The sequence below is a fragment of the Heterodontus francisci genome, chromosome 2 (assembly GCF_036365525.1).
Source record: "Heterodontus francisci isolate sHetFra1 chromosome 2, sHetFra1.hap1, whole genome shotgun sequence".
NCBI lineage: Eukaryota > Metazoa > Chordata > Chondrichthyes > Heterodontiformes > Heterodontidae > Heterodontus > Heterodontus francisci.
In genome coordinates, this window is record NC_090372.1 from 124,735,160 (window position 1) to 124,807,248 (window position 72,089).

The 72,089-nt window shown below is 43.0% G+C and overlaps 1 protein-coding gene across 1 annotated transcript; it reads left to right on the forward strand.

Annotated features, from left to right (window-relative positions):
* The first annotated feature begins 21,800 nt into the window (after positions 1 to 21,800).
* Positions 21,801 to 59,323, forward strand: cct5 (chaperonin containing TCP1, subunit 5 (epsilon)). Its single transcript, XM_068010265.1, has 11 exons — positions 21,801 to 21,983; positions 25,417 to 25,477; positions 27,949 to 28,113; positions 28,513 to 28,711; positions 44,876 to 45,068; positions 46,940 to 47,089; positions 47,177 to 47,296; positions 47,402 to 47,587; positions 53,436 to 53,573; positions 53,859 to 54,039; positions 59,051 to 59,323. Exons 1-11 carry the CDS (start codon positions 21,879 to 21,881, stop codon positions 59,176 to 59,178), a joined length of 1,626 nt encoding a protein of 541 aa, XP_067866366.1. The 5' UTR covers positions 21,801 to 21,878; the 3' UTR covers positions 59,179 to 59,323.
* Positions 59,324 to 72,089: the final 12,766 nt, after the last annotated feature.

Consider the following 72,089-nt stretch of genomic DNA (forward strand, 5'->3'; position numbering starts at 1 on the left):
AGAGTGTTTGCTACAATTCAGATTATTTATTTTGTTCTTTTGGAAATCATTGTGATATGCTCAGATGCTCTATCCATTATCCATCTCCACTGCGATAACTTAGAAAAAGGCAAATGTCAATATTTTGGAAAAGAGTATTTTCTTAATTCAAGATACTGGAAATAGCCCAAATTACCAGGATACAGCTTGGGATAAGGTGTAAGATGTAAAATATCTGATAAATGCTTGCAGGTAGGGTAGCGTAGTGGTTATGTTACAGGACTAATGTTTTGGAGAGTTGAGTATAAATCCCACCACAGCAACTGTGGAGTTTAAATTCAGTTAATTAAATAAATCTGGAATTAAAAAGTTGCTATTAGTAATGGTGACCATGAAACCTGTGGATTGTCATTAAAAACTCATATGGTTCACCAATGTCCTTTTGGAAACAAAATCTGCTGCCCTTACCCAGTCCAGCCTATCAGTGACTCCAGACTCACAACATCTGGTTGACTGTCCTCTGAAATGACCTAGCAAGCCAATCAGTTATAGCAAGAATCAAACAATACAAACCACCTGGCATTATCCAAGGCACTAGGCATGACAAAGATACACACAGTCCAGTCAACCTTACAAACAAACCTCCTCACTAACATCTAGGGACTCATGCCAAAATTAGGAGAGCTTATAAGAAATAAGAACAGGAGTAGGCTATACGGACCCTCAAATCTGCTCAATAAGATCATATCTGATCTTGGCCTCAACTCCAAACTCCTGCCTGTTCCCTGTAACTATTGACTCCCATATAGTTCAAAAATGGACACTTGGAGATGACATGTGACCTCACACCAATTCTGCCCAGAGACAAGCCAGTGATCTTGGTGACCACAAAAACCAGGAACTCAGATCAAAGACCCTTTTGAAAATTGGGTGCAAGGTTGTAACACCTAAAGGACAATGGGTTTCACTCTCCAGGCTCATAGATGGTAAACAGGGAGCCATGGGCTCTAAAATACAAATTTGAGTTGCTCACACCTGGAAACAAAGGAAGGCCCAGGTGGTTTTGCTATGGTTAGACTTATGGGTGGAATTCTCTGGTCTCCCCCATGGCAGGTCTGGAGGTGGGGAGAGCATAAAATCGTGAGGGAACACCACCACCATCCCGTCTCTGCTGAAATTTAGTCCAGGGCGGGAAGGCCTGTGAACAGCCTTCCCACCCCACTGCTAATTGAGGCTCTTAACTGCATAATGAATCCCTAATTAACGGCCTCTTCCCGCTGCAGCCACAATTACTCGTGCGGCAGGTGACCCTGTCGCCTCACGGGAAGCACGGCATGAAAATTCATGTGGGCTGCTTCCTGGCAGTTTGGGGGTGGGGGGTGGAGATGGGCAGGGTGTTATCCCTCGTTGAAAGGCACTTAAATCGGGAAGGAGTGGGCCCACAATGCCCTGGCTGCCGATAGCCTCTACCCTGCGACCCCCACCCCGCAAGATCCCTCCTGCCCTGACCTACCTTAAGCCTGGTTCCAGTGCTGCTCCTCGGTGTCGGGTCGCTGCAGCAGCTTGAGGTGCAGGCCACTGATTGGCCAGCAGCTCTACAAGGCTGGGACTTCTGGCGATGGTCCTAAATCCTATGGAAGGCATGCCTCTGTCAAGGTAAGTGCCTAATTGGCCCTAAATTCAGCGGGCCTTCCATACAAAAAGCTAAGCGAGGATCTCAGCGCCCATTTCCACCGACGTCAAGACTCCTGATGTCAGCATAAAATTCTACCCATGGTCTCTGAGAATTGTAAAAGGCAAATGACCATCGACTTTTGATCTGGATAAATTCAACTGGCTTTCCTAGGTCTGGAGGCAGGCTGAAAGGAAGAAAGGAGGACCAGCAGGCAGAGCTGTGCAGCCAAAGAGAGTGAGAGAGAAACAGCTGCTCTCAGATCACTGATACAGCAAAAGGCTGCTAAGACTTGAAACTGATCGCACCTGGAGTATTGTGTACAGTTTTGTATCCTTACCTAAGGAACGATATACTTGTTACATAGAGGGAGTGTAACGAAGGTTCACCAGACTAATTCCTGGGATAGCGGAATCGTCCTATGAGGAGACATTGAGGAGGCTGAGCCTGTATTCTCTAGAGCTTAGAAGAATGACAGGTGATCTCACTGAAACATACAAAATTCTTACAGGGCTCGGCAGGGTGGATGCAGGAAGGATGTTTCCCCTGACTGGGGGGGTCTAGAACCATGGAAAACAATCTCAGAATAAAGGGTAGGCCATTTAGGACTGAGATGAGGAGGAATTTCTTTACTCAGAGGGTGGTGAACCTTTGGAATTCTCTACCCTAGAGAGTGGTGGAGGCTCAGTCATTGAGTATATTCAAGACAGAGATCGATAGATTTCTAGATATTAAAGACATCAAGGGATATGGGGACAGTGCGGGAAAATGGCGTTGAGGTAGAAGATCAGTTGAATGGTGGAGCAGGCTCAAGGGACCAAATGGCCTACTCCTGCACTTATTTCCTATGTACCTATGTTTGCGGAGGAACAAAGACCAACAAGATCACCAGAGATTGACTTATTAATGGAAGTCCAGGTCGAATGTGCTCGGAAGAAGTGAGCAAAGAGGACATTAGTTTTGAGAAGGTCAAGGAGATCCAATGGATTGCAATTATGAGGAGTCTGAGACTTTTAACAGCAAGGATACCTTTTCGATGAGAACACCGTGTAATGTATAAATGTGGTGTGGAGTTTCAAGTGTGTTAATAAGTTAATGGGAAATACATTTCTCTGTAACTTAGTGTACTAACTACCTACTAAATACTGTTTACTTAATGTTGATTTTTAGTTTAGTTGTTATCGTAAAAGTCTTAAAATGTGAAATCTTGTGTAATTCTGGGGAGTTCATATCACTTGTTTTAAAGTTAATGGTCTCTGCTGAGGTCATAAGAAATTGGGGGCTTGTGTGTGACTTGAATCGTTCATGATTAGGCTGTAAAACGGGTTCGCTGGAATTTTCCAGAGTTTAAACGAACAAAATTTCACAATTAATTTTGCTGTGCTCATAGAGAAAAGTCAACATGTCTACTTTTAACGCTCAAGCCTTTGCGGTGAGAGAAGATTTGACTCTCAATGACTTAACACAGTTAACAGTGGATGCCTTAAAGCAATAGCATAGAAAGTGGAGGTTAGTTTAAAATCAAAAGCTGAAAAGGCAGAAACTGTTTAAGTGTCAGCTCGGCATTTAACCTTGAGGAGGAAAAGAATGATCTTGATAGCACTCAGTTGGGTTAGCTAGAATTCAGTTACAAATGAAACAACTGGAACTGGAAAAAGAGAAAGAGAAAAGAAGAAAAAGAGAAAAAGAAAAGGAAAAGGAAGAAAAAGAAAGAGACAGACAATTACAATTTGAAATGAGAAAATTTGAAATTGAAGAGAAAAGAAATTTACAAAAAGAGAAGCCAGGAAATTTGTACTAGACAAGGAAAAGCTTAAATTACGTGAACAGGAGGTGACAGGAAAGCTTGAGGATGTCCCAGATGAAACTTCTCATAGTTTTGACTTGGCAAGGAATATTTGCTTGCTGCCTAAATTCAGTGAGGAAGGAGTTGAAATTTACTTTGTGTCCTTTGAAAACATTGCTATGAAGTTGCAATGGCCAAAAGAAAGTTGAACAATTTTATTGCAAAGTGTGTTCGTGGCAAAAGCGTTAGCGGTATATTCAACACTCTTGGAGGAACAGTCAAGTGATTATGAAATGATTAAAATTGCAGTTCACAAAGCCTATGAAATGGTACCAGAGGCTTATAAACAAAAATTCATGAATTTAAAAAAGAAACAGTGCCAGACATATGTGGAATTTGCTAGAGAGAAGGAAATGGTGTTTGATAGGTGGTATAGATCGATGAACATTTAGCAAGACGTTGAGAGCCTTGAGAATTAGTTCTAATGGAAGAATTTATAAATAGTGTCCCTTCAGGAGTAAGGTCCCGTCTGGAAGAGCGTAAAGTTGGTAAAAATGCCGCAGTAATGGCAGGTGATTACAAATTAACCCACAAAAGCAACAGTTACAGGCCACAGACTGGAAACCTTCAGAGATGTTGGAGAGACAGGAGTTTTGATAATGAAAGACCTTTGGTTTTAGTGACAAAAAGGGTAAAGGAGAATATACAGGCAATCCTCAGAATAGTAAGAAAGATAATCATGAAACTGGGGTTGAGTCAAAAGGACCAATGTGTTATTTTTGTAATAAAAGAGGACATATAAAATCAGAATGCTGGAAGTTAAAAGGCAAAGCAGTAGCTGTGGTAGATTTACCGAAAGCCTGTCCTAAAAAGGATGCCCCAATAGGAGGCGCTACTGACAAGCCAGTGGCCTTGGCAACTTTGAGTAACAAGCAGAGCAGTTCTCCCCTGTGCACTGATGAATTGAATCAGGTTTCAGAATGCTACAGAAGTTTTCTGTTTAAGGATGAGGTACTCCCACAGTCATCTGGTGAGGCAGGCAAGCCAATTGTTATCCTTAGGGATACAGGGGTGGTACAGTCGCTAATGTTGTCAGGTGACATGAACTTTTTCCTGGTAGTTCACAGAATGCGAACGCACTAATTCAAGCGATAGACAGAAATCATTTATCCGTTCCTTTAGATAGGGTTAATTTAAAATGTGATTTGGTCACTGGTTCGGTTATCGTCATTGTTATTCCTAGTTTGCCCATTAAGGGTGTAGATTTTCGGTTCGGAAATGACTTAGCTGGGGATAAGGTATTGACATCGCCAGTAGTTTCGGAAATAGCACCATGTTAACAGCATGGTTCCCATTCAGACATCAATCAATAGCCATGGTCTCCACATCCTGGTCCATTGTGTTGTCACACCAGGGGAGAGGGCCATGTGTCTTCCAACAGAAACTCTAATGTGATGGATTTTTACCTTAAAAAGTTAGCCCTCATGAGTGAGAGAGAGATCAATCTAACACGTTCAGAAAACAGTCCAGCCAGAGGCTTTGCAAAGGATCCAGCCAAGCAAGAAGAACCCTGCTGAACAATAACTGAACAACCACTACAGCAGAGATATCACAAAGTGATTTTAAGACTCTCCATCTGTGAAGGGAGCAAAATCCACATCACCAGCTCTGTAACCACTAGAACTCTACAACACCTCAACAAGTTCAAGACAACAAACACCCAGGTCTGCGCCTTTATAAAACAATTTCCTCCTAAGAAGATTCAACAGAATTACTGTAATCCATGAACACTTACTTCACTTTGGACTTTCAACTACCTACCCTATTCTCTCTATCTGTCTATTGTTGAGTATGTGTGTATGGGTGAATATGTGTATGGGTGAGGTTGCCACCATTTTGGGAATTGTGTAAAATTAAATTGTTATTTTTTTTTAACCTATGAGAAAACCTGTCAGTTGTCTGTTTATTTGACCCAAAAGATATTCAGGGGCTAATGAAATATTTTAACAAAACACGATTGTGGCCAGTTGGGAGGTGAATAGTGGGAACCACCAACACTCTTTTCCACCAGCCAATAACACAGCTCCAATTGTCTGCTTACCACCTGCAGTCAGAAGGTACTTTGGAAAGATATCACCAAACCCTAAAGGTCTATTATTTTGACTATCTCCATGATTGGGATAAGGGGTTATCATTTTTATTATTTGCCACCAGGGACAGACCAAATGAGTCCACTGATTTCAGTTCATTTGAATTGGTCAATGGGCAAGAGGTTAGATGTGCCCTTAACCTCATAAAGGAGAAATTTTTAGCAAAGGCGGAGGAAACTACACTTTTAGATTACGGGGCAAATTTTACCAGCCCCCCGACGTTGGGGGTCATGGCAGGGGGGCACGGAAAAAGCCCCCGGGAGATGCCCACCACGGGTCTCAATGCGAGGAAGGCCCCGCCTTGTATTACTGGCGCAGCAGGGGCTCGTGGCAGCACCACCCCCCCCACCCCTCCCCCCACCCAGCGACGGGAGCAGGATTTAAAATATTTAAATTGATGCAAATTAAAGAATTAATAACCTACCTGCTCCCATTGGCTGCCCCGCTGCCATATTCCGGTCGTTTGCTGGGACTTCCGTGTGTTTGGATCTCCGAGGCGGGACACTGGTTGAGGGGGAGCAGGTAAATTTTCAGGGCAGTAGTGGGAGGTAGTGGGGAAAACTATTGCGATTGGTGGAGGGGATGGTGGGAAGGGGTTGAAGGTGGAAGTTAATAAACTGTGAGGGGGAATAGGTTGGGATCACAAGGTAAGTGTTTTTAGGGGAAGAGGGCAATTAATAAATTGTTTCATCATGGGGGGGGTGGGAGAGGGACTTGAATCATCTGTTAAGTTTTTACTTTAATTTTATTATGCATATAACTTTAAATATTAAAATTAAATGTAAGGGTTGGAAGCCCTTTAAAAATGGTGTGGTGCCTGCGCAGTGGCGAAGACGCCATTGTGGGAGACGGAGCACCCGCTCCCTCCACATCATCGGGGGTGGGAGGGGGGCGATGGTAAAGGCTTGCTCAGGTCAGGAAATAAAAATCCGACCCGAACCCGACAGAACCACATCGGACCTGAGCCCGACCCGAGCCCGAGTCCCTCCACTTTTTCCTGCGCCCGACCCGAGCCCGACCCGATTCAGCCCAATCTGAGCCCAATCCGACCACCGGAATGGTTACCTACCTTGATTGCATGGTGCACTCACTCACTATACAACATTTAGATGGATGGATTCAGGAAGCTGCAGCATGAGCATGATGACATCATTGAGACGCTCACTCGCTCACTGTGCAGACTCAGAGTTTCCCTCCTTGATGTCCTGGACTCCAGCTCAGATAAGTTTTTCAACTTTTACACTCTCCACTCCAGCATAGCAGAATGCAAGACTTCCTGTGTGTGTCCGACCCAGCCCGACCCGACCCAAACCCGACACATGTCGTCGGGTCCCGTCAGGTTTGGGTCGGGTAGCAGGCCGTTAGGGGATGGACCACCCGGCCATGTAAATGAGCCGCCGCGTAAAATATCGCGGCGGCTCCACGGAGTAAAAGCCGTGCGAGCGGGCTGCCAACTTAGAAGCTCACCACCAAGATCGGCAAAGAGCTAGTAAAATTCAGAGAGAGACTCTCAAAAGCTTCTGAGATGGCCAGAGAACATCTCAAGGTTTCTCAGCATGTGATGAAAACCCAAGCGGATAGAACACCTAAGACATATAGTTTTCAACCTGGAGATGAGGTGCTAGTTTTGTTGCCTTTGCCTGGGGAACCATTGAAAGCTAGGTTCTGTGAACCTTACTTCATTAAGAGGAAACTCAGTAAGGTGAACTATTTAGTTAGTATCCTAGACAGGCAGAAAAGTCAAAGGGTGTATCACATGAATACGTTGAAAAGATACTATGATCATGAATATTGTCTGCCAGTAAATGTATTCCAAATGATAGTAGACGAGGATAAGGATAGTGTTGCTTTTAATGAACTGGATGAAGAGGCAGAGACTGAAAACTCTCAAATTGAACCCCCTGTGGTGAAACTGGCAAACACAGAAGTGTTAGAAAGCCTAGATACAGTTCTACAATATCTTTCTGGACAACATGAAAAGGACTTAGTTGAGCTGTTAAAAGCTGTTTTAAAGCTCTGTGAATAGGCACCCAGGTCAAACTCCTCTGGCTATTAACGGGGTTGATATAGGGACAAACACACTCATTAAACAAAATCCTGATCGATTCAATCCTGATAAATTGGCTCAGGACAGAGAAGAGATTCAATATATGCTGAAGAATGACATAATTGAAACCAATTAAAGTAGCTGTAGTTCTCTGGTTGTGCTGATACCAAAGCCAAACGTTTCCACAAGATTCTGTATTTTATTGGAAAGTCAATGCAGTACTAAAACAGACACTTATTCAATTCCACGACTTGAGGATTGTATTGACAGAGTGGCCTTTATTAGCAAGATTGATTTGCTGAAAGGATATTAGCAAGTCCCCTTGACTGACCAAGACAAAGAAGTTTCCGCCTTCATGACCCTTGATGGCCTATTTCAGTGTAAGGTCATGACATATGTTGTGCAAAAATGCACCAGCCACATTTCAAAGATTGACTAACCAGGTGATTGCTGGACTAAGCAATTGTTTATATTGATAACCTATAGGTATAGTGACACTTGGGAAGATCATGTTGAACACTTAAAGGCTCTGTTTGACAAGTTAAAGAAAGCCAATTTGGTAATAAACTTAGCAAAGAGTGAGTTTTGCAAGGCTAAGGTCACCTACTTGGGGCATATTGTGGGTCAAGGTCAAGTGTTGCCTAGGGAAGCTAAGGATAATAGACTTTCCAGTCCCCAAGACAAAAAAGGAGCTACTACAATTCCTAGGGATATGTGGATTCTCCCAAAAGTTTGTTCCTAACTTCAGTACAGTAGTTACCCCACTGACGAATTTGTTAAAGAGATATGTGAAGGTCAAGTGGACAGAATCATGTCAAAGGGCATTTGATAAATTAAAGGCCATTTTAATAAATGAACCTGTTCCAGCAGCACCAAATTTCAGCAAGCCTTTAAAGTGGCTATTGATGGTAGTAATGTGGGGGCAGGAGCAATGTAACTATAATGATGATGACGCTAGTATCAAACGACCAGTTAGTTACTTCTCTAAAAAAATTAATTAAGTCACCAAAAGAGGTACTCCACTATTGAAAAGGAGGCTTTTCATATTGGCTCTTCAACATTTTGAAGTTGTCATGGTCCTGTAGTTTTTTTTTTCCCGGGAATATGCGGTTTGCCTTTAAGGCTTGCAAAGGATTAGTATTGCTTTAAGAACCAGCAAGCTTCAGGAGTTATAGAAAGGTGCATTTTCGGTTGCCATTGGATACAACCATTTGGAGACTGCAATTCAAAACGTGCATTCTCATTACTATAGATACAGCCACTGGGAGTGAGTATCAAGTGATACATTTGTTACAATTCAATTTTGAACTAGCTTTTTAGTGGAAGACAGTTTGTTCTAACAGAACTCACACAGACACAAAGGACACACAAACAGACAGCTGTGGTGTTTAGCACCTGAAAAAGAGCTCTCAGCCATTTAAACTGAAGGAATAGGATTTTTTGTCTGTTTAATTATTATCTATCAAAATTTTTTAAAATTCAACCCAAGGAGAGATCTCTGATAATTTGAACTGAAGAAAGCAAAGTTAGACTGTGACAATCTTTTATCCCTCAAAAACTCTAAAGTCAGATTGATTCTATTGAAAGTGTTTTCAAGTCATTAATTATTGAAATTCGCTGGAGAAGGAAAGCATCACCTACTGCTGGAGTTAGACTGCAGACTGTTCTACTGTGGAAGAACCTTTTTCCCCTTCGGACGGCTGTGAGGACTTCAAGCAACATTCTGTGAGGACTTCAAGCAACATTGGACTGTAAATTTGCAAGGACTCTTATTTTTTCTATTTTAAATGTTGTTTATCTCTTCATAGTGTTTAAGAATTTAGTTCCTCTAATTAAAGAGTTAATTTGTTGATTTAAAGACATCTGGTTTGGTTAGCCTCATTCAGAGGTTAATAGATGTTACAATTTGGCTGGGTCTTTCTTTAATTTGGAAAGTTTTAAATGATATGTGGAGTGACGGGATTGAATTAACAGTGTGTTTCGCCCACCACAATCAGAATCATATATTTTGATTGGGGACTTTGACTGGAGCGGTCAGTCGTAACAAAGTATATGTCAATAATGGACAAGGGGAAATATCCATTTATACTGACGATAACCCATTAAGGATTTCAGAGAAATTCAAGACCAACAATGCCAGATTATCCCGGTGGAGTTTAATGTTGCACCCTAAAATTGTACATGTTACAGGAAAGAGCAATGTCATTGCCGATATGTCGTCCAGAATTAAAAGAAAGGGTATAATAGAGGAAAACAACTCGAAGAGATGAAAACACTGTTACTACCTGTGTAAAATGTAAAATGTTAATGATTAAAATGTTTATAATGATGTATGTTGGTAATGTAGAAAAATCATTACGACACTAATGAATTTTCTATTTATAGGGAGAGGTGTTATGAACACTGGACTTTGTAGTATGGTTATGTTTTAAAAAACAGTGACCTTTAATGCATTGACCAGAAACTGGAGTACCCATATAAATACTATGGCTACAAAAGCAGGTCAGCGGCTAGGAATCCTGCGGCGAGTAACTCACCTTCTGACTCCCAAAGCCTGTCCACCATCTGCAAGGCACAAGTCAGGAGTGTGATGGAATACTCTCCACTTGTCTGGATGGATGCAGCTCCAACAACACTCAAGAAGCTCGACACCATCCAGGATAAAGCATCCCACTTGATTGGCACCCCATCCACAAACATTCACTCCCTTCACCACCGACGCACAGTAGTAGCAGTGTGTACCACCTACAAGATGCACTGCAGCAACGCACCAAGGCTCCTTAGACAGCACCTTCCAAACCTGTAACCTCAACCACCGAGAAGGACAAAGGGCAGCAGATACACTGAATATCACGGTGGCTCCACAAAGTGTGGGCCACCATTGTTTGCGTCCGACACCAATTATAGTGGCAAGAACATAAATTTCAGCCCATTGTTCCAAGAAACTGTCCCGAATATACTCTACGAACTTGGCCTCGAGGCTACCTTTGCCAGTTTGATTTATCTAATCTATATGAAGATTAAAGTTGTCCAAATTTATTGCAGTACCTTTCTTACAAATTCTCCTACACTGTAGCTACTGTTAGGGGGGGCGATTGACTACTCCTACCAGTGGCTTCTTTCCTTGTTATTTCTTATCTCCACCCAAACCAATTCTACATCTTGATCTTCTGAACCAAGATCATTTCTCACTATTGTACTGATCTCATCCTTTATTAACAGAGCTACTTCATCTCCTTTTCCTTTCTGCCTATTCTTCCAAAGTGGCAGCTAACCTTGAATATTCAGTTCCCAGCCTTGGTCACTTTGCAACCATGAGCTGATTTTAATGACCCCTGTGTTGGGAGTCGTGGTGGGGGGGGCCCCGGTAAATGTCTCCGGGAGAGGCCCACCACGGGCCTCGACGCCGGGAAGGTCAGGCCCCATATTGCCAGCAGCGGCGAGGTCTCATGGCAGCACCCTTGCTGCTCGGTGACGGGAGCAGAATTTAAATATGTTAATGAACGCAAAGTAATGAATTAATGACTTACCTGTTCCCACCGGCCGTCCTACTCCAATATTGTGGTCAGTTGCCGGGACTCCCGCGCCTTCAGATCTCCGTTTGGAGATCTGATGCGAGACACTGGTGGGACGGGGGAGCAGGTAAGTATTTCCGTGTGGGTGACTAGCAGGGTGAAACTGATATGATTGGTGTTGGGGATGGTGGGAAGTATTAAAAGCTTGTGAACTTTGCTGGGGGGGGGGGTGGTCAGATACACAAGGTATGTATTTTTGGGGGGGAGAGGGCAAGGAATGAGCTGTCTGGTATTGGGAGGGTTGGAGAGGGGCTAGAAACATTTATGTATTTCTTTTCATTAAATTTAAACTGCATATAACTTTAAAAATTTAAATTAAATGTGGAGCTGGAAGCCCTTTAAAAATGGTGTTGACGCCTGCGCAGTGGCACCGGCCACCATTGCCAGGGACGGAGCACCCGCTCCCTCCATGTCATCGGTGGGGGGGATTATCCACCCCGGCCATGTAAATGAGCTGCCGCATTTAATATCGCAGCGGCTTCGCGGAGTGAGTCCCGTGGGTGAGCGCCGCCATCTTTGAAGCTCGCCGCTGCAGCCCCATGTCTCTATAATGGCTATCAGATTACACCCAGTTGTTTCCATTTGTTCCATCAATTCATCTATTGTGTTATGAATGCTGCGTGCATTCAGATAAAGAGCCTTTGTGCACTTGGTCCCTTTCTGTCTCACTCTGGGAATCATTACCCATATCACTACACTGCACTATTACCTTGTCCTTTCTCTTTAACTTTCAAAATTTCCCCTTACTTGACACCTCTCACCACTATTTAGTTTGAAGTCCTTGTTATTCAGCTCACCAGGTCACTGGTCCCAGCACAGTTCAAGTGAAGCTTGTCCCAACGGAACAGCTCCCACTTTCCCCAGTACTGGTGCCAATGCCCCATGAATTGAAACCAATTTATCCCACACCAATCTTTGAGCCACGCATTCAACTCTCTGATCTTATTGACTCTGTGCCAATTTTCTCAAGAGACTATTGCCTTTGTGGTTCGGCTTTTTAATTTAGCCCTTAGCTGCTCATATTCCCTCAGCGGAACCTCTTTCTTAGTCCTGCCTACGTAGTTGTACATTTACCACAACTAATGGATATTTTCCCTCCCACTCCAAGTTCTTCTCCAGGCTTGAGGAGATGTCCTTAAACCCTGGCACCAGGGAGGCAACACAGCCTTTGGCACTCACGCTCTGTGCTGTAGAGAACAGTATCTATCCCCCTGACTATACTGTCCCCACATTCCTTTTTACTCCCCTAACTTGAATGGTCCCCTGTACCACAGTGTTGGGGACATTTTTTTCATCCTCCCTGCATTCCCTGCCCTCGTCCACACAGGCTGCAAAACTTCATATCTGTTGGACAAGTACAAGGGTTGAGGTTCCAATACTACCTTCTGGATCACCATACCTGCCTCACTGTTAGTCATCTCCTGTCCCGGACCATGGACCAATTCTGAAGTATTTGACCTAAGGATCGCCTGCTGGAACAAAGTGTTCATGTAACTTTCTCCTTCCCTGATGCATCCCATTGTCCAAAGCTCAGACTCCAGCTATTCAACTATTCACACATCACTGCAGATGTGGTTGTTGTGGATCACACTGGTGTCCATCAGCTCCAACATGCTACAGCTGCAACACATCACCTGCCCTGCCATCTCTACTATATATGATTTAATTAATTAGGTTTTCAAGTTTTGAAATATCACTCTATTGTCTATTTGTAGTTTATAATCTAGGTAATAACTTTGTTTATTAAATTTAGTTATATGCTTGAGATCTTTACTGTAACTTAGTCCACAGTCCTAATTTAACCCTATTTGTTTATTTTTTTATATATATCTATATCAAGAAGCACCTCTTACCCCCACCTCACTGAATTCCCTTGTACTCTGGTGAAATCTGCATTCAAGTGAAGCTTGACTATTATGTAGTTTAGTTTAGTTTAGAGATACAGCACTGAAACAGGCCCTTCGGCCCACCGAGTCTGTGCCGACCATCAACCACCCATTTATACTAATCCAACACTAATTCCATATTCCTACCACATCCCCACCTGTCCCTATATTTCCCTACCACCTACCTACCTATACTAGGGGCAATTTACAACGGCCAATTAACCTATCAACCTGCAAGTCTTTGGCATGTGGGAGGAAACCGGAGCACCCGGAGGAAACCCACGCAGACACAAGGAGAACTTGCAAACTCCACACAGGCAGTACCCAGAATTGAACCCGGGTTGCTGGAGCTGTGAGGCTGCGGTGCTAACCACTGCGCCACTGTGCTTCTCAGGGCTAATACTATTCATTCACTTAATGTTTTACTTAACCCAATTCAAATTTCCGAGCTCTTAGTTTAAAGCAATGCCCAGTTTAGGGAGGGAAAAAAATAAATAAAAGAGAACTACTCACCCTCCAATTATTTACTTGCTTTCCAGTGACATCATACTTTGATTTTTTTGCGAACTCTTGATTTGAATGCTGTACATTCGTCCCCAACTCGCTCTTTATCTCCCGTTCCGGTTTCGTTCAACTCCCACTCCTCCTGGTCTCAGACCTCCTCTGCTGCCACTCTTTATATCCCTCTCTGGTCTCACTCAGCTGTCCCACAAATGAGTTAAGCAACAGCCTGACATAGTCATACTTCCAGGATCATCACTCTTAGCCAACATCCCAGACTCCTCCATCACCATTCCTGGGTTATGTCCTGTTTCAGCAGCAGGACTGACCCACCAGTGGTGACGGCACTATGTTATAGTCGGAAGGGAGTGGCCCTGAAGTCCTCAACATTGAGTTCAGACCCAATGAACTCTCATGGCATCAGGTCAAATATGGGCAAGGAAACTTCCTGCTGATTACCATCTACCAGTCTCCCTCAGCTGATGAATCAATACTCCTCCATGTTGAACACCACTTGGAAGAAGCACTGTGGGTAGCAAGGGCACTGGATGTACTCTGGTTGGGGACTTCAATATTCATCACCAAAAGTGGCTTGGTGTCACCACTACAGACCAAGCTGCTGAGTCCTGAAGGACCTAACTGCTAGACTGGACCTGCGGCAGGTGGTGAGAGAACCAGCACGAGGGAAAAACTACTTGACCTCATCCTCCTCAATCGACCTGTTACAGATGCAACTATCCATGATAGTATTGGTCGGGGTGAAAACTGCACAGTCCTTTGTGTTGTTTGGCGTTGCCACTATGCTAAATGGAATAGATTCAGAACTGATCTAAAAGCTCAAAACTGGGCTGAGGTGCTGGGAACCATCAGCAACAGCAGCAGAGTTGTACTCCACTGTCTGTAACCTCACCACCTGACATGTCTGTCACATTACCAACAAGCCAGGAGACCCCAATCCTGATTTAATGAGAACTCTAGAAGAGCATGCCTGGAGCACCACTTGATGCACCGAAAAGTGAGGTGCCAAGCTGCTGAAGTTACAAATTAAGAATACATCCATGCCACACTGCAGAAACAGCAGGCTAAGGACAGAGATAAACAATTCCACAACCAACAGATCAGATCAAAGCTCTGCAGTCCTACCAGATTCAGACATAAATGATGGTGGATAAGGAAACAACTAACGGGAGTGTCACGCACATCGGAGGTGCGATGATACAACACTCACGAAGCAACCCTGAAGAGTTATGAAAAAACGGACTTTGTCTTTAAAAAATGAACCTCTATTTTTAAAAATTGTACAATGGTCTGAAATGGCCACCGAAGAGAAGGGGATTAATCTTTTGTATATTCAAACAGTCTGACAAAGACAAAGGACAAACCTTCAAAGCCAAAAGGTGATAATTTCACACATAACATAGAAACATTCCAGGATTGAATGTCTTCTTCTAAAACAAAGGAGGTGTGAAATAGTCACATCCTGGGCCATTGTGTGATCACCATGGGATAGAAACCAGAATGTCTCCTAACAGGAGGTGAGAAACAACAGTTTTACCTTAAAAAAAAAGACAGCCAGAAAGAGAGGGAGACTGACCCAGAAAGTGAAGCTACTTGTAACTGCTGGCATTCCAGAAAGCATGTGCCCTGCTAGAAAAAAATCCAACATCTACATCATACAGCAGAGAGAGAGAGAGAGAGACCTAGAAGGGACCCACCATCTTCAACGGAATCTTCAATCAAGAGAAAAATCTACAATCATCACAGGTCTGCAGCCTGCTACTTGAGTCTAAAGAGAATTCAACAGGTTTATCGTAACCCTTCTTCCCCCTGCTAAAACCTACCTACCTCTTTTCCTCCTCTATCTGTTTCTTCGTGTGTGTGTGTGTGTGTGCGCGAGCAAATGCGTGAGTGAATGTGGTTGCGTCAATTTCCGGATAAAGCATATTGATCAATAAACAATTGATTTTCTGTTTTTTAAAAACCCACAAGAAAACCTGTCCCTTCTGTTTATTTGAAAATGAAAACACAAGGGGGCTAAACTCTTAATACAAATACACTTGCTGCGGTCAGGTGGGGAGTTGAACAGTGGGAACTGCTCACGTCACACCATGTGGCCGTAACAGGAGGAGGAGACTCCATGAACATTCCCATTCTCAGTGATGGTGGAGCCAAGCATGTGAATGCAAAAGACAAGGCTGAAGTGCTCACAACCATTTGAGCTAGAAGTGCCAAGTGGATGATCCATCTCAGCCTTCTCCTGTGGTCCCAACCATCACAGATGCCAGTCTTCAACCAATTCAAATCACTCCACGTGGTATCAAGAAATGGCTTAGCGCACTGGATGTAGCAAAGGCTATGTGCTCTGACAATATTCCTGCTGTGATGCTGAAGACTTGTGCTCCAGAATTAGCCCCACCTCTAGCCAAGCTGTTCCAGCACAACTACAACATTGGCATCTACCCAACAAAGTGTAAAATTGCCCAAGTATGTCCTGTTTATAAAAAGCAGGACAAATCCAATCCAGTGAATTACCGCCTCATCAGTCTACTCTCAATCGTCAGCAAAGTGATGGCAGCTGTCGTCACAGCATTTACTCAGCAATAACCTGCTCACTAATGCTCAGTTTTGGTTCCACCAGGACCACTCAGATCCACGCCTCATTATAGCCTGGGTCCAAACATGGACAATAAAGCTGAATTCCAGAGGTGAAGTTAGAATGACTGCCCTTGACATCAAGGCAGCATTTGACTGAGTGTGGCATTAAAGAGCTCTAGTAAAATTGAAGTCAATCAGGGAACAAAATCTTCACTGCCGGGAGACATACTAGCACAAAGGAAGATGGTTGTGGTTGTTGGAGGCCCAACATCTCAGCCTCAGGACATCGCTGCAGGAGTTCTAGGCCCATCCATCTTCAGCTGCTTCATCAATTTCCTTCCTTCCATCATAAGGTCAGAAGTGGGGATGTTCACTGATGATTGCAGTGTTCAGTTCCATTCACAACTCCCCAGTTAATGAACTAGTCCGTGCTCCCCTGCAGCAAGACCTGGACTACATTCAGGCTTGAGCTGGTAAGTGGCAAGCAACAGTCACAACACACAATGCCAAGCAATGACCTTCTCCAATGAGAGTCAAACCACCTCCCCTTGACATCCAATAGCATTGCCATTGCTGAATTCCCCACCATCAACATCCTGGGGGGTCACTGTTGACCAGAAACATAACTGGACCAACCATATAAATACTGTGGCTACAATTGCAGGTCAGAGGCTGGGTATTCTGTGGCAGCTAACTCACCTCCTGACTCCCCAAAGCCTTTCCACCATCAACAAGGCACAAGATGAGCGCAGCTCCAACAACACTCAAGAAGCTCGACACCATCCAGGATAAAACAGTCCACTTGATCGACACCCCCATCCACTACTTTACGACTTTAAACATTCACTTCCTCCACTGTGGCAGCAGTGTATACCATCTATAAGAGGCACTGCAGCAACTCACCAAGGCTTCTTCGACAACACCTCCCAAACATGCAACCTTTACCGCCTAGGACAAGGGCAGCAGGCATATGGAAACGCCACCAACTGCAAGTTCTCCTCCAAGTCACACACCATCCTAACTTGGAAATATAGTCACGTTCCTTCATCATTGTTGGGTCATATCCTGGCACTCCCTACCTAACGACCACTGTGGTTGTACCTAGACCACATAGACTGCAGCGGTTTAAGATGGCTCACTACCACCTTCTCAAAGACCATAAATGCTTGCCTTGCCAGTGACATCCACATCCCATGAATGAATTAAAAAGCAAATCTCCCTTTCCATCATAGCACAAGTATGTAAAGAGTTCTTCTGTTCAAGCTCTCTCTGTGCAAGGCTTGACCTGATCAACATTTCTGATTCTCTTTCAATGTGCCTGTAGAATTGGATGTGGGAAATGTATTAAATAGTAAAAATAACATTGGAACAAATGAGAAGAAATTGATTTACAAAAAATGAGTGGAAGGAGGAAAAGATCAGAAAGAAAAAAGTTAATACAAAAGGTAAAATAAAACAAAATGAGCAATGAAAAAGCAAGTGTGTGACTGGAAGGCTCACAGAAGACACAAACTGAAAAACATACTCAGAAAAATGTGAGCCAAATAATACTTTGGGAGATACAGCACATAATTACATGAAGAGAAACAAATTTTAATTTCCTTTTGCCTGTCAACTAAACAACAGGAACCAAAGTACTTTCCATTGCAGAAACAAAAGCTGGAAATTCACTGCAAGTCATTCCATGAAAATGGGAAAGACATCAAGGTGGTTCTGCTTTATCAAAACATCAGAAAGACACAGGCTCCCTTCCTAAAACATTAAACTGTCTTCAATTTTCAAACACAAAGCTAACTTCTTTGTATTTCTAGCATTGTAATGAAGATGTCCAACATTCTCTTTAAGAGCAGGGGCATTCTCCTGGTGACCTGGTCCTTCACCCAACATCATTAAAACAGATGATCTCATGCGGGTGTAAAAGATCTCATGCGGGACCTTGCTCTGCATAATTTGATTGCCAAGTTTGCCTACAATGACTCCACTTCAAAAAAGGATTTTATTTGTTGTGAAGTATTGTGGGGCATATTGAGATCCCAAAGGGTGCTGAATAAATGCAAGCTATTTCTTCTTTGCAGGTCCTTGGACTAATTCTTCCCACCTGCCAGCACCAACTTCCACACTCTGCTTTGCCAAATGTAGCCCAAAGCCAACTACAATAGCAGAAAATGCTAGAAACACTCAACAAAATCTATGTGTCCCACAGGGTTGGGGTTGCTCTGGCTGCCTACCTCTCGCGCTGTCCTGCCTGTCCCCGGGCTGTGCCTGCCAATACACTAGAGGTGACAACCCAGAAAATGGAGTCAAATGGACACACACACAGAACATTATGATTTTGTTTTATAAGTGTCCTTTTTGATTCACTTTGTTTAAATTACTTTATTACTTGTGCCTCCTTAAAGCAAAGCAGTACGCAAAGCTTTTTCAAAAAATACATTTTATTCATAAAATTTTGCAAAGGTATGTTATATAACAGTTCAAATTTGACATTACATAAAATATGATACAGTTCAATTTCTTTCAATATAGTATGTGGCACTGAGGTGCCTCACTTCACTTACCATTACAGGTTATATTTGCAATATGGATTTCATATCAAACATTCTCTGGTGCATATAGCTCGAGAGGTTTTCCAAGGGTTCCAGCCCCTTGCTGTATTATGGCAGGAGGGCCTTAGACTGTGGCCTTTCTGCACTGAGCCTTTGCAGCGGTTGCCCCAAGCTTTAGTGCGCCCCTTAGCACGTAGTCCTGAACCTTGGAACGTGCCAGTCTACAACACATGGAAAGCTCTTTGCACTGAAACACCAACAGGTTTGCGGCAGACTAAAGAGCGTTTTTCATTTAGTTGGCGCTTCTCTAGCAGCAGTTGATGTTTGTCTCAGTGCACATCCCTGGGAAGAGCCCGTAGAGCACAGAGTCCTGCATTATGAAGATGCTTGGGATGAAACTCAACAAAAACCACTACATCGCTTTCCAGACATTCTTTGCAAAGGCACATTCCAGTAGAAACATAGAAAAAATACAGCACAGGAGGCCATTCAGCCCATCGTGCCCGCTGAATAAGTTATCCACCCAAATTAATCCCACCTTCCAGCACCTGGTGCATAGCCCCGCAGGTTACAGCATATTAGGTGCACGTCTAGGCACCTTTTAGAAGAATTGAGGGTCCCTGCCTCCACCACCAATCCTGGCAGTGAATTTCAGACACCCATCACCCTCTGGGTGAAAAGGTTTCTCCTCATGTCCCCTCTAATCCTTCTACCAATCACCTTAAATCTGTGTCCCCTGGTAACCAACCTCCCCGCCGGGGGAAACAGGTCCTTTCTGTCTACTCTATCTAGACCCCTCATAATTTTGTACACCTCAATCAAGTCACCCCTCAGCCTCCTCAATTCCAGGGAAAACAACCCCAACCTATCCAATTTTTCCTCATAGCTGCAACCCTCAAGCCGTGGCAACATTCTTGTAAATCTCCTCTGCACTCTCTCCAGAGCAATTACGTCCTTTTCGTAATGTGGTGACCAGAACTGCATGCTATACTCCAGCTGTGGCCTAACCAGCGCTCTATACAGTTCCAGCATCACATCCCTGCTTTTGTACTCTACACCTCAGCCAATAAAGGAAAGCAATCCATATGCCTTCTTCACCACTCTATCTACCTGTCCTGCCAACTTCAGGGACCTGTGGACATGCACTCCAAGGTCTTTCACTTCTTCTAACCCTCTCAATATCCTCTCGTTTATTGTATATTCCCTTGCTTTATTTGCCCTCCCCAAATACATTACCTCACACTTCTCAGGATTGAATTCCATTTGCCACTTTTCCATCCACTCAACCAAATCACTGATATCATTCTGGAGTCCACACTATTAACTACACGGCCAATTTTTGTGTCATCAGCAAATTTCCCAATCACACCTCCCACATTTAAGTCCAAATCATTAATATATACCAAACAGCAGAGGACCCAACACTAAGCCCTGTGGAACACCACTGGAAACCACTTTTCATTCATAAAAACATCCGTTGACTATTACCCTTTGTTTCCTGTCACTGAGCCAATTCTGGATCCAACCTGCCACCTTCCCCTGTATCCCATGGGCTTTCATTTGACTGACCAATCTGCCATGTGGGACCTTGTCAAATGTCTTACTAAAATCTATGTAAACCATATCCACTGCACTACCCTCATCAATCCTCCTTGTTTCTTCTTCAAAAAACTCAATCAAGTTAGTAAGACATGACATTCCCTTAACAAATCCATGCTGACTATCCCTGATTAATCGGTGCCTTTCTAAGTGACAGTTTATCCTGTCCCTCAGAATAGATTCTAACAATTTACCCACCACCGAGATCAGACTGACTGGCCTATAATTACCTGGCTTACCCCTCGGACCCTTTTTAAACAATGGTACAATGTTCGCAGACCCCCAATCATCTGATACCTCGCCTGTGTCTACTGAGGATTTGAAGACGATCCTCAGCACATCCGCTATTTCCTCCCTGGCTTCCTTCAACAGCCTGGGATGCAAAACATCCGGTCCTGGCAACTTATCCACCTTCAGGGATGTCAGATCCTCAAGCATTTCCTCTCTCATTCTGCTTACCTTATCTAATATTTCATACTCCTCTTTAACTACAAAGTCTGCATCAACCCTGTCCTTTGAGGAGACAGAGGACAAAGACAGTCAAAAAACTCATTAAGAACCCTATCCACATCTTCTGCATCCACGCATAAGTTCCCCTGTACATCTCTGATAAGCCCTACCCTTTCCTTAGTTTTCCTCTTACTCTTAATGTACTGATTAAACATCTTTGGGTTTTCCAGCAGGAGGTGGACAACGATTTCTTCCCCACTGCAGCCACCTCAATGGCAGCATAAAGAGGCACTGAGACTCCAGGCGTACATGATGCATCCAACAGGGATGGCCCTTTTCAACACCAGCCAGCTTACGTCTGAGTTCTTGTTTGAAAGTTCTGGCGATGAGACATTCTGCCAAATGATGCAGACGCACAGAAAAGTGGCCATCAGCATGAGGGCCACATTGGGTACGTTCCCACCACCGTTTCCCACCCCCATCCCCCTATCTAGAGTTTTGAACATCGTTTCCCTGTGGACCATAGACAGTCCATTTTCAATCTCCAAATAAAGTGGAAGATGACTCAGGTGACCACCGCAGCACAGGGTATGGGCCAGACCTGGGCCACTTTGAGCAACACTGAAACTGCCTTGCACCTGATGGCAAGGATTTTACCCACAATGGAGAGGGAGTATTGCTCTCACATGCCCTGTTTCTGTTTGACCTTGGTTATATGCTCCTCTATTCCTCTAAGGTAACCCAGCCTCATCTCTCCCAACCGTCAGACGAGAGCTTCCGCTAATCTCGCGAGAACCTTCAGGGTTTGAGATCAAACCATTATTCCCACCCCCCAGTTATATTTCACTGAAATTATTACTTAGATCCTCAACTCTTAAATATAATAAAATCTTGATTTTATTCGTTAATCACAGAAATAAACGGCGGTTGAAGCTGATAGTATTTTCCAGACGGTAATGTGCCGACCCCGCCCAGTGAGTGGTGCGGTCTGTTGGATGGTTCCAGAAGTCTCAGCTCGAGCTCCCCCACCCCCTTCCCTGCGTGGTGACGGAGGGAGTTGGAACTGCCCTGTTGTGAGGTCCGATCGCAAGTATGTCTGCAATGGGGACACTCGCTTTTGACGAATATGGCCGGCCCTTCATCATCATCAAGGACCAGGATACCAAGTCTCGATTAACCGGGCTGGAGGCGTTGAAGGTAATAGGAAAGGCTCCGACCTGGCTTCTCGCACACACGTGTGGTGTCGGCTTAGGCGGCCTAGAGCGCCGGCGGGGTTTAGTTTAACGGGGATGTGGTTACTCTGTGTCTGGATCAGCTGCACCGTGGCTGTTGCTCCCGCGGATTTCCCCGGTCTCTTCTGACCTGAGACCCGGGGTAAAGTGGCTTATTCCGGCGACTCCGTTTAAGCACAGTTTGTATTTAATGAGTGGATGTAGCGGGAAACTTAGTGATATGGCGACTTCCTCCACGTTCCGTTCGGCGTAAGGATAATGTGGACACGGATACTCGGCGAGCAACAAACACCGGGTGTGTTTCAGTGCTGTAGAAAAATGCTGCATCGCCGTCTCATCCTCGATTTATCCATTCGTAGAAATCCCACTGGGTGGGGAGGGAGTGAAGACTCGCCAGCCCGCAACTCTTTGTTCCGAAGCCTAATTAATAATTTAGTAACTTCTATTTAGTCAGGGATTGAATATTCTAAAGTAGATGGGAATGTGGTACTTTATACTTGGACTGAGTCATGTAGAATTATAGTTTTAACTCCAATTCGCGCACGTTTGATCATAAAATTCAATTTGGCTTAAGGTATCAATGAAAAGTTTGCTTACAACCTTGTTAAAGGAGAGCAAATCTCTAGGAGAGTAGTTTTATTGCAGTGTAAGAAAACAAAATGATTTTGATTCGAAGTTAGTTTCATTCCCAGACTTATGACGTTCGGCACTCCGCTCAACGCTTACTGTTCCTGCGTTACTTAAATTTACCTAGATTTTCTTCACGTGTCCCAGAGAGACTCCATGCAGTAAAATAGAAGTTGGCATTTCAGACTGACCTGGATGTGGCTAAACTGGGAGAAGTTTGTAATGTATTAGCTGAATACACAGAAGTGTCTGGATATTTTGGGGTCATGATTCAGTTTGGTTTGGTACGCTAACTTCCTTGTTAATGAATTGTTCCACTCTGTGCATTTCTTTTTTGTTGGAAGTGATTCAAGTGGGAGCCGAGATCTGAAATGACTCCTTGAAGGTAGTTAACTAGGTCCCTTGCCCCCTATTTTCATTGTTCCACTCTTGAATTTACTGACTTGCTGGCAGAACTGTAAGTACCTTGTCTAACTGGCTGTTGTTCTTATAAGTCTAACTTGGTGTTCACAGGCAGTTTGACAATAATAGATTAACCTGGTTTTGTCCTTGCCTGATACTCATACCTGTTCTCTTTCCAGCTGGAAATGCTGAGTATTGATTGCAAATGGAAACCTTGGCTCATGTTTTTGGGCCTGTGTTAGTCCAGGAGTACTGAGAGCAATTGTAGAGCAGGTGGTATCAGCTAACTCAGCAAAAAGTTCCTAATCTGCACACCAATAGCACATAAATATGCGTTTACACGCATGCATCAGGGAAGCTTTCTCATCTTTGATGATGGAGCACATCGTGAAAAATACCTTCAGTACTATCATCGTGAATATACATATTGTCATGCTAGGCCCCCACCTGCCAAGAATGAGGCACATTAATTTTGTCATGAACCTTGATTTTAAACTGTTACTGGAGTGAGGAAAGGACTTGTTAAACAGATCAGCCGTGGCTGGAAAATATATTTGCATATTAACAGACGGTAATTGGAAGGACAAACACATTCCCTAACACATTCAACCCACAATGGACCTTGATCACCAGGTGATACAATCCAAGATGTGGTCAGACCAGTTACTCAACGCTTGGCAACTTGGGTTTTTCTGAATTGTACTGTTTGAACTGAGAAAGACTGTTTGCTCCTGAACTGAGAAGATCTCTCCTGTCTGCTCCCATCTCTTTCTCACAAGCCTTTGAATCCACTGAAGGCACACGAACCCCGAGAGAGCAAAGTCTCCTACAGCGAACAAGGTTTAAGAAGAATACTGGGCCCCAACAAAAAACAAGATCTACCTACAATCTACAGTGAGCTTGAAGAACTGTAACAAAAACTCTTCAGATATTGCTTCCAATGTTTACACTTTATTTTTCTTCTCCTTTCTGTCTCTATTTGCATGTGTGTACTGCGTATGCATGCTAGCGTGGGCACATCGTGTATCCGTAGGCGTTAACCGAATTAGAGTTTAAGTTGAAGTTTAATAAATTTCAACTTTTCTTCTTTAAACCTAAGAGAGCCTGTTTGTTATGGTTTCTTGGCCTTATAATTGGAAATCAGTGAACAAGGATTCACCAAGGGGGAGCTAAAACGTGGTGTGTTTAAAATTAAACCATGTTACAGTAAGACCAGGTGAAGGCTGAGAGGGACCCCTAGACACCTTTCTCACTTGGTCTGTAACACATATAAAAGAAGAAAGGAAGGACTTGTATTTATCTAGCACCTTTCATGATCAACAAACGTCCCAAAGTTCTTTACATCCAATGAAGTACATTTGAAGTGTAGTCACAAATCATCCTCAACCCCTTCCCGCCCCCAAAAAAGGGTAAGCAAATAGGATTGACACATTAACAGAAGGCTTTATACTTTAGGGGGAAGGAATATAGAGAGATACAGAGCCAAGGTGGGAAGAGGTAATTGAAGTAAAGGAGGCTTATGAAGTATAAACATTGATAGACCATTTGGATAAAAGCAAAATACTGCGGATGCTGGAAATCTGAAATAAAAACAAGAAATGCTGGAAATGCTAAAGGTCACTGACCTGAAATGTTAACTCTGCTTCTCTCTCCACAGATGCTGCCAGACCTGCTGAGTATTTCCAGCATTTCTTGTTTTTATTTTAGATAGACCATTTGGTTTCTGTTCTGTAGATTCTATGCAAACCACCAGATGTAAATTTGGTGACAGCACTTTATTCTGCATCCATATTAGACTAGCTAAAATATAGGGAATCTATTTTGCATGATTAGAGTCAGTCATACAGCACAGAAACACGCCCTTCGGCCCATCATGTCTGTGTCTGCAATCAAACACCTAACTCTTCCAATCCCATTTTCCAGCACTTGGCGCATAGCCTTGTATGCTATGGCATTTCAAGTACTCATCTAAATACTTAAATGTTGTGAGGGTTCCTGCCTCTACCACCTCTTCAGGCAGTGCGTTCCAGATTCCAACCACCCTCTGGGTGAAAACATTTTTCCTCAAATTGATTAATTGACATAATAACAGCTTCATCTTGTGCGGTAACAATTACTGTTTCTTGACATAGCATAAGTTTGCCAGTTCGTAACATTTTAACACCAACATTAGCACCTTTAAAATGGGCAAATGCCAATTTAGAATTCTAGGCACTCTGTGATGTTGAATCAATACATAACTAAAAGTCAGTACCATTTCCTTTGAAATACAGGATGGCTTTGAGTCCTTTCAAAAAGACTAGAGTTTTAACAGGTGTCTCTAAGTGAATATTTGAAATAGAATTCTAATATTTTTGCTTTCATTACAGTCACATATTATGGCAGCAAAAGCAGTGTCAAATACACTGAGGACATCACTGGGACCGAAGGGTAAGCTTTCAAATTGAGTTTTAGAGAAAGCTCCATTTTGAAATATAAAACAATAGACAAATGTCTTCACTTGGAACTCCAGAGTCTGAAGCAAATAAAATTCTATTATATTCACACTGTCCAATTTCTTGCAGGCTGTACTTAAGAACATATGAACAGAAGTGGGCCATTCAGTTTCTTGAGCCTGTTCCACCATTTAGTGGGATCATAGCTGATCTGTATCATAACTCCATGTACCCTCCCTAGCTCCATACCCTTTTTACCTGTGTCACAAATTCTTCAATATCAGATTTAAAATTATTAATTGAGCTAGCATCTGTTTTTTGCGGGAGAGGAGTCCACACACTTCTACCATCCCTTGCTCGAAGGAGTGTATCCTAATTTCACTCCTGAAAGGCCTGGCTCTGATTTTTATGATTGTGTCCAGTTGTCAAATTTATATTAACATTTATAAATTTCATATTTAAGGGAATTGAGGGATATGGGAATAGTGTGGAAAGATGGTATATCTGCCATGATCTCGAATGACAGAGCAGGTTCAAAGAGCCAAATGGCCTACCCCTGCTCCCATTTCTTATGTTGTCCTAGACTCCCCTACCAGCCAAAAGCATTTCTCTACTCTATCAATTCTTTTCAAAATCCTTAAAAGCCTCAATCAAATCACCATTAACCGTCTATATTCCAGGCAATAAAAGACTAGTTTATATAATTTCTCCTTATAATCTAACCCTTGAGCCCTGATCACATTCTGGTGAACCTGTGCTGCACTCCTTCCAAGGCCAATATATCCTTTTTAAGGTGCAGTGCCCAGAGCTGTGCACAGTGGTTTAACCAGGGCCTTGTATATCTGTAACAAAAGTTCCCCTTTTTATATTTGAGCCCTCTAGTTATGAACATTAACATTCTGTTAGTCTTTTTGTTTTGTTTTTTCTGTATCTGACTACTATATTTTAGTGGTCTGTGTACATAGACCCCATAATCTGCACAGACCTAGCATGTTACCATTTATTTAAATGGTACTCTGATCTATCCTTTTCTCAGTCGAAAATGGGTAACCTCGCACTTAGCTGATTTGAAATCCATCTGCCACAGTTTGCCCACTCGCTTAATCTATCAATGTCTCCTTGTGATTTTATGCTCCCTCTACACCATTTACTATATCACTAAACTCTGTATCATCAGCAAACTTGGATATATGGCGCTCTATTATGTTAGCTATGTCATAATAAGTAATGAATAGTTGAGGCCCCAACATCACCAGTCACTTTCTTCCCCTATTGCTATCTTCTACCCCCTAACCAGTCTCCTAACAAGTCAGTAATTTGTCTTCAATTCCATGAACTTTAATTTTAGCTAAGAATCTCTAATGTGGAACCTTATCAAATGTATTCTGGAAGTTGATATAAACTGCATCCATTGATGTTTCGCTGTCTACTACTTTAGTTACTTACTCAAAAAATTCAGTTAGCTTCTTTAGACATGACTTAACTTTTACAACTCCGTGTTGGGTCTCTAATCAGCTCAAACTTCCGCCCGGTCAGTCTGCCCTTTATTATAAATTCCAATCCAGTCCCCATAATAGATGTTAGACCGGGGTGGGGGGGTCCAACCTTTTTGCTTGAGGGACGACTTTACAGATTTTGTTCTACAAATTTCAGTAGGATAAAGGCATTTGACTCTGCTTTTATCCCCATTTTAAATTGTTAAAACTATGATTTTAACTATTGTTTCTGACTGAGGCCTTGCACACCCCCTCCAATTTATTAGCTTACTTTACATACATTGTTGCACTGAACCTTTCATTGCATTATGAAACTGTGTTTTGCCATCCATTGATAATGATGTGAAACTGGTGTGTGATGCGCAAGTACATGTGATGCGGCGCAGTGGTTAGCACCGCAGCCTCACAGCTCCAGGGACCCGGGTTCGATTCCGGGTACTGCCTGTGTGGAGTTTGCAAGTTCTCCCTGTGTCTGCGTGGGTTTTCTCCGGTTTCCTCCCACAAGCCAAAAGACTTGCAGGTTGATAGGTAAATTGGCCATTATAAATTGTCACTAGTATAGGTAGGTGGTAGGGAAATATAGGGACAGGTGGGGATGTTTGGTGGGAATATGGGATTAGTGTAGGATTAGTCTAAATGGGTGGTTGATGTTCGGCACAGACTCGGTGGGCCGAAGGGCCTGTTTCAGTGCTGTATCTCTAATCTAAAAAAAAATCAAGTAACATCTTGATGCAGGTTTTTGACCTAGGTCCTCTGCAATTTTATTGTAATTGTATATTATTTGTGATCTGTGGAAAGAAATATGACCGTTTGCTGGTAGAAATTGAGTAGATCAATAATATGGCTTTGCAAATATTGTTCCTTTGTTCTTGTCTGTCTTGATATTTTCCAATGAAAAGAAAGTTAGTACAATTTGTAACTCGAGTTGGAAGCTGGTGGTCATACATTTGTTGTCATTCTTCCATTGCAGGGCTTGACAAAATGATGGTGGACAAGGATGGAGAAGTGACAATCACCAATGATGGTGCTACCATTCTGAGTATGATGGATGTGGAGCATCAAGTTGCCAAACTGATGGTGGAGCTTTCCAAGTCTCAGGATGATGAAATTGGTGATGGTACCACTGGTGTCGTTGGTAAGTTGGAGACTGTTTGTGTAAATGTTTTTAATTGAGTACATGTAATGCTATCAGTTTGTTTTGGAGTTGTTGAAACTCTGGTTATTGTTTGCAAAATACTTTTCAGATGAATTTAGTAGGATTCAAGCAAAAAGAAAATAAGCAAATCCTGGTTATTTGGAGAAATCTGTTTTCCCACATTTCAGTATTATATTTTAATATGCTACATACAGTTAAAATTTTTGTACAGAATCTGAAAATGTTCTAATTGTGAATACTATACACAGATTTTAGTTGTTCCCTCACCTTCCATACCTCTCGCTGGCGCCCCCCCCCCCCCCCCTCCCAACCAAATGTGATTCATCTAGAAACACTCTATATGAACTGTACTTCTAGAAGTTTAAATCTCTTTCTCAGTTCTCGCTGGTGCCCTGTTGGAACAAGCTGAACAGTTGCTGGACCGTGGTATTCACCCAATACGCATAGCTGATGGTTATGAGCTGGCTGCTCGCAGTGCTATTGAAATACTGGATAAGATCAGTGATAGTTTTCCTGTAGATCCAAGCAACAAAGAACCCCTTATTCAAACAGCTATGACTACACTTGGCTCTAAAATGTGAGTATGAATTGTATACTTTGTCTAGGTTGATGGTGGTGAGACGAAGTAAACAATATTATAGTTTTGCAGACTTCCCAAATGCAACTTGTAATTGTGGACATTTAAAAAGGAGGTGATAGCTATTCATCTTAGCACGGGGAAGGTTTAATTGGTACATGGATATTGTCATGCAATGTTATGAACATACATACGATTTAGGAGCAGGGGTAGGCCACTCGGCCCTTGAGCCTGCTCCGCCATTCATCAAGATCATGGCTGATATTGTAACCTCAACTCCACATTCCCACCTATCCCTGATAACCTTTCATCCCCTTTCTTATCAAAAATCTATCTACCTCTGCCTTAAAAATATTCAAAAAGTCTGCTTCCACCACCTTATGAGGAAGAGAGTTCCAAAGACTCACAACCCTCGGAGAATAATTTTCTCCTCATCTGTCTTAAATGCGCGTCCCCTTACTTTCAAATAGTGACCCCTGGTTCTAGATTCTCCCACAAGAGGAAACATCCTTTCCACATCCGCCCTGTCAAGACTTCTCAGGATCTTGTATGTTTCAATCAAGTCACCTCTTGCTCTTCTAAACTGCGGATATAAGTCGAGCCTGTCCAACCTTTCCTCAAGACAACCCGTCCATTCCAGGTATTAGTCTAGTAAACCTTCTTTGAACTGCTTCCAACGCATTTACGTCCTTCCTTTAAATAAGGAGACCAATACTGTACGAAGTTCTTCAGATGTGGTCTCACCAATGCCCTGTATAACTGTAGCATAACCTCCCTACTTTTGTATTCAATTCCCTTCGCAATGAACAATAACATTGTTAGCTTTCCTAATTACTTACTGTACCTGCGGATTAACCGTTTGCGATTCATGCACTAGGACACCCAGATCCCTCTGCATCTCAGCTCTGTAATTTCTCGCCATTTAGATAATATCCTTTTTTATTCTTCCTGCCAAAATGGACAATTTCACATTTTCCCACATTATACTCCATTTGCCAGAACTTTGCCCAATCACTTAACCTATCTATATCCCTTTGTAGCCTCCTTATGTCCTCTTCACCACTTACATTCCTACCTATCTTTGTGTCATCAGTAAATTTAGCAACCATACCTTCGGTGCCTTCATCCAAGTCATTTATATAAATTGTGAAAAGTTGAGGCCCCCAGCATTGATCCCTGTGGCACGCCACTCGTTACATCTTGCCAACCAGAAAATTACCCATTTATGCCTACTCTCTATTTCCTGTTAGCTAGCCAATCTTCTATCCATGCCGATATGTTACCCCCTATACCATGAGCTTTTATTTTCTGCAATAACCTTTTGATGTGGCACCTTATCAAATGCCTTCTGGAAATCTAAGTACGGTACATCCACCGGTTCACCATCACAGCATGTGTTACTTCTTCATAGAATTCCAATAAATTGGTTAAACATGATTTCCCTTTCACAAAACCATGTTGACTCTGCCTGATTACCTTGAATTTTTTGAAGTGCCCTGCTATCATGTCTTTAATAATTGCTTCTAACATTTTCCCTATGACAGATGTTAAGCTAACTGGCCTGTAGTTTCCTGCTTTCTGTCTCCCTTTTTGAATAAAGGAGTTGCATTCGCTATTTACCCATCTAATGGAACCTTCCCCAAATCTAGGGAATCTTGGAAAATTAAAACCAATGCATTAACTATCTCATTAGCCACTTTTAAGACCCTAGGATGAAGTCCATCAGGACTCGGGGACTTGTCAGCCCGCAGCTCCAACAAACTTTGTGGATCATTTATTAGCCAGTCTGAGACTGGCTTTAGCAGTGTTGTTAGAGCTGCTTATATGGATTTTGGAATGACCCACCCCCCAATTGTTGTGCCAAATTGTTCCTTAAAAGTTGCCTCAATGACTTCGTGCAGGACATTGATTACTCTGTGTGAAGAACTTCCTGATATCTTTACTAAATTTACCTTCTGTAATTGGAACTTGTATCCCCTTGTCCTAAACTCATAATTTAACAAAGTAATACATTTGATTTTGCCATTTTTCCTCTTGGCTATCTTGTCTATCTCTATAACACAACCCCTCAAATACCTCTTTTCCAGGTTGAAGCATTCAAGTTTCTCCATCTTTCCTGGTAACTCTGATCTCTTGACACTAGAGATTAGCCTCTTGGGTCCTGTTGACCAGAACTGAACTGGTCTGATCAGAGCACTGTATCACAATTTAATTAATCACAATTTTTTCTGCCTTGCATTCCACTGCTTTTGTTCTGTAGTTCATCACGCCATTGACTTTGATCTTTGCTCTGCACTCCGGCTCAGAGCCATTGAGCTGGAGTGCAAGTTAGAGATATTTGGAAACAAAAGGGAGGCGGGGGGAATTTCTGGATGATTTTATCCAGAACACAATCATATCCCAGAGGAAAGCACAGTTAAGGAAGGGGAGGATACAACTGTTCTGGAACCACAGCCAGAATTTTACCTTGTGGCGGTGGCCACCCTACTGGCAAAAAAAGTCAGGGGTGAGCCTGCCGGGTCTGGAAGCCGCGCTGTAATTTGATGGCCTTGGTCGGCACTTGGGATCTCCTGCCTCCCAAGAGCTGCCAGCCAATCAGAGGGTCAGCCGCTCCTCAGTCCCAGCAGTACCACTGGGAGTGGTGGCCACTGCTGGGATTGCACCCAGAAAGAGGCGCCAGCATGGATGCCGGCCTAAAACAGGTGAGTGGAGGTTGGGCATTGCCGGGGATAATTGGCTGGGCCTTAGCGAAGAGGGTGGAGGTGGGAATGTAGGGCGGCAGGGGGGAGTAGTTTTAAGGGGATCAACCTGTGCTGCTGGGGGGTGCCCTCCATGGAGCACAGGTATTACTAGACTGCCTCCTCTGGTGACAAGGTGCCCATCCACAGCTGATGATATACCAGCAGCGGCAGAAGTAGGCCTTTAAGTGACAATTAATTGGCCACTTATGGGCCTTAATTGGCCTGCAGCTGGAGGGTCATTTGCCACCTCCCCCACCACTGGTAAAATAGCAGTGGGAGCAGGTAGGCGACGGGAACACACCACCCAAACTATTTTATGCCCTCCCCACCCAGCTTGCTCCCAGGGGGTGCGTAAAGTTCCAGCCCAGATAGTGGGGCTTAGGAGAGGTTGAAATGGAGGTCATGCAGGCACTGGTTCTGCCCAATAAATACGATACGATACACTGGCTAGCCCCATCCCCCCCCCCCCCCCCCAGTGAAGACGAGGAGAAAGATGGAAGGACCACAACACTGCAGTCAAGGCACTGTGGCTAATAAGGCTGTCCAAGAATGGTGGGGGGAGGGTGTCATTGGGTAGAGCAGAATAGAATTGCAAAGGTCATGGGAGATTCTATAATTATGGGCACAGATGGTGTCCTCGGCAGATTTTGGAAAGGTGCAGAAGTAACAGAGTTGTTGTCATGGGTGACTTCAACTTCCCTAATATTGATTGGAACCTCCTTAGTGCAAATAGTTTGGATGGAGCAGTTTTTGTCAGGTGTGTCCAGGAAGGTTTCCTGACTCAATGTGTAGATAGGCCGACTAGAGGAGAGACTATGTTGGACTTGGTGCTTGGCAACGAACCAGGCCAGGTGGCAGATCTCTCGGTGGGAGAGCATTTCAGTGATAGTGATCACAACTCCCTGACCTTTACTATAGTCATGGAGAGGGACAAGAGCAGACGGGATGGGAAAATAATTAATTGGGGGAGGGGGAATTACAATACTATTAGGCAGGAACTGGGGAGCATAAAATGGGAACAGATGTTCTCGGAAATGCACGACAGAAATGTGGAGGTTGTTTAGGGAGCACTTGCTGCGACTGCTGGATAGGTTTGTCCCGATGAGGCAGGGAAGGGATGGTAGGGTGAAGGAACCTTGGATGACAAGAGATGTGGAACAGCTAGTCAAGAGGAAGAAGGAAGCTTACTTAAGGTTGAGGAAGCAAGGATCAGACAGGGCTCTAGAGGGTTACAAGGTAGCCAGGAAGGAACTGAAGAATGGACTTAGGAGAGCTAGAAGGAGACATGAAAAAGTCTTGGCGGGTAGGATTAAGGAAAATCCCAAGGCGTTCTACGCTTATGTGAGGAACAAGAGGATGGCCAGAGTGAGGGTAGGGCCGATCAGGGATAGTGGAGGGAACTTGTGCCTGGAGTCGGAGGAGGTAGGGGAGGTCCTAAATGAATACTTCGCTTCAGTATTCACTAGTGAGAGGGACCTGGTCGTTTGTAAGGACAGCGTGGAACAGGCTGATATGCTCGAACAGGTTGAGGTTAAGAGGGAGGATGTGCTGTAAATTTTGAATGATATGAGGACAGATAAGTCCCCGGGGCCAGACGGGATATACCCAAGGATATTACGGGAAGCGAGGGAAGGGAAGAGATTGCTGCGCCTTTGGCGATGATCTTTGCGTCTTCACTGTCCACTGGAGTAGTACCGGATGATTGGAGGATGGCAAATGTTGTTCCCTTGTTCAAGAAAGGGAATAGGGATAACCCTGGGAATTATAGACCAGTCAGTCTTACGTCGGTAGTGGGCAAATTATTGGAGAGGATTCTGAGAGACAGGATTTATGATTATTTGGAAAGGCATGGTTTCATTAGAGACAGTCAGCATGGCTTTGTGAGGGGCAGGTCATGCCTCACAAGCCTTATTCAATTCTTTGAAGATGTGACAAAACACATTGATGAAGGAAGAGCAATGGATGTGGTGTATATGGATTTTAGCAAGGCGTTTGATAAGGTTCCCCATGGTAGGCTCATTCAGAAAGTAAGGAGGCATGGGATTCAGGGAAAGCTGGCTGTCTGGATACAAAATTGGCTGGCCCATAGAAGACAGAGGGTGGTAGTAGATGGAAAGTATTCAGCATGGAGCTCGGTGACCAGTGGTGTTCCACAAGGATCTGTTCTGGGACCTCTGCTCTTTGTGATTTTTATAAATGACTTGGGTGAGGATGTGGAAGGCTGGGTTAGCAAGTTTGCCGAAGGTTGCTGGAGTTGTGGATAGTGTGGAAGGCTGTTCTAGGTTGCAACGGGACATTGACAGGGTGCAGAGCTGGGCTGAGAAGTGGCAGATGGAGTTCAACCTGGAAAAGTGTGAAGTGATTCATTTTGGAAGGTTGAATTTGAATGCAGAATACAGGCTTAAAGACAGGATTCTTGGTAATGTGGAGGAACAGAGGGATCTTGGGGTCCATGTCCATCGATCGCTCAAAGTTGCCACCCAAGTTGATAGGGTTGTTAAGAAGGCGTATGGTGTGTTGGCTTTCATGAATAGGGGAATTGAGTTTAAGAGCCGCGAGGTTATGCTGCAGCTCTATAAGGCCCTGGTTCGACCACACTTGGAATATTGTGTTCAGTTCTGGTCGCCTCATTATAGGAAGGATGTGGAAGCTTTAGAGAGGGTGCAGAGGAGATTTACCAGGATGCTGCCTGGACTGGAGGGCATGTCCTACGAAGAAAGGTTGAGGGAGCTAGGGCTTTTCTCATTGGAGCGTAGAAGGATGAGAGGTGACTTGATAGAGGGGTACAAGATGATGAGAGGCATAGATAGAGTGGATAGTCAGAGACTTTTTCCCAGGGTGGAAAGGGCTATCACCAGGGGGCATACTTTTAAGGTGATTGGAGGAAGGTTTCGGGGAGATGTTAGAGGTAGGTTCTTTACACAGAGAGTGGTGGGTGCGTGGAATGCGCTGCCAGCGGTGGTAGTAGAAGCAGATACATTAGGGGCATTTAAGCGACTCTTGGATAGGTACATGGATGATAGTAGAATGAAGGGTAGGTAGTTAGTTTGATATTAGAGTAGGTTAAATGTTCGGCACAACATAGTGGGCCAAAGGGCCTGTACTGTGCTGTACTGTTCTATGTTCTAAGCGCGAGTCCTGAAGAGTGTGTTGCCTACCTGCTGCCAGGGTAAAGGATATCTTAGCAGCTGTTGAGGGGGGGGGGGAGGAGAGTATAATTGAAGGGATGTTCAAAATCAAAAACAAACGAGAGAGCCGAGGTGCAGGGTAGTGAAGAGTCGACGGTAATAAAAGTGTGACAGGAAGGGGCAGAAAATATAAGCAGAAGAGTGCAGCAGAAATTAGAACCAGAATGAGTAATAATGGTAAAAGTCAAAGCTTAAGGCTCTTTATCTGAATGCACGCAGCATTTATAACAAGATAGATTAGTCAACGGCACAAATAGAAATAAATGAATATGACTTGATAGCTATTACAGAGACATAGTTGCAGGGTGACCAAGACTGGGAACTCAATATTCAAGGGTATTCGACCTTCCGCAAAAATAGGCATAAAGGAAAAGGAGGTGGTGTAGCTTTGTTAATAAAGGAAGGTATCAGTGCGGTGGTGAGTAGTGATATAGGTGCAATAGATTGTGATGTGGAATCAGTTTGGGTGGAAATAAGGAATAGCAAGAGGAAGAAGTCACGGGTGGGAGTTGTGTATAGGTCCCCAAAGAGTTGTCTTACTGTAGGACAAAGTATAAATCGGGAAATAATGGCGTGTAAGAAGGACGCTACAATTGTTGTAGGTGCTTTTAATCTGCATATTGACTGGACAAATCAGATTGGCAGAGGTAACATGGAAGACGAATTTGTAGAGTGCAACAGGGATTGTTAGTTAGAGCAATACATTGCAGAACCTACCAGGGAACAGGCTATTTTAGATCTAGTAATGTTTAATAAGGTAGAATTAATAAGAGATGTCCTAGTTAAGGATCCTACAAGCCTAACATCGATCGTTGGGAAAATGCTAGAGTCCATCATTAAGGAAGAAATAGGACATTTCGAAAAGCTTAACACAATCAGAGTCAACATGGCTTTGTGAAAGGGAAATCATGTTTGACCAGTTTGCTAGAGTAATTTGAGGATATAACAAGCAGAGTTGATAAAGGGGAACCGGTAGATGTAGTGGGTATTTGGATTTCCAGAAGGCATTCGATCAGGTGCCACATAAAAGATTATTGCACAGGATAGGAGCTGGTATTGGGGGTAATGTATTAGCATGGATTGAGGATTGGTTAACTCACAGAAGACAGAGAATCGGGATTAATGGGTCTTTTTCAGGTTGGAAAGAGGTAACTAGTGGAGTGCCACAAGGATCAGTCCTGGGGCCTCAATTATTTACTATCTATATTAATAACTTGAAGGAGCGGGCAGAGTATAATGTATCCAAATTTGCTGATGCAAAAGTAGATGGGAGGGCATGTTGTGATGAGGACGTAAGGAATCTGTAAGGGGATATAGCTAGGTTGAGTGAGTGGGCAAAAACCTGGTAGATGGAGTTTAATGTAGGAAAGTGTGAGGTCATGCACTTTGGTAGGAAGAATCAAAAGACAGATTATTATTTAAATGGAGAGAGATTCCAAAAAAGTGCAGCACAGAGGGATCTCAGTGTTCTTGTAGATGAAACACAAAAAGTTAGCATGCAAGTGCAACAAGTAATTAAGAAGGCAAATGGAATTTTGGCCTTTATTGCGAGGGGGTTGGAGTTTAAAAATAGGGAAGTCTTGTTACAACATACAGGGTGTTGGTGTACAGTTTTGGTCCCCGTATTTGAGAAAGGATATACTGGCATTGGAGGCAGTTCAAAAGAGATTCACCATGCTGATTCCTGGGATGAAGAGGTTAACTCATCAAGAATGGCTAAACAGGTTAGGCCTTTATTCATTCGAGTTTAGAAGAATGAGGGGTGAACATATTGAAACGTACAAGATTCTGAGGGGGCTTGACAGGGTAGATGTTGAGAAGATGTTTCCAGTAGTGGGGGAATCTCAAACTAGGGGACATAGTTACAGAATAAGGGGACACCCATTTAAAACTGAGATGCAAAGGAATCTCTTCTCTCAGAGGGTAGTGAATACTTGGAATTCTCTAGCCCAGAGAGTTGTGGAGCTAGATCACTGAAAGTATTTGAAGAGGAAGTAGATAGAGATTTTTGAAATATTGGGGAGCTGAGGGCGATGAGGAGCTGGCACGAAAGAGGAGTTGAGGTCTGAGGCAGATCAGCCATGATCTTATTGAATGACGAGGGCAGGCTTGAGGGACCGAATGGCCTACTCCTGCTCCTATTTCTTATGTTCTTCTGGTGTGGAATTTCAAAAGGCAGGTGGAGTAAATCCAGTTGTGGTCCCTATAGGAACGAACGATATAGGAACAGGGAGGGGAATAAAACAAAGATTTGAATTTATGTAGCGCCTTTCATGTCCTCAGGACATCCCAAAATGCTTTACAGCCAGTGAGGTACTTTTTGAAGTGTATTCAAAATGTAGGAAATGCAACAGCCAACAGCAAGACAGTAATCACCAGATAACCTGTTCTTAGTGATGTTAATTAAGGGATGCATATTGGCCATCGCACTGTAGATAGTTTCCCCCTGCTCTTCTTTGAAGTAGTGCCATGGGATATTTTACATCAACGGGGAGAGCAGACAGGAACTTGATTTAATGTTTCATCTGAAGCATGGCACCTCTGACTATGCAGTACTCACTTAGTCAGTCTAGATTTGTGTGCTCAAGTCTCTGGACCCGTCTTGCACCCGTAATCTTCTGACTCGGGCAGAAGTGCTACCCCTGAGCCACAGATGACTGGATCCTGATGGGGTGTTATCAAGAGTTAGGGAACTAAATAAAGCTGGACCTCAAGGATCGTAACCACCAGATTATTGCCTGAGCCACATGCAAACTGACATAGAGGCAGACAGATCAGGAGAGTTAATATTTGGGTAAAGAGCTGGTGTAGGAATGAGGAGTTCCTTTTCATGGAATATTAGCACATAAACAAAACTGGAGAGCAGTGAACAGAAGATAGGGCATAAGTTGCCAGGGAATACATAGTTAAAGAACAAGAGTGTAAAAAGATGCTTAAAAATAGAAAGGATCTGCTATTAAAAATGAGTTAAACTGTCTATAGCAATCTACACAGTGTAGTAAAATGGGAACTCAAGGCGATAATACGGAGGAAGGAACACAGTACAATAGTGATTACTGCGACATGGCTACAGAAAAATCAGGACTGGGAAATAAACCTTGCAGGGTATAACAAACTTAGAAAATACTGAAGGAGAAAAAGGGAAGGCAGAGTAACTATACTTATTAAAGATAACAATGGCAGTAGAAAATAAAATAACAGCTATCAAGATGGAAATAGAATCCACATGGATAGAGATAAAAGAAAAAAAGGATTAATCACTCTAATCGGGGTAGGCTACAGACCACCTAATAGTGGAATGCATATGGGGGTAGAAATATGCAAACGTATTAGGGAAATTAGTTTTTTCTAAATGGGGTTTCAACTACCCCAAAATTAATTGGCCAGAAAAGGCACATAAAAGGGATAAAGGAAAAAAATTCCTGCACTGTGTACTGGACTCCTTTTTAACCCAATATGTAAGAAGCCCAACACTGGAGGACTCGCTACTGGATCTAGTAATGGGGAATTACCCAGAGCAAGTAAGAGGAGTAAAAGTAGGGGGACATCTAGGCCAAAGGTTCTTAACCTTTTTGCTTTTAAGGCCCTGCTTCTACGTTACAAAATTTTCACAGGCTGCTTGTAGCATTATACAAGTAATTTTTCCTTTATAAGATTTAGGCAATTAAGCATATATTTATTATTTTTGTTTTACTTAATACAAAACTTCTTGTTGTGCTGAGCAACAATTCTCAGTGCCAGTGCTGGAAACACTCAGCGGGTCAGACAAGATCTGTAAAGAAACAGTTAATGTTTCAGGTCAATGACCTTTCATCAGAACGACTCATCAACTTGAAATAATTGACTTCATTTCTCTTTCCATCTGCTGAGTATTTTTCTTGCAGATACCTGCTTGTATGTGGGATCTTTAAAAGCACAATAATCCCTTTTCTCCCCTCCCCAAGAATGGTTATACATGGGAACTTTACAGATCAAAAACAGAAAAGCAACATCCACATTGTGGAAGGGAGATGAAGTTATAAAATGTTGAAACTAAGAGACCTGTGAATCTTAAGCATTAGGAGTGAGTTACTCATGTTTAAACATTTGACTTACTGTGGACGCCACTGATGATTAAACACTGCCTCATGTATTGCAAAAGGCAACAATCTCCTTGATAAACCTGACAGCCACCATTGTTCCAAATCCTTTCTAGACTAAAAGGTATGGTGGTAAATAAACAGTGGAAAACCTTTAAAGAAACAATTCAAAATATTCAGCAAAAATACATTTCTTTGAAAAACAAAAACTCAGCAAGAAATACCCATCTGTGGCTCACTCAGAAAATTAAGGATAATGTTAGATTAAAAGAAAAGGTTTACAGTGTTGCAGAAAAGAATAGCAAGTCTGAGGATTGGGACTATTTTAGAAACCAGCAAAGGGCCACCAAAAAGTTGTTAAAGGAAAAAATAGAATGTGAGTAAACTAGCCAGTAATAAAAAAAAAGATTGTAAGAGCTTTTACAGGCAAATCAAAAGGAAAAGAGTATCTGAAGTAAACATTGGCCCCTTAGAAGCAGAGACGGGAGAAATTATCATGGGGAATGAGGAAATGGCAGAGGCATTGAACAAATATTTTGTGTCTGTCTTCACAGTATTCAAGTTCCATACCAGAACTAGACAATAACCTAGGGGCTAAAAAGAGTGAGGAAATTAAAGAAATTCATATCAGCAGAGAAAAAGTATTGGAGAAACTTAAGGGACTAAAATCTGACAAATCATTGGGACCTGATGGCCTAAACTGTTGGATTTTAAAAGAGATAGCTGCAGAGTTAGTGGATGCGCTATGATTTTCCAAAATTCCTTTAGATTCGGGAACAGTCTCATCAGATTGGAAGTTGGCAAATGTTACACTGCTTTTCAAGAAAGGAGGGAGAGAGAAAACAGGGAACTACAGGCCAGTAACGCCAGTCATTGGGGAAATGCTGGAATCTATTATTAAGGAAGTCTTAACAATGAACTTAGAAAAGCACAGTATGATTAGAACAAGTCAAAATGGTTTTACTAAAGGGAAATACTGTTTGACAAATAAATTAGAGTTTTTTTGAGGATGTAACAAGTAGGGTAGATAAAGGGGAACCAGTAGATGTAGTATACCTGGATTTCCACAAAGGTTAGTAGGCAAGATAAGGGCTCATGGAGTTGGGGGTAATATATTAGCATGGATAGAGGATTGCTGAATGGACAGGAAGCAAAGATTGGGCAGAAACGGGGCATTGTCAAGTTGACAGGCAGTAAATAGTGGAGTGCCGCAAGGATCAGTGCTGGGGCCTCCGCTATTTACAAGCTATATTAACAACTTAGATGAAGAGACAGTAATTTATCTGTTTGCTGATGATACAAAGGTAGAAGGAAAGGTAAGCTGTGGGGAGGACACAGAGGCTGCAAAGAGATATAGACAGGTCAAGTGAGTGGGTAACAAGATGGCAGATGGAGTATGATGTGAAGTTATGTACTTTGGTCATAAGAATAGAAAATCAGAATATTTTTTAAAAGGTGTGAAACTTGTAAGTGTCGATGTTCAAAGCGACTTGGGTGTGCTTGTACAAGGAACGTAAAAAGTTAACATGCAGTTACAGCACGCAGTTAGGAAGGCAAATAGCATGTTGGCCTTTATGGAAAGGGGATTGGAATACAGGAATAAGGAAGTATTGCTACAGTTGTACAGGGTTTTGGTGAGACCACATCTGGTGTACTCTGTAGTTTTGGTCTCCGCATTTAAGAAAGGATATACTTGCATTGGAGGTGGTGCAGCAAAGGTTCACTAGATTGCTCCCTGGAATGAGGGAGTTGTCCTTTGATGAGAGGCTAAGTAAATTGGGTCTGTATTCTCTGGAATTTAGAAGAATGAGGGGTGATCTCATTGAAACCTATAAGATTCTAAAGCGGAAACAATCTAAAACATGGGGGCACAGTCTCAGGATAAGGAGCCGATCATTTAGGACTGATAGGAGAAATTACTTCACTCAAAGCGTTGTGTATCTTTGGAATTCTGTACCCCAGAGGGTTGTGGAAATTCCATTATTGAATACATCTAAGGCTGGGATAGACAGATTTTTGCTCCCTCAGGGAATCGAGGAATATGGCGAGCGGGCGGGAAAGTGGAGTTGATTCCTAAGATCAGCCATGATCATTTTGAATGGTAGAGCAGTTTCGACCATATAGTCCACTCCTGCTCTTGATTCCCTGTCCACTAGTGTTACGAAAAGGTGAAAAAGAGGTCTCTGGTTCTCTTTCAGCCTTCACCTGGTCTTACCATAACAGGGTTTAATTTTAAACACACTGTTTTTAGCTCCCTCTTGGTGAATCCTTGTTCACTGTTTTCCAATTATAAGGCAAAAAAACTAGCACGAACAGGCTCTCGGGTTTTAAGAAAAGTTGAAATTTATTAAACTTGAACTTAAACTCTAATTCGGTTAACGCCTACGGATACACACCGCGCCCCATGCCAGCATGCATACGCGATACGTACATGCAAATAGAGACAGAAAAGAGCAAAAGAAAAATAAAGTGGAAAAGTTTGAGGCAATAGAGTTTTTGTTACGGTTCTTGGAGCTCACTGTAGAGTCCTTGATTGTCGGTAGATCTTGCTTTTTGTTGGGGCACAGTATTCTTCTTAAACCTTGTTCGCTGTAGGAGATTTTTCTCTCTTGGGATTTATGTGTCTTCAGTGGATTCAGAGGCTTGTGAGAAAGAGATGGGAGCAGGCAGACAGGAGAGGCTGTGGCAGGCCAGCCAGGAGAGATCTTCTCAGTCCAGGAGCATTCTGCTTTTTGCCCAGACTGTACAAATTCAAAAAAACTCAGGTTGCCCAGCAGGTTAGTCATGTGACTAGCTGGTTTGACCACGTTCATTTGTGTATTCAGCCATCTTAGCAGTCAACCTGGACTACAAGCTCTGCCCCCCACCCCCCCACCACCTCAATGTCTGTTAGTATGTAAATGTTTTTTTCCAGCCACGGCTGATCTGTTTAACAAGTCATTTCCTCGCTCCAACAGTTAAAAATCAATGTTCATGACAAAGTTGATGTGCCTCATTCTTGGCAGGTGGGGGCCTAGCATGGCCCAATCACCTGCAGACCAAAGCACTGCGTGCTAGGCACGGAGGACCACGGCATCTTCCTGCCTCAAACCTAAGTGTAGTAGCAGGCCGAAGGCCTACTGAGGCCTGTCTCACTTGCCTTACCTGCTCCTTCAAGGACTGCTGTCCAGATCTGGTACCAGTAACATGCTACCACGCGGTGCATGCAGGCCACAAATGTGGACAAACATCATCGGCGCTGTTGCTTTTATCACTGCACATACATGGCCAGGCCGAGGGGGCATTGGCTGAAATATGGCAAAAAAAATCAGGTGAACAGTTGGATTTTTAGCAGTGTTTGTACCAGAAGTAGAGGGCAAATTACTGTTCAAGTGGTGAAAGTGGCAGTGTGCAGGTATAGTACAATGTATTATTGGTTGTTTTTAGCAAGCCTCTTGGAACTTTTTCATGGACAACTGATTGCGAACCCTGATCTAGGCAATAGTGACCACAATATAACATGTCTTGGGATAATAATTAAGAAGGGCATAAGCATGACAAAGATCAAGTTAATAGATTGGAGAAAAGCTGATTTTGAGAGGGTGAGAATAAAACTTTGGAAAATTGGTGCAAGGACTAGGGGACACAGCTTGAAGGTTTAGAGCAAAAGATGCGAGGGAGATGTGAGGATTAACTTTTTTTAATGCAGCGAGTGGTAATGACCTGGAACTCATTGCCTATGAAGATTGTGGAAGTGGAGGCGATTAGTGATTTCCAAAGGAAATTGGATGGGCACTTGAGGGAAGTAAACTGACAGGGTTATGGGGATACAGTGGGAGAATGGGACTGACTGGATTGCTTTACAGAGAGCCAACTTGGACTCAATGGGCTAAATTGCCTCCTTCTGTGCCATAATGACTTTTAAATAAAATGGACAACAATATTGGCAAACAATGATATGGAGCACCAATGGGAAACATTTAAAATGGTGTTCAATGGAGCCCAGAAGAAATGTATTCCACTTTAAAAAAACAAGCAAACTAAACACTAATGACAGACTATGGATGATAAAAGACTTGAGGGAAAATTTGAGGGTAAAGAAAGAGACACACACTAAGTACGTGGACAGCAGGGTAGAGCATGACCAGGGAGAACCCGAAGAGACTAGGAGAGACGTTTTTAAAAAAAAATTAGGAAGGCAAAGAGGAACTAACAAATTTAATAATCAACATGAATTAAAAGTAAAATACCCTACACGCACATAAATAGAAAAAATAGGAAAGCCAAGATGGGAACAGGACCACTAAGGTTCGGCCAGGATAAAGCCACAGGCGGTGACCGCGAAATGGCAGCAATGTTAATTGTTTTGTTTCAGTATTTACCAGGGAGGCGGATCAAATGGACATGACGTCGGAACATGATTAGAAATGATATAACCGCATTTAAAATAGGAGAAATATTAAATAAACTAATCAAACCTGGAGGATAAAACGCTTAAATGAACGGATTGCAATCACATGGTTTTAAAGAATCTCAGAAAATGATAGCAGAGGCACTATTGCACATATTTTATAATTTGTTAGAAAAAGGTGCAGTGCTGATATACCTTTATTTAGAAGGAGAGATAGAACATGTCCAGGGAACTATAGACCAATCAATTCAACATCCGTAATGGGAAAAATTGGAATTCCTACTCGCGGAGAAAACAGAAAAAACATCTACAAAATATAATAGTGAACATGGATTTCAATAGGGAAAGTCTTGCTTGACAAACCTCATTGAATTCTTTGAAGAAGTAACAGAGGAGGCAAGGATGATGTAGTAGATGTAATACATCTAAATTTCCAAAAGGTTTACAAAAGGATATAGAGGCTGGAGAGGATATGAACAAAAAATTTACGAGGATCATAACAGAATTGCAAGGTTATACCCATCAGGAAAGGATGAACAGCCTGAATCTCTTCTCTTGGTCAAAAAAGTTTGAGGGATGACCCATTAGCGATCTTTATAATTATGACAAGTTTTGATAGAGTATACACAGAGTGTTTCCAGTTATGGGGTAAAGTCAAACTAAAGGCCATCAATATAACAGTCACCAAGAAATGAAATAGGGAATTTAGAAGAAACTTCTTTACCCAGAAAGTGATGACAATGTAGAACTTGATATCACACGGGGTGTTTGAGATGAATAGATGCATTTAAGGGGAGGCTACATAAGCATATGACGGGGAGGGGAATAGGGGGTTCTGTTGATAGTTAGATGAGGAAGAATGTGAGGAGGATCGAATAGAGCATAAATGTCAGCATTGACTGGTTGAGCCAAAAGGCCTGTTTCTGTGCTGTATATTCTATGTAATTCTATGTATTGTTTGGACATAATGACTTGAATCTATTGGGACTTTCACCTTCATCTTGGCTATTTTAACACAATTAATGGAGGACTTGTGTCACTTATTTTTCCTTTCTGTCTAGTGCTTTACACTTGTCTGCATTAAATTTCATCTTCCATTGTTCTGTCCACTCACTTATTTTAGTATTCTATCATTTTTGATCTGTTGCCTTCAATTTCAGTGTACCTTCTAGTTATTCGCTGCACATTTAACCAATTTTTGCTGAATTCTTGAATCTAACTCATTGATGTGAATTTGAAATTGTAGTAATTCCATCAGTTTGCCTGGTACTTTACAGTACCTCCTTCTCCCATCCCAATTCAACATGACTCATCTAACAAGTACCTGTTGTTTTCTATCCTTTAGTAATTTCCTACCCCATCCCAGGTTTTACTGTGACTCGCCATGGCCTTGAGCTGAACAAATACCTTTTGGTGTGGAACTTTTATCAAATGTTTTCTGAAAGTCCAGATACATAACGTTATAGGATTTATCATCCGCTTCTTGCTTCCTCAAGTCAATTTTTCAGTATACCATAGTGACCATTCTTATACACTCCTAGGAAATTGTTTATTAGTATTTATTTATAGACAACTTTTTAATATGGAACTGAGCCAGTCAGTAACTAGATAGAATCTGCTCCAATTTGGTATCCTCGTGGCCATCAGTTTGTGGTATCGTTGAACCTACATTCCAGAGGTGGATAGCCAAACTTTGTAACCCATTGTTGCAGTAATCTTCCTTGCTTTTTTCATTTTCAAAAATTATTTATTCTCCATTCATACAGTATTAATCGTTGCCATAGACAAATGGCAGAAATTGCAGTAAATGCTGTCTTAGCTGTTGCTGATATGGAGCGCAAGGATGTAGACTTTGAGCTGATGAAGGTGGAAGGTAAAGTGGGTGGAAAACTAGAGGACACGCAGTTAATTAAAGGAGTTGTGGTGGACAAAGAATTCAGCCATCCACAAATGCCAAAGGTAGGTTTTTTTCTGCATTGTAAAAGTCAATTCGAAAGAGTATATGATACACTTATGTGCATAGCTTGAAACCGGCAATTTAGTTATCATTTCAATGATTTTTTTTCTCTCCAATTTTGTGTTCAAAAATGATAACTTGCTGGACATGGTTTACAACAACGAGTATTTATATAGAGTTTTAACATAACAAAGTGTCTCAAGGCGCTTCACGGGCGTTATAAACCTCATGACACTGAGCCTCATAAGACTATATTAGGGCAGATGGCCAAAGGCTTGGTCAAAGAGGTAGGTTTTAAGGAGGATAGAGGCGCAGAGAGGTTTAAGGAGGGAATTCCAGAAATCTTGTTTTAATTATTACATTGAAATAGTAACCAGCATTTCTAATTGTATTCTTTCCAAGGCTCTCCTGCCATAGTATATCAAGGGGCTGGAAACTGTGTAAACCCCCTCTGGCTATATGTATCAGAGAATGTTGAATATGAAAAGAAAATGTACATTGTAAATATAACCTGCAATGGCAAGTGTAGTGAGGCATCCCATGTATTGTACTGAAAGAAACTGATGTGTATTGCACTTTATGGGCTGGATTTAGTCATGACAGCAGGGTTTTCGGTGCTGGGCTGAAAAGGCATGGGGAACCCCATGTTGTCCTTTCGGAGCAAACCCCCTCCCCCATTGCGCGATTCACCGGCAATCAGACACTTGTGCCCAGTGCTGGGATTCCTGTCCCTTTAAGGATGGGAAGCCTGCCTCCAAGAACTTCTAGCCAAGCAGAGGCTCAGCAGCCCAGGAGTATCAGCAGTGCCACTGGAAGTGGTGGCCACTGCCGATTCTGCAGGAGGCCTGGAAGCAGGCCCAGTGCTGGAGCCCTGGACCATAAAGGCCTGTTACCTCACCTGAACTCAACGACCTTTGTTTGGGTTGGGTCGGGCCCCTCTTGCTGGTCCGGCTTTCTGGCTCAGGCCAGGTCTGGGTCGTGTAACTGCTCTGCTGGTAAGTATTAAAATAAAAAACTTAGCTGAGCTGGGAGTTTGGGACGAAACTGAGTCTGCGCAGTGAGCGAGTGACATCATCATGCATGCACTGCAACTTCGTGGACCTTCCCAGTCGGAAGGTAAGTAAAGGGACGGTTGGGTGGGGTCGGGCTCCAGGCGAAATTGGAGGGACTCGGGCCAGGTCAGAATAGGGTCCACTGTAGATTGGTCGGGTGCGGGTCGGGTTCTTTTTCCCAACCTGGGCAGGCCTTTACCGGACTGGGGTAAGTGAAGCAGGGTTGTCGGGGCCAGTCCAGCAAGGATGGTGTGGGGTGGTCGATGAGGGTGGGGCGGGTGTTCATGGAGGGGCCGTCTTTGCTGCCGGGTGCTCTCAATTGGCCACATTGCCCACAGTTGAGGCCCCCCAGCCAGCAGGAGGGCGCCTCGTTTTACTGGACAACCTCCCCGTGTTGGGGAGGTGTTGCTCTTGGCCACTAGATTAATTCCAGCAGCGGCGGGAAGAGAGCCTTGAGTGGCTATTAATTGGCCACTTATTGGCCTCTGGGCAAGAAGACTGTCTTCGGCCTTTCCCTTCCCTCAACCCCCAACCTGACTTAATCGCAGTGCGACAAGAAGGTGACAGGCCCTCCTCCGCTCCCCGCCTCCCATCGCAATTCTGTTCGGGGGGACCCCCCGCCTCCTAGCCCATCTCCAGGAGGCCCATTAAATTCCGGCCCATGTAATGTCAAATTTGAACCATTATGTAATATAGGTCACGCATTTTTGTGAAGTATATTTTTGGGAAAAATTGTGTTAAGCCTTGTATGTAGCTACCAAAATCTGTACATCAATAAGACGTCCAAAGGCATTTATTTTTAAATTACTTTTATAATCTAGGAGGTAAAAGATGCAAAGCTTGCAATTTTGACATGCCCATTTGAACCACCAAAACCCAAAACCAAGCATAAGCTTGATGTGACCTCAGTGGAAGATTACAAAGCCTTGCAAAAATATGAAAAGGATAAATTTGAGGAGATGGTCAATCAGGTCAGTAACTGCATCCCCACATAACTAGAATTTTAATGATGGACTTTGTTTATTGAGTCTTATTTTTACACTTATTTTATTTTCAAGATAAAAGACACTGGTGCTAATTTGGCTATTTGCCAGTGGGGGTTTGACGATGAAGCAAACCATTTGCTTCTCCAGAATAAGCTTCCTGCTATACGCTGGGTTGGTGGGCCTGAAATTGAGGTGAGTGCAATTACATCAGGTTCTAGTGTGTGGGTTACATGGTTTTTGTCAGGGTATCAATGTTTACTGCACAGGGCACCATTAACATTTCTGTTTACAATTCAGCTGATTGCTATTGCAACTGGAGGGCGCATTGTTCCTCGGTTTTCAGAACTTACATCAGAGAAGCTGGGCAGTGCTGGTATCGTCAAGGAGGTTTCTTTTGGAACTACCAAGGATAAGATGCTTGTGATTGAAGAGTGTCAGAATTCCAGGGCAGTGACTATTTTCATCAGAGGTGGAAACAAAATGGTATGTGCAGTATTTTTGAGCAATAAGTTTGAATTAACTTTTCAAATGTTGTCTGTCGGGTTTTCTTGTGAATAATGAGATGTATTTCATTGATATTAATCAACTTTCCTTAAGATTCTGATACAAGCCAAGGATTTATAAGTGACTTTACAGATTTTGTTTGAACTTTATACTTTAATCAAAGCTTGATTATTCTAAGATTAAAAGGAATGAAACCGGACGGACCACCCGGCATCGACCTAGGCACCAGAAATGACAACGGCAAACCCAGCCCTGTCGACCCTACAAAGTCCTCCTTACTAACATCTGGGGGCTTGTGCCAAAGTTGGGAGAGCTGTCCCACAGACTAGTCAAGCAACAGCCTGACATAGTCATACTCATGGAATCATGCCTTACAGACAGTGTCCCAGACACTGCAATCACTATCCCTGTGTGTGTCCTGTCCCAGCGGCAGGACAGACCCAGCAGAGGTGGCGAGACAGTGGTCTACAGTAGGGAGGGAGTTGCCCTGGGAGTCCTCAACATCGACTCTGGACCCCATGAAGTCTCATGGCATCAAGTCAAACATGGGCAAGGTAACCTCCTACTGATTACCACCTACTGCCCTCCCTCAGCTGATGAGTCAGTACTCCTCCATGTTGAACACCACTGAGGGTAGCAAGGGCACAAAATGTACTCTGGGTGGGGGCTTCAATGTCCATCACCAAGAGTGGCTCGGTAGCACCACTACTGACCAAGCTGGCCGAGTACTAAAGGACATAACTGCTAGACTGGGTCTGCGGCAGGTGGTGGGGGAACCAACTCGAGGGAAAAACATACTTGACCTTATCCTCACCAATCTGCCTGCCGCTGATGCTTCTGTCCATGACTGAATTGGTAGGAGTGACCACCGCACAGTCCTTGTGGAGACGAAGTCCCGCCTTCACATTGAGGATACCGTCCATCGTGTTGTGTGGCACTACCATCGTGCTAAATGGGATAGATTTCGAACAGATCTAGCAATGCAAAACTGGGCATCCGTGAGGCGCTGTGGGCCATCAGCAGCAGCAGAATTCTACTCAACCACAACCTGTAACCTCATGGCCCGGCATATCCCCCACTCTACCATTACCATCAAGCCAGGAGACCAACCCTGGTTCAATGAAGAGTGCAGGAGGGCATGCCAGGAGCAGCACCAGGCATACCTCAAAATGTGTCAACCTAGTGAAGCTACAACCCAGGACTACTTGCATTCCAAACTGCATAAGCAGCATGCGATGGACAGAGCTAAACGATCCCATAACCAACGGATCAGATCTAAGCTCTGCAGTCCTGCCACATCCAGCCGTGAATGGTGGTGGACAATTAAACAACTAACTGGAGGAGGTGGCTCCACAAGTATCCTCAATGATGGGGGAGCCCAGCACATCGGTGCGAAAGATAAGGCTGAAGCATTTGCAACAATCTTCAGCCAGAAGTGCCGAATTGGTGATCCATCTCAGCCCCCTCCTGAAGTCCCCAGATGCCAGACTTCAGCCAATTCGATTCACTCCGCGTGATATCAAGAAACGACTGAAGGCACTGGATACTGCAAAGGCTATGGGCCCTGACAATATTCCAGCAATAGTATTGAAGACCTGTGCTCCAGAACTTGCTGCGCCCCTAGCCAAGCTGTTCCAGTATAGCTACAACACTGGGATCTACCCGGCAATATGGAAAATTGCCCAGGTAGGTCCTGTACACAAAAAGCAGGATAAGTCCAACCCGGCCAATTACTGCCCCATCAGTCTACTCTCAATCATCAGTAAAGTGATGGAAGGTGTCATCAACAGTGCCATCAAGCAGCACTTGCTTAGCAATAACCTGCTCAGTAATGCTCAGTTTGGGTTCCGCCAGGGCCACTCAGCTCCTGATCTCATTACAGCCTTTGGTTCAAATATGGTCAAAAGAGCTGAACTCCAGAGGTGAGGTGAGAGTGACTGCCCTTGACATTCATGCAGCATTTGACCGAATGTGGCATCAAGGAGTCCTAGCAAAACTAGAGTCAATGGGAATCAGGGGGAAAACTCTCTGCTGGTTGGAGTCATACCTATCGCAAAGGAAGATGGTTTTGGTTAGCGATTCCTCAGATACTGAAGCAGTCCGTGTAGAAATACAGCAAGACCTGGACAATATGCAGGCTTGGGCTGATAAGTGGCAAGTAACATTTGCGCCACACAAGTGCCAGGCAATGACCATCTCCAACAAGAGAGAATCTAACCATCTCCCATTGACATTCAATGGCATTTCCATAGCTGAATCCCCCACTATCAACATCCCAGGGGCTACCATTGACCAGAAACTGAACTGGAGTAGCCATATAAATACTGTGACTACAAGAGCAGGTCAGAGGCTAGGAATTCTGCGGCGAGTAACTCACCACCTGACTCCCCAAAGCCTATCCACCATCTACAAGGCACAAGTCAGGAGTGTGATGGAATACTCTCAACTTGCCTGGATGGGTGCAGCTCCAACAACACTGAAGAAGCTCGACACCATCCAGGACAAAGCAAAGCAGCCCGCTTGATTGGCACACCACCCACAAACATTCACTCCCTCCACCACCGATGCACAGTGGCAGCAGTGTGTACCATCGACAAGATACACTGCAGCAACGCATCAAGGCTCCTTAGACAGCACCTTCCAAACCCGCGACCTCTACCATCTCGAAGGACAAGGGCAGCAGATGCATGGGAACATCACCTGCAAGTTCCCATCCAAGTTTCACCATCCTGACTTGGAACTATATCGCCGTTCCTTCACTGTCGCTGGGTCAAAATCCTGGAACTCCCTTCCTAACAGCACTGTGGGTGTACCTACCCCATATGGACTGCAGCGGGTCAAGAAGGCAGCTCACCACCACCTTCTCAAGGGCAGTTAGGGATGGGCAATAAATGCTGGCATAGCCAGTGACTCCCATATCCCATGAATGAATTTTAAAAAAAGATGGTATGTGTCGCATTTTCTACAGTAATGCTACAGACATTCTGCTCAATCAGTTACTGTCTCTCTTGCCTCTTCATTCCCACAAATCGGGGTGCAGGCTTGGAATGTACCTGCTACCTAAGTATTTTAATCATCATTTGCTAGATCTGAAATGATGGTGTCAGGCACAAATGTGCTTCGTACTCCTTAGCCAAAGCCACCTATTCACTCCTAGATAACCTTGGAGGGCAAAGAGAACAGGCTTTTTCTTCCCCATGATCAAACTGCTTTAAATGCCTCCCCCTACCCAATATGCCCTCCCCTCAAGGAATAATTGAGAAACTCCATAGACTTGCATATCACCATGTGGTTATCTCAAGTCCTTGGAATTCAATATTTTAATCAAGATGAGCCCAGGACCTTACCAATTGTTTTATAATTGCTCCTTTTTCTTATCTATTCTCCCTCTTCAAGCATCACCTTACTAAACTGAAACAAAAACACAGGAAAAAATGGGGGCAGAGGCTTTGATCTTAAAAAAAAAATTTAAACTGAGTCTGGAAGACTGTAAAGTGCCCAGTTGAAAGATCAGGTGCTATTCCTCATGCTTTCATTGAGCTTCATTGGAATACTGCAGCAAGCCAAGGACAGAAAGGTCGGAGTGAGATCGAGGTGGAGAATTAAAATGACAGGAAGCTTGGGGTCATGCTTGCCGAGTGAACGGTGGTGTTCCACAAAATGGTCACCCAGTCTGCGTTTATTCTCCCCCAGTGTAGAGACCACATTGTGAGCAGCAAATACAGTATACTAAATTGAAAGAAGTACAAGTAAATGGCTATTTCACTTGGAAGGAGTGTTTGGAGCCCTGGACAATGGGAAAGGAGGAAGTAAAAAGGCAGGTGTTTCATCTCCTGCGCTTGCATGGAAAGTTACTCTAGGAAAGGGGGGCAGTGTTTGGGTTGACTGAGGAGTGACCAGGGTGATGTGGAGGGAACGGTCCCTTCGAAGTGCTGAGAGGGGAGGGGAAGATGTGTTTGGTGGTGGCATTACACCGGAAATGGCAGAGGATGATCTGTTGAATATGGTGGTTGATGGAGTGGAAGGTTGAGGATAAGGGGAACCCTATCATAGTTCTGAGAGGGAAGGGGCAAGAGCAGAAGTGCATGAAATACCTCACACAGTTGAGGGCCCTGTCAACTTCGATGGTGGTGAATTCTTGGTTGAGGATAAAGGAAGACATATTAGAAGCGCTAGTATGGAAGATTGTGTTGTCTGAACAGATGACAGAGAAACTGGGAGAATGGAATAGAGTCCTTGTAGGAAGTATGGTGTGAAGAAGTGTAGTCTGGGTAACTGAGAGTCCATGGGCATATTGTGAATGTTGGTTGATAGCCTATCCCAAAAATGGAGACACAGAAGTCGACGGAAAAAAAGGGAAGAGTCAGAGATGGAGCATGTGAAAGTGAGAAGGGTGGAAATTGGAAACAAAGTCAATGAAATTTTCCACCTCACTAAACTGTCCTGGCCCCGATGATATTTAGCAACATCAGTGATTTCTTCAGGCATTGGCTTCTCTCCTTCAATAACTGACACTTTAATCATCATATTTCCCCCTCATTTATTTCTTTAATTTAAAAAAACTATTCCTCTTCTTCAAAAGCAACTCCTTTCCAACCACCCTTTCCTCTCACCTTCAAATGTATTGACACTTCTTCCCGCTTCATGCCTTCCTTTCCCAGAACATCCTGTTCAAAGCTGTCCATTCTGGCTCTAGTCCTAATGGAAATCATGAATGACCTGTGATTGTGACCAAGGAGGGAAATATCCCAATTTGTCTTACTCAACCTTTCTGCCATTCTGTCAATATCTCTTCCGTCATCCAGCTACATGGTTACATTCCCTAGTTTGGGTGGATAAGAAAGCATCTCCAATGATGGCTTCTGTTTTCTCCCTCGTCCCATTAGCTCAGCGTTCCATCAAGGATCTACTCTCTTCCTTGTCTTGTTCACATGCTGCTTGTCAGTGGCATCACCCACAGAGATGGACCATGACGTCCCTTGATAAGATGAGGGCAGGTGTGAATTGTTAGAGGAATTATTTCCAAAGTGAACCATATCCTTGTTCCTTCACTGCTGAGTCAAAATCCTGGAACTTCCTCGCCAACAGCACTGTGGGTGAACCTACATCACATGGACTGCGGCAGTTCAAGAAGACTGCTCATCACCATGTTCTCAAGCAGTTAGAGATGGGCAACAAATGCTGGCCTCATCAGTGATGCTGACATCCCTTGAACTAAATTATTTTTTAAAAACAAGTTATGATCAAACACAATTCAGTCAGTAATAATACAGTAACCCTTGTGTAACAACCTCTCCATTGGTTTGCTGAATAGCCTAGGCATTGTTCTTGGAGGTGCAGACGTGTGACATTTGACCCCCCCCCCCACCCCCAGACCTCATAGGCTAATATCCAGAGGAAAAGCAAAAGTCTATACGTCTGGGACCCTGATGGTTGCAGGAGTTGCCGGGGAAAAAAATAACAGCACGTCTTGATCAGAGAACTTGTCCACGCTGATGATGCCACGCCAGTTGTTTTTTTCCCCCCCTCTCAAATCCTTTCTGTGATCAAAATCTTAAAACCTGACACACAGGCTGTTTTGTTTATAAAACCGGAAAATATTCCAGCATAAAAACGTTTGTTTTGTTCTTATCTATTGTCTGCAGAATAGAATCTGAACAAATATTTGCAGTTGCACAATTCCTTTATGGATTTCTTGATTGCGGTGTTAAACCTGAAATTTGAATCATGAGTGCTGTTCTATTCGGTCAAAGTAGATTTTGGTGTATGTGCGCATGACATTCAGTATCTGCATAGATTTATTAGTGACTGCTACGTTTTATTCCAGATCATTGAAGAAGCAAAAAGAGCACTTCATGATGCATTGTGTGTAATTCGCAACCTTGTGAAAGATAATCGCATTGTTTATGGTGGTGGTGCTGCAGAGATTGCTTGTGCTTTAGCTGTCAATGAGGCAGCAGATAAGGTAAAGTGAAAATGTAATGAAATTCTGAGTGGTTTGTGTGATTGTATGTTTTTGGATCATGGGATTTAGGATTCACCTTACTTCCCATTTAGTATACTTTTGTTGCATGGAGTTGAATGCCAAAATACCACAAGATTAAGCATTCTGGGTAATAGCTAAAGAAAATGTGCCACCAACTATTGTGACCTGTCACTTTTTTTGTGTTTTGTACTGTGCCTATTACTAGTGATTAATAATTCTTAAATTTCAGTATTGCTCTCATTCTGTGTCTCTGTCTCTGTACAGTGCCCTACTTTAGAGCAGTATGCTATGAGAGCTTTTGCTGATGCCCTAGAAGTCATTCCAATGTCACTGGCAGAAAATAGTGGTTATAACCCGATCCAGACAATGACAGAAGTTCGCGCGAGACAAGTGAAGGAGAACAATTTTGCATTGGGCATTGATTGTTTACACAAGGAGACAAATGGTAGGTAGCTTTTTCTTAACCCTTTTTAAATTGTGCTGGCATATATACACATCTATATATGAGTGCAGGAGCAGAGGGACTTGGGTGTTTATGTGCATAAATCATTGAAGGTGGCAGGACAGGTTAAGTGAGCAGTTAATAAAACATGCAGCATCCTAGGCTTTATTAATAGGGGTAGAGTACAAAAGCAAAGAAGTTACGTTAAACCTGTATAGAACACTGGTTTGGCCACAACTAGATTATTGCGTCCAGCTCTGGGCACCACATTTTAGGAAAGATGCATTAGAGAGAGTGCAGAAAAGATTCATGAGAATGGCTCCAGGGATGAAGAACTTTCTTTACGTAGATAGATTGGAGAAGTTGAAGCTGTTCTACTTGGAGAAGGTTGAGAGGAGATTTGATAGAGGCATTCAACATCATGGGTCTGGACAGAGTAGATAGGGAGAAACTGTTCCCATTGTTTGGAAGGATCAAGAACAAGAAGGCATGGATTTAAGGTAATTGGCAAATGAAGCAATGGTGACATGAAAAATGTTTTCACGCAGTGTGTGGTTAGGATCTGGAGTGCACTACCTGATAGTGTGGTGGAGGCAGGTTTAGTCGAGGCATTCAAGAGGGAATTGGATTGTTTTCTGAAAAGGAAGAATATGCAGGGCTATGGGGACAAGGCAGGGGCGTGGTAATAGGTAAATTACTCCTTTGGAGATCCAGCACAGACATGACTGGCCAAATGGTTTCCTTCTGTGCTGTAACAATTCTGTGATATAGAGCATGGCTCTCCGACCGGGCCCGATATCGTGTCAGGTTCGGGTTGGGTCACTCTTCCGGGTCCAGCATTCGAGGTTGGGTCGGACACAGTGACAGCCAAGACGTCAAGGCAGGAAACGCGCATTTGGACTCCGCACTAGTCTGCAGTGAGCAATTCCATCCAAGGTAGAGCACAACCTCTTCAATAAAGTTGATTATATTCAGGTGGTCAGGTCGAGTCGGACGCGGGAGAAAGTCAAAAGGACTCTGGCCAGGTCGGATGTGGTTCTGTCGAGCTCGGGTCGGGTTTCATTTGCAGACCCCAGCAGGCCTTTACTGTGATATCAATTTGATCAATGTCTCACAATTTAGCTTAAAAGCCTGCTCGGGTCTGCAAAAAAAAAAACCCGACCCGGCCCGAGTCCTTTCATTATTTTCCTGCACCCGACCCGACCATCAGTTAACTTGCCTTCCGTTTTTCACTGTTGCTGATCTGCACAAGTTTTCAATAACTGTAACAAAACCATCTTTCTAGTTCAAAACTTAAATTAACATTGGAGCCACTTACCTGTGACAGTGCGTCCGACCCAAGCCCAAATGCTGGACCTGGAAGTGCGACCCGAACCCGACCCTTGTCGGGTAGCAGGCCTTTAATTTAGCTACTGTTTATTGAGGATGGCTTATCCATTGTTAACAATATTTTGTAGCCATGCTATGTGGTTTTTACCCCCGTCTCAGCAACAATTTGAATTTATATAGTACCTTTAACGTATGAAAATGTCCCAAGGCACTTCACAGTAATCAGTCCAAAGATTGACAGAAACAAAGAGAGAGATGTTGGAAGGAATGACTAAAATTTTGGTTAAAGGGGAAATTTTAAGGGTCCTAAAGGAGGAAAGAGAAACAGAGTGGGTCAGGGAGGGTACTCCAGAGCTTTAGGGCTTATGAGGCTGAAGGCATAGTCATCAGTGGTGGGATGAGGAGAGTGGGGATTCACAAGCATTGGAACGCAGAGCTTTTGGTTTTAGGGCTGGAGGAGGTTACAGAGATGAGGAGGGTGAGGCCATAGAGGGATTTGAGAATTTTAAAATCAAGATGTTGGTGCACCAAGAGCCAATCTAGCTCAGCAAGCATAGGGGTGACGGGTGAGCTGGACTTGGTGTAAGTTAGGATACCAGTAGCTGAATTTTAGATGAGCTTGTTAGTGGAGGGTAGAAGATGGGAGGCCAGCCAGCAGAAATTGGAATTGTTTAGTATGGAAGTAACAAAGGAATTAAAGTGGGTTTCAGCAGCAGATACCCTAAGGGGGGGGATGTGGTGATGGACAAAGTTACAGAGATGGAAGTAGGCAGTCTTTGTGATGGAAAGGATATGGGATCAGAAGTTCAGCTCAGGGTCAAGTAGACACCAAGGCTGCAAATAGTCTGGTCCAGTCTGAGACCACAGTAGCCAGCAAAGTGAATGGAAACAATGGCAAGGCAATGGAAATCAATGGTTTCTGTCTTCCTAGTGTTTAGAGGAAATTGTGGCTGATCCAGCACTGGATGTCAGACCAGCAGTCTGACAACATGGTGAAGATAGGTGGGAGTAAGAATACATTTGGAACCCAACAAGTCTTTGTTTGTTGATATCAAGGCGGGTAGCGCATAGTAGAAATATGGGACCGAGGCTAAATCCTTAGGGAATGCCAGAGGTAACTGTGCTAAGAGAAGCCATTGTAGAAAATATTCAGGATAGGTAAGAGTGGAATCAGGTAAATACTCAAGTGGACAAGGAAGAAAGGCATTCTAAGATGGTGATGGGCAATGTTACAGAGATGGAAGTAGGCGGTCTGTTTAAAACGACTCGAGCAAAGACTTTCCCTGCTATGCTGAGCAGGGAGATTCCACGGTAGTTGTTGCAGTCACCGTGGTCACCCTTGTTCTTACAGAGGGTGATAATATTGGCATCGTGCATGTCCTGTGGTACTGCTCCCTCATCCCAGCACAGGCAAAGCAGTTCATGGAGTGCTGAGAGTATAGCAGGCTTGGCACTCTTGATTATTTCAGGGGTAATGCCATCCTTTCCAGGGGCTTTTCCACTGGCTAAAGCATCAAGGGCATCACTGAGTTCCAATTTTGTTGGCTGTTTGTCCAGCTCATCCATGACTGGCAGAGACTGGGCTGCATTGAGGGCGATATCAGTGACAACATTTTCCCTGGAGTACAGTTCTAGGTAGTGCTCCACCCAGCGGTCCATTTGCTTGCGTTGGTCAGTGATCATGTCCCTGATTTAGACTTGGGGGGGGGGGGTGGGGAATCTTCTTGATGGTTGGCCCAAAAGCTCTCAATGCCATCATACATTCCTCTGATGTTTCTGGTGTCGGAGGCCAGCATAGGTGTTGCCAGTAGTCATTTGCACAGCACCTGGTTGTTCTTTGTGCAGCGTTTCTGGCTACTTTAAGTGTTACGGATGTTAACTCGCTGGGGGCTTTCTTGTAGTTCAGCAGTGCGCTTAGCGGCTATGACAGGTTCCAGCTCTTCAAAGTGAGATTGAAACCAGACTGCATTCTGCTTCTCATGTTTGCCAAAGGTGGTCATTGCTGAGTCATAGATGGCATCTCTGATGTGGGCCCACTTCATCTCTGCATCCCTTGCAGGAGTGTTCTGAAGGGTTTTTTCAAATGAATGTAGAAACTTGTGTAACAGCTGTGGATAAGAAATTCTGTTAGTGTTGATGCGCGGGCGGCCCTTCTGCTTGGGGTGATGTAGCTTCTTTGGTTTGAGTCTAATTTTGCTGCACACCAGGGAGTGGTCGGTGTCACAGTCCGCACTGTGGAAGCTGCGTGTGATTTGGACACTGTTTATAGAGGCTCGCCTTGTAACCTTGAAAAAACCCCAACTGGTGCCAACGACGTGATCTTGGGTGTCTCCATGAAACCTGGTGATAGGATTTAGTATGAAAGAACGAATTGGTGATGCAGAGGTTATGATAGGTGCACAACTCCAGCAGTCTCTGTCCATTCTCATTCATCCTTCCAATGCCATAGCACCCAAGGCAGGAGGGCCATAAGTCATGGTCGGTCCCAACCCTGGCGTTAAAGTCCCCCAGCAGGAACAAATGTTCGGTATTAGGAATGCTACTAATGATATGGAGGTCCTCGTAGAACTGGTCTTTAACTTCAGGTGGGGAGCAGAGTGTTGGAGCATAGATGCTGAGTAGGTGTACTAGGCCAGAGGCGGTGGCCAGTCGGATGGACAGTATGCGTTCCAAGCCATTTGAAGATGGCTCTATCACGCTGAGCAAAGAGTTTCTGATGGCGAAGCCCACTCCATGCTGTCTTGGTTCTTCAGGAGCCCTACCCTGCCAGTAGAAGGTGTAGTCTTGCTCTCTTAGGGATCCGCTCACAGGGAGGCGTATCTATTAGACTATTTGTTATAACGGACAGCCGCATATGTTGCAGTCTTAACTCTCTAATGAATAAAAGCTCCATGATTTTTCTGCCAAAATTATCTTTGCCTTTTTGGGGAAAGGTTGACCAGTTGTTACTTTGATATACGGTGAACCTTCGCTGCAAAGATTGGAAGCTAGGAAAGTTTGTTTGTCCATGAGAAGGGTAAGAAATGTAAACTTTTTTTTCAAAAAAGCAGATTTTGGTTTTATATTAGGAAGTTTTTCTTCCAAAGCAATCAACAATGAAATGGACTCCCAGACATAATGGTGGAAGCAAAAAGCCTGGATTGATATAAGAACCAGTTGGAATGCTCAACTAAGATGGGCCAAATTGCCGTCTTCCTCTCAACAGACCTTAGAAGTGACTTGGTAAAAGGCATTTTGAGCAGTTCCTTCCTCTTTAATGACAGTCTATCTTCAGTGCCTGCACAAATTCTATTATTGCCTTCACATCCTGGAGAGTGGGATCTACACCAATCCTGCTCCCCGCCGCCACTCATATTAACCTGTAGAAATAAGGGTAAACTGAAGTGCTTGCAAGTGATCAGTAATTTCTTGTCATAACACTTGGTATTAAGGGGCAGCTCAGTCACGTAACCTCCTTTTGAAGAGCAAGTACTGAGGGAGTACATTCAATATAAACTTTCCCTTCTCCCTCTGATTTGCAATTAAATAGTTAAAATTATTCATATTACTCTGCTGAGGTGTTACTCATTGAATGTACTTCTACCTTAGTGAGCTTAACTAGTTGTACTGAAAATGTTCATTTTTAATGTTTGTTGCAACAGTGTTCTTTGACTCAGTCCACTAATTCCTTAACTATTCCCTCTAGATATGAAAAAACAGCATGTCATTGAGACTCTAATTGGAAAGAAGCAGCAGATTTCTTTGGCTACCCAAGTAGTGAAAATGATATTGAAAATTGATGATATTCGGTGCCCTGGAGAAATGCAGGAATAGACACACTAGTACTCTACTAACAGAAGAGTGGTGGGATATGCCACAATTTGTGAACTGCATTTTCTGGTCGTATTTATTTTTGCATAATACTGTAAGCTACATGTATTTGTTTAAAAGAACTGAATAAAAGCTTGCTTGTACCATCTCCTGGCTAACTTTTCACTTAATACATTTAATTCTTGAATACAGCAGTGGTTTCACATTCCACTGGTCTTAAGGCAGCAGATATTTCATTAGGCCCAAATAAAATGTGATTTGAGTTGTACTATTGTGTCGGTACACTTAACAGGTCGCTCTAATGTACTATATCATAAGTAACTGAATGAAGTTAGAAACTGAGGATTTTTACTTGCCAGCCTGTGATTTTCTGATCACATGGACTGCAGCGGTTCAAGAAGGCGGCTCACCGCCATCTTCTCATGGGCAATAAATGCTGGCCTGGCCAGCGACGCCCATGTCCCCAAAACAAATTTTTAAAAAATTAAAATGAAAGGGTGGAAAATTGACTGGCAAGTCAAGAAGCAGAAAACTCTGGCCATCAACTTTTATGTGCCAAAATAAACTAAAGACCCATACTAGATTGAACTGTACAGTCCTGCATCAAGAAATTAAAAATAGAGTTGCATTTATAATAGTGCCTTTTGATATCCCTTACAAACATGAAAAAGGACAGCTGGTCCATCAAGTCTGTCCCCTACCAATATAGTGCATCTTACATTCACTATTCACCCCACAATCTCCAAAAATAAGCAAAAGCACAGGAATAAATCTTGGGCTGATGTGGAAGAAGGATAGAACTGGGCAATTCCTCCCCAAGTCTCAAAAACCAGCTGTAGGAGATCTTGGTAACTAATATCACAAGTGACTGTTAACCCATCTCTCAAGGTGTTTTTCACCCCCAGAACTTACCAGCAACTTTTGAATGCCTATAGCGAAGCTACACTCTGACTACTGGAATAAGTTGCCAGTATTTGCAATGATTCTGTGAAGAGAAATACTTAGAAACTTTTAAATCTAATTCTATGTTCTCATAAATTGCACTGATGCCACTTAGTACTTGTTTGACAAGTTTAAATATCCCATTTTCCTTGAAACAATTATTTTAAAGACTTCACTCTCATCTCAAGTCTGCACTTTTCTAAAATAAAGATTAGCAGTTCTCTAATCCTGTCCTGATCTAGTTTAAGGCACTTGGTTGTAGTCGGCTTCCTCAACCTTTTCCAGCATCTCAATATCCCAACTCTGTGACGGGACCAAAACTGGACACACTATTCTAGATGTAGCTGGACAAAAAATTGTACTAGTTTTATATTTATTTAAATGATATATCCTAGCACTCACTTTGTTTTTACATCATTCTCATGAATCACTGAAGTCCATGCATGATCAGTTTCATGAACTACAATCCTCAGTTCTGCTCATTAGCCTTGAGTGTTAAACATGAATGATGTAGAAATAGTGGAAAGTGCCTCTGCCCAAAAGTATAATGCTGTACATGTCAATATTGAAAGGCATCTACATAGTAGTTCTATTCCTCCCCTGCCCCCACCATTTTGTTTAGATGTGCTTCATTCAAGGTCTTAACTCTGGCATATATTTCTGTCACATCTACAAAATTGAGGATTGTTCCCCTGGTATCTTCAAATCAATATTAAAGATGAAGAGCAGTGGCTTTCATTCTGATCTCATTAGTGACTGGCCCCTACACAGCCACTACCATTAATAACTGCCCTCTGTATTAGTGAAACCAGTTCTCTTAGATTTGCAGATTTGCCTGCTAATCCCATAAAATATGTTTTCTACAGGGGTTCTCCTGATTTGTTATGATATTGGTGGAAACCTGGAGAACTGCATGAACAGCCATTTTTTTTTTTTTTTTTTATTTAGAGATACAGCACTGAAACAGACCCTTCGGCCCACTGAGTCTGTGCCGACCATCAACCACCCATTTATACTAATCCTACACTAATCCCATATTCCTACCACATCCCCACCTGTCCCTCTATTCTCCTACTACCTATCTATACTAGGGGCAATTTATAATGGCCAATTTACCTATCAATCTGCAAGTCTTTTGGTGGTGGGAGGAAACTGGAGCACCCGGCGAAAACCCATGCAGACACAGGGAGAACTTGCAAACTCCACACAGGCAGTACCCAGAATTGAACCCGGGTCGCTGGAGCTGTGAGGCTGCAGTGCTAACCACTGTGCCGCCATATATGCAGTTTCTCTTGTTTCCAGCAAAGTTGTGATTAAAAATCAAGGAATCCCTGTAGAAATTCTACAATATTTGGCTTCCATCATCCACCAACTTAGTAACTTCATAAAACTCCAATCAAGTTGCTGAGAGGACCTTTTCCAATTCCTTAATAGTCCTTTTAAGATGATCATACAACACATCTCTAATAATACCTTCTAACATGTTGCTTACAACTGAAATTAATAAGCATATAGTCTCCTGGTTCTGCCTGCCCTTTTAAATATTTGTACCACATGGGCCTCTCTCTGGGAACAATCACATGTTTGACACATATTTAATAGTTCACTATGATTCACATAACACAGTGCTATTTTCTTTAGCACCTCGGTTGATACCAGCATAGGCAACAGTTCTGAAGAAGGGTTGCTGGCCTGAAACGTTAACTGCTTCTCTCTCCACAGATGCTGCCAGACCTGCTGAGTATTTCCAGCATTTCTTGTTTTTATTTCCGATTTCCAGCATCTGCTTTTATTTACATTAGCTTGATATTTTAAGAGCTCTAATTGTAATGAGGACTATATCAGCATTCACTTCCACGAGTTCAATTTTAGCAACTCTACGCTGCAGCACTGGTGAATCTGTCATCTTTATTAATGAAAATTATTGCAAAGTAGCCATTTAAATCTCAGCTATATCTTGAGACTTTACCGAGATCTGCTCTTAATGTTAATGGGCCTCTAACTCTTAATTTTAATTATCCACTTCTCCATTACCCGTTTAGCTAACCTGGTATCAGAGTTTGTTGTCAACAGCAGAGTCTGGTAGCTATCTTCATTTACTTGAGTTTTACTGATCTTAAACCTGTTAAAATGCTAAGGAATCCCAATGCACTTCACAGCCAATGAAGTACCTTTGAAGTGGAATGTGAATTGATTTGGATGTGGGGACCAAATGTAATATTTCCAAGTTTGCTGATGACACAAAACTAGGTGGGAGTGGGAGTTGTGTGGAGGATGCAAAGAGGATTCAGGAGGATTTAGACAGGCTAAGTGAATGGGCAAGAACATGGCAGATGGAATGTAATGTGGAAAAATGTTAAGTTATCCACTTTGGTGGAAAAAACAGAAAGGCGGAGTATTTCTTAAATGGTGAGAGATTGGGAAGTGTTGCTGTCCAAAAGGACCTGGGTGTCCTTGTTCATAAGTCTCTGAAAGCTAACATGCAGGTGCAGCAAGGAATTCGGAAGGCAAACGTAATGGTGGCCTTTATTGCATGAGGTTTTGAGTACAGAGTAAATAAGTCTTGCTGCAATTGTACAGAGCCTTGGAGAGACCACACATGGAGTATAGTGTACAGTTTTGGTCTCCTGACCTAAGGAAGGATATACTTGCCATAGAGGGAGTGCAACGCAGGTTTGCCAGACTGATTCCTGGGATTGTCCAAGAGGAGAGATTGAGGAGACTGGGCCTATATTCTCTAGAGCAGGGTTGTCCGACGTATGGCCCGCAGGCTAGCATCTGGTCTGCCAAAGGTTTCCATCTGGCCTGCGGATGTAAACTGTTCCGGGCTGTTCCTCACCCTCACCAGGGGTCCATGTCTGGAGATGAGAAAGTTTCCAGTGGCTTCTTTCAGACCGGCTTTTTAAAAAGATTGCAAGTCAGTTTCAAAGCTGACAACAGGAACAGCCGTTTCCCAACTTAGGGCAGACTTGGTTTTTTAAAAGCCTGCCAGAAAACCCCAGATCTGTCTGATGTTCAGAAACCACTGTTCCCACCCCGAGCACCTGTCAGCTATGAAACTAACTTCCAATTTTTTTCAAAAAACTGATCAACTATCTACCGAGCGTCCCCGCTCTCTGCAACTGTCAGAGAGAGAGGGAGGGGAAATAGTGAGAGGGGGGACTGAGAGAGAGAGAGAGAGATGGGGACAGAGAGGCTGCAGAGAGACAGGGGGGAGTGGGAACAGAGAGAGAGGAGGGCATAGAGAGGAGAGGCAGACAGGGGTGGGGTGGCATAGAGGGAGAGACAGTGACCAAGATCACTCCTGACAGAATGACATCTATCCAGTATACTCTGCATCGCTACAAGTGTGCAGGCAAACAATGACTACTTGTGCAAGCAAAAAAATGACAGGTATCTCACTAAATGAGTGTCCAACATAATGAAGAGAAAGTAAGTCAATAAATTAATCTTCTCATTTAAAGCTTCTTCACAAAAATGTACATTTTGTTTCTTTTCTGATTAATAGTAAAATAAATTTTAATACCTTTATCTTTTTGAAATTGTCTCACTGGCTCCTATGCAAGACAAAAATTGTAATGTGGCCCCCCACGCAATAAGGTTGGACAACCCTGCTCTGGGAGTTTAGAGGAATGAGAGTTGATCTCATTGAACCATACAAAATTCTTACAGGACTTAGGGTTGATGCAGGAAGGATGTTTCGTCTGGCTGGCAGGGGGAAGGTTGGTGGGGCGGGGTGGGGGGGGTGTCTAGAACCAGGGGACACAGTCTCAGAATAAGAGGCAGGCCATTTAGGACTGAGATGAGGAGAAATTTCTTCACTCAGAGATTGGTGAATCTTTGGAATTCTTTACCCCAGAGGTCTGTGGAGGCTCAGTCATTGAGTATGTTCAAGACAGAGATCGACAGATTTCTAGATATTAAAGATTTCAAGGGAAATTGGAAAAGTGGCATTGAGGTAGATCAGCTATGATCTAGTTGAATGGCGGAGGAGGCTCGCAGGGCTGAATAGCCTACTCCCACTCTCATTTCCTATATTCCTATGTAAGATAAATGACTATGTTTTGGTGGTAGGATAAATGTTGGACACCTCTGCCCTTCTTAGAATAGTATTATATGATCTTTTAAGTCCAACAGAACAGGCTCAGAGCCTGTTGATTTAAAATCTCATCTGTAAATGGCAAATCTAATAATGTAGCTCCCCCTCGATGATTACACTAAAGTGTCAGGTTAGATTATGTGGTCAAGTGTCAATTGGGGCTTGAACCCACATTCTTCTGATTCAACTGCTAAGTAATCTGTTGTTGCAGCAGTTTATAACTATATTATAGTTCCTGTTACGCTCACACAAAGTGCAGCAATTGAAAATGTAGAACTCAAACTGAAGAGTGAAAAAGTTGACTTTTCTTTTAAAAAGTAGACAATGTGCTGTCAACAATATGGAGGATAAAACACATGACCCTCAGCTTCTCTTGTCCTCAAATCCACATTCATTTCTATTAAAATAAAAGAAAAAAAGAAAAAAAAAGAAAAATACTGCAGATGTTGGAAATCTGAAATTTAAAAGAAGTGCTGGAAATACTCAGCAGGTCTGACAGAATCTGTGGAGAGAAAAGCAAAGTTAACATTTCAGGTCTGTGACCTTTCATCAGAACCTCTGAGTATTTCCTGCACTTTTTGTTTTTATTTTGTTTCTACTAAGACTGAAAACCAATTAAGCCCCGTCTGTATGGAAATGAGACAGATAATCACACCTGGAAGAAAGCTATACTCAAACACAATAAGACAAGACCTTTCGCAGACTTCTCATCTCCGAATAACCTCCAATACAATGGAGTGTGAACCCCACCCTTTTCTCCTTAGAATGGGGCCATCATCAAGGCCATTATACAGCCCAGCTAGGACTGAAACTTGAAGTCATATGGATGAAGCCAACCCTTGCAAATTCACCTTAAAAAATTATTGTTTTGAGGTACAAAGCGGGAGTCTTTTCAGGGCACAACTAGAGACAACAACAGCAGTCTGGTCTCTCCTCAGCCATATAGTGCAACAAAAAGCCATCTTGAATTCCAGCAAGGCAGAGAGAGAGATCATTTCCAGCCAACAGAGTTGAACCCTGCTGAGACAAGTGAAAGCTAGCTACAACAGAGACACAAAAGTGCCTTTGCAAAAACAACTTTTCTACTGATGAGGATTAACCTAAGGCATCAGCATCATCTTCAACCCAAAGTAAACCGCCAGGAGACTGCAACAGCCCAATGAATACCAGACAACCAGGCCTGCAATTTTAAAAATTCACCTTCCGAGGAGGATCCCACAGGTTATTCCTGAGACAACAGAATTTTACAACCTGAACTCTGTACACCTCTTACCCTGTACTTTTCTTTCTATCTTCTCTTGAGAGTGTGTGAGTGGGTACAGTTGCGACAATTTCAGGATAAAGCATATTGCTCAATAACTAATTAATCTTCTATTTTTAAACCTATAAGAAAACCTGTCACTGTCTGTTTATTTGACAAATAAAAGACAAAGGGGTTAAACCGTAACAAAAGACACTTGCTGCGGTCAGGTGGGAGTTAAACGAAGGGAACCACCCACACCCCACCCCCCCACCCCCCACCCCGCCACGTGGCCGTAACATTCCTCAATGGAATATAGAAAGGTCAATTCAGGTGGTGTCTTAAATGTGAAGGTCAGCCAATTACATAGGTTACAAAATCCTAAATGTTTGATTCATCTTGTGAGTTGGAGTGATTCATGAGTCAGCCATTCCCATTCCTGAAGAGACACAGGTGGCATTGTTGCATTGGGGAACTACAAGCAAAGCACCTGCTTTCAGGCTTCTTCTTATTAGTGTTCGAGCATAAGTCATGATAACTAGAGTAACAAATACCTTTAAGTGTACTTTTGTTTGGCTTTGTAATGTTAAATTAAATGAGTGTTCATAAACTTCAACTTCCACTTAAAAGAAAAAAAACAGGTGAGATCTTGAGAGAGTTAATGGGTGAACACTACCGTCATCATGAATTCATAAATAGGGAGTGTGACAAAAATTAAATAGTTCTGCTTTGTTTTAGTCGGAATGTTGTACTTTTATTTTCCTGCATGTTTCCTACATTGGAATAGTTACTATACATCAAAAGTACTTCATTGACTGTAAAGCAGTTTGGGACATTTTGTGATCATGAAAAGCGCTATATAAATCCAAGTCTTTTTTTCTTCCTTTAATTCAGTGACAAATACATAAGAGATTAAACACCAGTTATAGGGGTAACTTTGACTTCAGATGCTAGTATAAAACGGCCAATACCGATTCACCTGTCTGTTATATATCTTTTCTAAATTCATTGATGAACTAAATGAGTCTGGAAGACACAGGAAACAAAGGTCAGAAAATAAAAATAAGAGTTTGGCAGTGTTCAAGGGTATCTTTTTCAATGCAAGGAGTATAGCAAATAAAGCAGATGAGCTGAGGGCACAGATAGACACACGGCAGTGTGATATCATAGCTATTACAAAAACATGGCTTAAGGAGGAACTGGAATGGCAGCTCAACGTTTCTGGTTACAGGGTTTTCAGATGCGATAGGGAGGGTGATAAGAAAGGAGGGGGAGTGGCAATTTTGGTCAAGGAAACTATTACAGCTGTGAGGAGGGATAATATGTTGGAAGGTTAATCAAATAAGGCCATATGGATTGAGCTAAGGAACAAAAAAGGGGCAATCACACTGCTGGGAGTGTACTATAGACCCCCAAACAGCCAGAGGGAGATAGAAGAGCAGATATATAGGCAAATCTCTGAGAAGTGCAAGAACAATAGGGCAGTAATAATAGGGGATTTTAACTACCCCAATATTAACTGGGATAGTTTTAGTGTGAAAAGAATTGAGGGAGCAGAATTCTTGAGGTGCATTCAGGAGAACCTTTTTGCCCAGAATGTAGCAAGTCCAACAGTAAAGGGTGCAGTTTTAGAGTTACTTTTAGGAAATGAAGATCGTTAGGTGGAAGGGGTGGCAGTGGGAGAACAAAGGGGAGATTCAAGAGGTTCAGAGTAAACATGTTCTCACAAAGAAAAAGTGTGAGATGGCCAAATCTAGAGCCCCATGGATGTCAAGGAGCTGACAGGGTAAGATAAGGCAGAAAAGGAAAGCTTATGTCCGATACCGAGAACTCAATACTATAGGGAGCCAAGAGGAGTATAGAGAGTGGAGGGGTGAAATCAAAAGGAAAATCAGGAAAGCAAAGAGAGGGCATGAAAGAATATTGGCAAGCAAAATCAAGGTGAACCCAAAGATGTTTTATCAACACATTAAGAGTAAGAGGATAACTAAGGAGAGAGTAGTGCCCATAAAAGACCAAAAAGGTAACCTATGTGTAGGGGCAGAAGATGTTGGTATGGTTCTTAATGAATACTTTGTGTCTGTCTTCACAAAAGAGGGGGACGATGCAGATATTGTAGTTAAGGAAGAGGGGTGTGAAGTATATTGTAGTTAAGGAAGAGGGGTGTGAAGTATAGGGTGTGATAAACATAGGGAAATAGGAAGTATAAATGGGATTAGCATCCTTGAAAGTTGATAAATCACCAGGGCCAGATGAAATGTATCCTAGGCTGTTAAAAGAAGCAAGAGAGGAAATAGCAGAAGGTCTGACTATCATTTTCCAGTCCGCACGGGATATAGGTGTAGTGCCGGAGGATTGGAGGACTGCTATATCTGTTTAAAAAGGAAGCAAAGGATAGACCAAAATTACAGGCCAGTCAGTCTAACTTCAGTAGTGGATAAACTATTGGAATCTATTCTGAGAGACAGGATAAACTGTCACTTAGAAAGGCATAGGTTAATCAAGGATAGTCAGCATGGATTTGTTCAGGGAAGATCTTGTTTGACCAATTTGAGCGAATTTTTTGAAGAAGTAACAAGGAAGATAGATGAGGGTAGTGCAGTTGATGTGGCCTGCATGGACTTTAGCAAGGCTTTTGACAATGTCCCACACAGCAGACTGGTTAAAAAAATAAAATCCTATGGGATCCAGGGAAATGCAGCAAGGTGGATAGAAAATTGGCTCCGTGGCAGGAAACAAAGGGTAATTGTTGACGGTTGTTTTTGCGACTGGAGGGCTGTTTCCAGTGGCGTTCCACAGGGCTCAGTATTGGATCTCCTGCTTTTTGTGGTATAAATGATTGGGACGTAAATGTAGGGGGCATGTTCAAGAAGTTTGCAGACAACGCAAAGATTGGCTGTGTGGTAGATAGTGAGGAGGATAGCTGTAGGCTGCAGGAAGATATTGATGGTCTGGTCAGATGGGCAGAAAAGTGGCAAATGGAATACAACCTGCAGAAGTGTGAGGTGATGCAATTGGGGAGGTCAAACAAGGCAAAGGAATACACAATAAATGGGAAAGTACTGTTTAGAGGAAGTGAGGGACCTTGGAGTGAATGTTCACACATCACTGAAGGTTGCAGGACAGGTCAATAAGGTGGTTAAGAAGGCAAACGGAATCCTTTCCTTTATTAGCCAAGGTATAGAATATAAGAGCAGGGAGCTGGAACTGTATAAATCATTGGTTAGGCCACAATTTGAGTACTGTGTGCAGTTCTGGTCACCTCATTACAGAAAGGATGTAATTGCGCTAGAGAGGGTACAGAGGAGATTTACGAGGATGTTGCCAGGACTGGAAAAATGCAGCTATGAGGAAAGATTGGATAGGCTGGGGTTGTTCTCCTTGGAACAGAGAAGGCTGAGGGGAGATTTGATTGAAATGTACAAAATTTTGAGGGGCCTGGATAGAGTGGAGGTGAAGGGTCTATTCACCTTAGCAGAGAGGCCAGTGACGAGGGGGCATAGATTTAAAGTGAATGGTAGAACAATTAGAGGGGAGATGAGGAAAAGCTTTTTCACCCAGAGGGTGGTGGGGGTCTGGCACTCACTGCTTGAAAGGGTAGTTGAGGCAGAGACCCTCAACTCATTCAAAAGGAGTCTGGATATGCACCTCAAGTGCCGTAATCTGCAAGGCTACGGACCAAATGCTGGAAGGTGGGATTAGAATAGTTGAAATGTTTTTCGGCTGGCACAGACACAATGGGCCAAGTGACCTCTTTCTCTTAAACGTTCTATGATTTAGCTACTTATGAGGCCTTATGAGAGGGGATCTAATTTTTTTGTTCGTTTTTGGGATGTGAGCATTGCTGGTGTTTGCATGCATCTGCTGCCCTTGTTTTTCTAAGTGGAAGAGGTCACGGGTTTGGAAGGTGCTGTTGAAGGAGTCATGGCAAGTTGCTGTAGTGCATCTTGTCAATGGTAAACACACTGTTGCCACTGTGTGCCAGTGATGGCGTGAGTAAATGTTTAAGGTGGTGGATGGGGTACTAATCAAGTGGGCTGCTTTGTTCCAGAAGGTGTTGAGCTGCTTGAGTGTTGTTGGAGCTGCACTCATCCAGTTAAGTGGAGAGTATTCCATCACGGGGTTCCGAAGAAGGGTCACTGACCCGAAACGTTAACTCTGCTTCTCTTTCCACAGATGCTGCCAGACCTGCTGAGTGAATCCAGCATTTCTTGTTTTTGTTTCAGATTTCCAGCATCCGCAGTATTTTGCTTTTATTTTAGTATTCCATCACACTCCTGACTTGTGCCTTGTAGATGGTGGGCAGGCTTTGGAGAGTCAGGAGATGAGTTACTCGCCACAGAATTCGCAGCTTCTGTAGCCATGGCATTTATATAGCTGATCCAATTAAGTTTCTGGTCAATTGTACGCCCCAGGATGTTGATGATGGAGATTTCAGCAATGGTAATGTTGTTGAACGTCAAGGGGCGGTGGTCAGATTCTCTCTTGTTGGAGACAGTCATTGCCTGGCACTTATATGGCATGAATGTTACTTGCAACTTATCACCCAAACCTAAATGTTGTCAGGTCTTGATGCATGAGGCCACGGACTGCTTCAGAATCTGGGCGAATGTTTTGAATGGACTACACACGGATCTGATGAAATTTATACCATCTGTAATTTTAAGAGGGAGTTGTGCAGGCATTTAACTAGAAAATTAATGGAAGGATATAATTGTTGAACTGTTTTATTGTGATGGGGCTGGCCGGAGAGATCAATTTTGTGTTTTCCGGTGCTGTACATTCCCATATTAACTCCCAATGTTACAACAGAAGCAAGCTCATGTTACTCTCAAGTTAAAATTCAGTGAACATGTAATTCACTCTGATAGGGTATTTTCCTGTGATTCCTAAGCCATGCAAGCTACAATAGTAGCATTATTGTCTGCCATTTAGGGACAGAATATATGTGTCAGTAGTGTAAAGAAGGTCACTGAATCCATCCATAATTGGATTCCAAGGATTGTGAGTCACCAGAGATCCTGATAATGGTCATCTACATGATTACATTTTCAAAATAAATAAAAACAGAAATATAAAAATGCTAAATGATTGACATTTAATTTTAATTGAAATTACTTAACTACAAAAAAGTCATGCTAAATGTTAAAAAGTGCTTCAGAAGCTCAGTGTAGAACCATTCCAAATCAATCCAAAATACAACAAACAAAGCACAATACAGTCTACTCAAGTAGCTTAATTTAAATTGTTGGATAATTCAATTTTTTAGTACAAAGAACATAGGTGCTGGATTATCTCTTTCAGAAGTATAGAGGTTGAGCACAGAGCTTTAAGGGAGACTTGTTGCTTCAGCTTACACTTGCTAACTGTGCAAGAGAATTGAATGAAGTGATATTGCATCACTTCCTGTGATGACATATATATTGGCATAAACATAAATTTAAATAATTACATTTAACATACTAACAAATACACTATCACAACATCCCCCTTCCCTTAAATGACAGCCCCATATATTATAACATTAATATGTATATGCATAAGCAACCCTTATGAGACATAAGAAATTTGACAACTATAACACCATTTACAAAAAACATTCAACTGCAACTAGAACATTTGGAACACTTCTCTTTAAGGTGTTGTCGACATTTGGAACCGTACTGTTTGTCCACTGACTCAACCAGACCTTGTGATAATAACATGTGGGTGTGTTCTCGAGCTGTCCGTCCTCTCCTCCTGAAGATTGTGTTTGGGAGGATTGTCCTCAGTAGTTGGTGTGTTGCTTGTCTCTTTGTCTGCAAAACGTATGTGGGTACCCATAGGCGATGCTAAATGGCCGCCTTGGGCATGTCTAGCAGAGAGTCCCCTGAGGTGAAATTGATTCCTTCGCAGTGCTGCACCATTTCGTATTGTCATCTCATACGAACGTGGTTCTTTGCAGACCTTGGACACCTCTGCTGGGACCCTCATCTTCTTCCCAATGTATAGTGGTGGTAATTCTGCACCTGCATGCACATCATGTGCGTCTTTCATGTTATTTTGTTCCTGACCTAACCAGTCTGTGATCACGTACAACTTGGTGAGATGTGAGTTTGTAGTGTGTTTCTAACCGGTCAACCAAACAGAATCTTGGCAGGTGATGGCAATCTGGAGTCTAATGGCATTGTGCGAAAATACAATAACTCAACTTGGATATCTTGCCTGGTTTCTGAACATTTTTTTGATCAGCGATTTGACTGTCCTGATCATACATTCAGCTATCCCATTTGAACGAGGATATCGGGGTGATGGTGTGACATGGTTGAGGGACCATCGTTCACACATATCCTGGAACAGTTTTCCCGTGTATTGTGGACTGTTGTTGGATACCACTTCTACAGAGGGACCAAAAAGACTAAAGATGGCACTGACAGTGTTGACCACTGTTGTACTTGACACATCTCGAAGCTTCTGCACAATAGGAAATTTGGAGTGAAATTCAGAGATAGTCTTCTCTGCCCAGAGAGCTCAAATTTGTTGCTATCTTGGTCCATAGTGATGACATTATGTTATGTGGTTGGAGAGGCTCTTTCTGTTGACTAGCTTGGTGTTCCTGACATGCATCACAAGATCTCACCATTGGTCAATGTC

Coding starts and splice junctions, on each gene's coding strand:
- cct5 (XM_068010265.1), top strand. CDS start 21,879: ATGTCTGCAATGGGGACACTCGCTTTTGACGAATATGGCCGGCCCTTC. Junction 47,090..47,176: donor TTGAGGAGATGGTCAATCAG/GTCAGTAACTGC, acceptor TTTATTTTCAAG/ATAAAAGACACTGGTGCTAA. Junction 47,297..47,401: donor TTGGTGGGCCTGAAATTGAG/GTGAGTGCAATT, acceptor TTTACAATTCAG/CTGATTGCTATTGCAACTGG.